We start from the raw sequence: 70662 nt of genomic DNA, 5'->3' as shown, positions 1-70662 counted from the left end.
GGGATGGTCCTCAAGCCGGCAACCTTCTCATGTGTGTACCGCACTCCATCTTCATGAAACTGAGAGAGGTAGTCTATGGAGAGCGGATTGTGAGTGTGCTCCTCATGCAAGTCATCTCTAAAGTCCAAGCGAATATTGAGGAGCCGCCGGAATTGCCTCCTAGAGATAGAACACTGGAGGGTGTCGGACATCCACTTCATCTCACTATAGTCTCCAGCCACCCACACTGTAGCATAAAACTGCCGGATCAAATCTTCATTGTAGTCTTGCTTGAGAGTCACAATCCGGTCAATGCCAACAGTCTTGAAGAGATCCTGCAAGCCCTCAAACTCTGGACATTGATGTCTCTCCAAGAAATCCACTTATGCTCTGCAAAAGCTTTCCCTGCATAAACTTGCTCATACACACTCTTCTGGAAAGCGGTGTGAAAACGGGGATCCGGGGTGTCCCGAGGCCTCAAAAACTGATCATGGTGTCTCAAGATGGTATATTGCGATGGATTCCTCATGTTCACAACAAACTAGATGGAGGGATCAATGTGCATATATCATCACTTCCTTCATCCTCATCCTCTCCACTTCTACTGACATCATCTCCACTTTCCTCCTCACTAGCCCCCTCAACATTGGCCTCAACCTCTTCATCACTTTGAGCGTACTCATCTCCGCTCGATTCCTCAGGCTCACTCACGGGATTCGGAGTGGGTGCACGACGACCATGGCGAGTGCGGGGAGGCATCACTGTCTAAGAGCAAAGGATGATAGATATTAGCAATAATTCTAGAAACAATTTGGAGAGGTGAAAATTTGCCTATATCCTGTGGAGGGGTGGTCAGACCACAGCCAGTAGGGCGATCAGACCGACGGCATCAGGTCGGTCAGACCGCCCATGGTGGCCGGTCAGACCGACGGCATCAGGCCGGTCAGACCGCCTGCCGGTGGCCGGTCAGACCGACGGCTGCCGGCCGGTCAGACCGCGCGCACACGCTGGTCAGACCGGCGGCTGACCCACGGTCAGACCGCCTGTGGCTCCGGGCAGACCTCCTCCCACAAGTTCAAGCATCCAAAAATTTTCACATCTACTCATTTGAGTCTAAAAATTGCTAGAACAATATTGCACAAGAGTGGAACTAGAACATCAAAGGGTTGGACCTATTTCATTAAGATTGGAACAACTATCCATAGCCCTAGGGTGAAATAGATCGATTTGAGAGAATGCACAAGAGGGAGAGTGATTTACCGGTTGGAGGAGTTGAATCACACCAAGAAACTACCCTCTATTGGTGCAAATCGAAGAACACCTCGTGCTTCACCTAGAGTTCCATGCCATGGATCAAAAACTCAACAAAAACACAAACTAATCCATAGAATAGAGAGAGGAAGCGGAGGAGAATCACTTACAGTGTAACCGGAGAGAAATCCGCGGTCAAACCGAATGGATTTGATGGAGGGAGGTGGCTAGGGTTTGGGAGAGGAGAGTGGAGTTTTTTTCGAGTTGGGGAAAAGATGGCTGAATGGGAGGAGATTGGGTCGGGTAGGGGAAGAAGGGAGAAGAAAAAGGACAAAAGTCTTGGGCCCACCTGCCGGCCGGTCAGACCGGCCCTATGTGGCCGGTCAGACCGCTGCACCTGGCCGGTCAGACCGCGCATAGAGCGTCGGTCAGACTGCCAGGCCCCCTGGCGGCTGTGCACAGCCCTTGCACAAGCCGGCAACCCCCACACAATAAAATTCAATAAAAAAATTGATTTTTGGAGCAATTTTTGAAATGTGTGAGTTTAAATATTGCTAACCACCCATAATATTTGAAGATTATGATGATTTGCAATAAAACTCACTTAAGTGCTAGGAGGTGACCTTTTATGGTCTATAGGGGTTTTTGGGCGAATTTGATTTTCAAATAGCTTTTGAATGATTTGGTTTTTGAAATAGGTTTGAATACCAAAAACATTTCAAATCTTCTTCTCTACCAACTTTGTTTTGAAACTTTTCTCAAATTCCTTCTCAATCTCATTTTGGGGATAATTCTCATTTTGGCCAAAACTAAGAATCTAGTTTCTTCAAAAGAGGGCCAAAATGACATTTTCATTCAAAAATCATTTTTCTTGCAATATGAGGCTTAGAAAACATATAGGAAACCTTTTGAAACATTTTCCAAGAGATAGTTTTCAAATTACATTGATTTTGCAAAAGTTTTGACTTATGTTGACTTAGGCATTTTGAAAATACTACTAGCACCACTAGTTGATTTGCTCACATATAAAGGGAAGTAGAGCACATGCAAGAGTGCAAAACTCCCCCTTAATGTGACATGCTCCATTTTCACAATGAAGAACCAAATGGCAACAAATCCAAAGCATAAGAGCAAATGAGAGCAAATATACATAATGCAAAAAGAAGCAACCATGGTGCACCATCTCAAGCCACATTAGAGAAATCTATGACATTTAACTCATTCCTCAACTTGTAAAAGCGGGTTTCATCAAGAGGCTTAGTAAATACGTCGGCTAGTTGATCCTCGGTTCTTATGTGGCTAATGACTATGTCACACTTGGCAACATGGTCTCTTAGGAAGTGATGGCGTATGTCAGTATGCTTGGTTCTAGAATGTTGGACCGGGTTATTGGCTATCTTTATGGCACTATCATTATCACATAGGAGTGGGGTTTTGGTGAAGGATATGCTATAGTCCACAATGTTTGTTTCATCCTAAGCAATTGGGCACAACAACTACCCGCCGAAACATATTCCGCCTCGGCGGTAGAGAGGGCTACGGAGTTTTGTTTCTTGGATGACCATGACACAAGGGATCTACCAAGCATTTGGCAACTACCAGATGTGCTCTTTCTATCCACTTTGCAACCGGCATAATCCGAATCGGAATAGCCAACAAGGTTAAACTTAGCACCTTTTGGGTACCACAAGCCAATAGTAGAGGAATGCTTTAAATATCTTAGAATCCCTTTCATGGCCACTAAGTGACACTCCTTAGGAGCGGCTTGAAACCGTGCACACATGCAAACACTAAACATGATATCCGGCCTAGATGCGGTAAGGTAAAGCAAGCTACCAATCATAGAACGATAAAGCTTTAAATCTACCGGTTTACCTCCCTCATCAAGGTCGAGATGCCCGTTGGTTGCTATAGGTTCTTGATGGGCTTCGCATCCTCCAAGTCAAACCTCTTGAGTAGATCCTTGATGTACTTGGTTTGGCTCACGAACGTCCCATCCTTGAGTTGCTTGATTTGAAGTCCAAGGAAGAAGCTCAACTCTCCAATCATGGACATCTCAAATTCCCTAGACATCATATCACCAAATTCCTTGCAAAATACCTCATTAGTAGAACCGAATATGATGTCATCAACATAAATTTGACACACAAAGAAATCATCACCAATGATTTTTGTGAAAAGGGTGGTGTCAAATTTTCCAATTTTGAAATCCTTTGACAAAAGAAAATCTCTCAATCTTTCATACCAAACCCTAGGAGCTTGTTTTAAACCATAAATAACTTTTGAGAGTTTATAAACATGGTTAGGATTTTTAGGATCTTCAAAACCGGGAGGTTGTTAAACAAAGACAAGTTCGGCAATTTCACCATTTAGAAAAGCACTTTTCACATCCATTTGAAATAGTTTTATATCAAAGCATGATGCAAATGCAAGAAGAATGCGAATAGCCTCAAGTCTTGCCACGGGGGCAAAAGTTTCACCAAAGTCCAAACCTTCAATTGTGTGAAACCTTGTGCCACCAACCTTACCTTGTTTCTCACCACCAACCCGTTCTCATCTTGTTTGTTCCTAAAGACCCACTTTGTCGCTATGACATTGTGGTCTCTAGGTCTATCAACCAAAGTCCACACCTTGTTTCTTGCAAAGTTGTTGAGCTCTTCATGCATAGCATTCATCCAATCCGGATCACAAAGAGCTTCATCTACATGTTTTGGCTCAAGACAAGAAACAAACGAGTAATGTTCAAAAATCGAAGCGACACGAGATCGAGTTTGAACACCTTACTAATGTCACCCAACACTTGGTCAATTGGGTGATCCTTGGAAAGAGCGGTGTGTATCCTTGGTGGCATAGGTGGATCTTGTGCCTTCTCCTCCTCCACTTCAACTTGAGCTTGACTTGGCGTAGCGGAAGTAGATGGCTCATCTTGAGTGGAGGTGGATGGTTTGTCTTCCACTTCAATAGGCTTGACATCTCCAATTGACATGTTCTTCATAGCTCTCATCAAGCCTTCATCACCTACATCATCCAAATTCTCGTGCCCTTCTTAGGAGCCATTAGTCTCATCAAATTGAACATTAGCGGTTTCTTACACAATACCTTTGTTCTTATTGTAGACCCGGTATGCCTTCCTATTTGAGGCATAACCTAGAAGAAACCCTTCATCACACCGACTTTCAAATTTGGTTAGTCAACACCCTTTCGGAAAATATAACACTTGCAACCAAAAACTCGAAAATAGGTAACATTAGACTTCCTCCCAACAATTAGCTCATAGGAAGTCTTTTTCAAGAGACGATGCAAATAAAGCCTATTGGTTGCATGGCAAGCGGTGTTTATGGCTTCCGCCCAAAAGGAATCGGAAACACCATATTCATCAAGCATAGTCCTTGCCATCTCAATCAATGTATGATTTTTCCTCTCCACTACACCATTTTGTTGAGGTGAGTAGGTAGCGGAAAGTTCGTGTTTAATACCAAGATCATCACAATAGTCCTCGATATTGGTATTCTTAAACTCGGAACCATTGTCACTTCTAATTTTCACAAGAGTGCAACTAAATTCTTTTTGGGCCCTTTTTGCAAACTTTTTGAAAAGCTCGGCAACAATAGACTTATCATGCAAAAAGAACTCCCAAGTATAGCGAGAATAATCATCAACAATCACAAGCCAATGACTATTATCACCAATGCTCTTATAGGTTGTTGGGCCAAACAAATCCATATGCAAGAGCTCCAATGGTCTACATGTAGACATGATACTTTTAGTAGGATGAGAACATGCAACTTGCTTGCCGGCTTGACAAGCACTACAAAGCTTATCTTTCTCAAACTTCACATCTTTCAAGCCCACAACTAGATCACGTTTTGAAAGTTTGCTCAATTGATTCATGCCAACATGGGCTAGCCTCCTATGCCAAAGCCAACCCAATGAAGTTTTTGCAACTAAACAAGTTTTCAAATTTGCTTCACTGAATTGACATCAACCAAATAAAGATTTCCATATCTAAAACCTTTGAACACACAAGACTTGTCAAGAAGGCTAGAAACAATAACCTCTTGCGGGAAGAAAGCACATGACAAGCCAAGATCTCAAATTTGAGCAACCGAAAGCAAATTGAAATTTAGAGATTTAACAAGAGAGACATTATCAATTGACAAATCATTGGAGATAGAAATTTTACCTAACCCAATTACCTTTCCTTTGCTATTGTCTCCAAAAGTCACTTTCTCTTGTTCTTTCCCTCCTACTTCAAATGTGGTGAACATAGCCCTATCACCGGTCATGTGTTGAGTGCATCCACTATCAAGCACCCAATGGCTTCCATTGGTGCGGTAGTTCACCTACAAAAGAAGATCAAGCTCTTTTAGGTACCCAAACTTGTTTGGATCCTTGGAGGTTAGAGACCAAAGCTTTGGGCACCCAAATGGCATTCTTTTTACCACCGAGTATAGGAGAACCCACATATCTAGCAACAATGCTACCATCATGAGCCTTCCTAAGCATATAATGAGAATCAAACATGCATGTCTTAGAAGGCTTACCACCGGGGCAACCATTCACCAAATGCCCAACCTCACGGCACTTGGAGCAATACTTACCATTGCTCTTGACAAAACGAGTGGCACAGTGAGAAGGTTTCTTACCCTTCTTTGGAATGAATCCAAGTCCCTCCTTGTTAAGGATGCACCGTTGCTCACTCAAAATCTTGTCAAGAGTGTTCTTACCCTTGAAGCACCTCTCCAAACTCTTGTTGAGCTTGGCCACTTGCTCCTTAAGCTCATTGTTCTCAACAACAAGTGAGGCATCACAAATAGAAATACAAGAGCTAGAGCTAGAGCTAGGCATATCCACAAGATCATCACAAGAGGTAGAAATGCTAGATGATGCAACATAAGCAATATGGCAAGTAGCACTATCATCAAGCAAATCACAAGATATGCCAACATCAATGAGAGCTCCATGTTGAGTAGTGGAAAGGAGGTTGTCATGAGCTTCCTTAAGCTTCTCATGAGAAATGGTGAGTCTCTCATGAGAGGTCTTTAGTTCCTCATACAAGACCTCCAAAGAAGCATGATCCTTCTTTAGGGCTTTGAACTTGACAATCTCCTTTTCACTATAAGCATGGAGCTCCTCAAACATACTCACAAGCTCATCATAGGAAACATCATCACAATCATCATCACTCTCACTATCACTAAGAGATGTTACCTTAAAGGAGCCCTTTGCCATGTGACAAAGTGGAGCGAAGAGTGATGGAGCCTCCTTGATGGCAACAACGGCCATCTTCTTCTTCTTGGAGCTTGCATCATCACCACTTTCTTCCTCGGACCCAGATGAGGTGGAGCTCTCCTCATTTGAGTCCCATTCCCGGATGAATGCCTCAATCTTCTTGCCTTCCTTCTTGAGCTTCTTCATGAGCTTGTAGCCTCCACTCTTCTTCTTGGATGACTTGTCTCCATCATCATCCTTGGAAGGGCACTTGGAAGCAAAGTGTCCCTTCTCACCACACTCAAAGCACCTCAAGTTGGAGAGAGTCTTGTTGGGTCTTCTATTTCTTCTCCTATTTGAGTTGGAGCCCCTTCCTCTCTCCTTTCTCCATCCCAAGAGATCATTGAACCTTCTAGCAAGAAAGGCAATCTCTTCCTCCAAGTCCTCATTGACTTCATTCACCTTGCCCTTGCCCTTATCTTCCACTTCGGCTTGGAGAGCAATGCACTTCTTGGAAGGTGAGGCTTCCTCCATCTCCTTCTTCTTCAACTTGTACATGTCATTGGTGTTGATCTTCTCCAAAAGGCTTGCAGGTGTCATCCTTGACATGTCGGAGTTGATGAGCATGGTGACAAGGGTCTCATACTTCTCCGGTAGAGCCCTAAGCATCTTTTGGGCAACCTCAAGATCGGTGTAGTTTGCCCCAAGCCCCTTGAGATCATTCACAATGACATTGAGTCTCCCATACATGTCATTCACACTCTCATGAGGCAACATGGAGGATGTCTCATATTGGATCTTGAGGAAATGAAGCTTGGCATCCTTGTACTCACTTGTGCTCTCATGGATCTCCGCCAACTTGTTCCAAATCTCATATGCGGTTTCAAGGTTGCTCACTCTATCGAATTCGTCTTGGCTCAAAGAGTTGAACAAAGCATTCATGGCTTGGGCATTGAGTTGGAGGTTGCGGTGATCAATCTCCATCAAGGGCGTGGCGGTGATAGCAAAGCCTACATCCACAATACTCCAAATATGGAAGCTCATAGCTGTGAGGTGAGTAGACATTTTAATTTTCCAAGTGGAGTAGTTTGTGCCATTAAACATAGGAGCCTTCCCTACATGGTTCACCTCGTTCGACATCTTCTCTCTAGGTGGTGAAGCCCAATCAAGAGAGACTAAGCTCTGATACCACTTGTAGGATCGAGATGTCGACTAGAGGGGGGTGAATAGGCGATTTAAAACTAAATGACACCTAATCAAAACTAACCTAAGTTGCTAGGCTTGGTGAAGGTGAACTCTAACTAAGCAACTAAGTTATGTTTTGCAAACCTAGGGTGATAGTGGCTCAATTATATCTCTAGGAAAGTAAATCACACTCCTATGTCAATGTTTAGCAATCCTAGGGTGATATGAACTCAAGTATGTCTCTAGAAATGTAAATTGCACAAATGTAAAGCGACAATCAAATGAAACAAGGAGACAAGAGATATTTCACCGAGGTTCGGAAACTCGCCGGTTTCCTACTCCCCGTTGAGGCGAGCCCAACTCCACCGCTCAACCACGAAGCCACCGCACGCTCCCTTCGTCAAGGGGTGGGCAAGGCGGGAGCCGGCCCACGGAGAGGACTACCCAAGCCTCGATCACTAGGGTAGTTCTTCCTTCACTCCGAAGGTGGTGAACTCCAAACCACTCACAAACTGGCACTGGGCCTCCTCCACAATCTTCTCGGAGAGGTCACCGGGCAACTCCTCCACAAGCCGTCTAGGAGGCGGCAACCTCCAAGAGTAACAAGCAATGACCCGGCGTGGAGATGATCAATCAGTGCCATACTAGCTCTACAAATGGAAGCAATGCACTTGACTCTTGGCTAATTAACCCTCTAACACATTAGATGGATGAACACAAAGCTCAAGTGGGTGTGAGAGAGGTGCAATGGGTGTATGCAATTGAATTGGGTGCCAAGAGAGTCCCCTTGCTGTTGGTGGGGTAGTATTTATACTCCCACCCACCAAAACTAGCCATTGGGGGCGAAATCCCCCAACTTTTTGCTCTGCCGGTCTGACCGGAGGTATGTGGCCGGTCAGACCGTGCAACTCTGCAATGGTGTCACGTCCTGATAAATTCATCCCGAAATAAAAATCATTTTCTAAAAGGAATAATAGAATTAATTAAAATTCGAAAAGAAATTGGCAAACATTAAAATGCGTACAAGAAAAATTCGAATGTGGCCCGAAGAATTTTTGTTAAATTCTCCTTGGTCTAAAAGGATCCCTCAAATTTTACTTGAATTTTCAGAACACCATAAATAAATATTAAGCAATAACAACAATTATCAGAGTTTTAAAAAAAAAGAAAACTAAAAATAATCCTCCTTCCTCCTTTAAGCCGAGTCTAGCCCAAAGTCTTCCTCTCTCTCTCTCCCTCAGCCCGCGGCTGAAGTCACTCTCTCCTTCCTCCTCCTCCCTCCCTCCCCCGGGCCGCCTCTCCCTCCTCTCCTCTTGGGCCAGCTGACCGGCCCAAGCCGCGCCCCCTGCCCGAGGCGCTCCCCTCCTGCGTGCGCACGCGCCTTGCACGCGCGCTGACGGTGCGCCCGCGTGGAGCCCACGCGCCGGTCGTCGTCTCCTTCCTCCAGCCGCTTGGCTCCTCTCTCTCTCCCAAAAAACCCTAGCGCCGTTCCTCCCTGAAATTCGCCCCATTCAAGCTGGATCTTTCCAAATTAACTAGGGGGAATTAATCCCCTTTCCCTCCTCTCTCTTTCCCCCTAATTTCCCCCTTGATTCGTGCCCTCAGTCGCCCGGAACGCCCGCGCCAATCCCGGCCGCTTTCCATGGCCGCCGGCCGACTTTTCCGCCGTCGTTCCCACCTCTCCCGTGCCCGGCTCCCTCCTCCATCCTATAAAATGGAACCCCCTCACTCCGTTCTATCGTTTTAGCCCCTTCCCGAGCTCCCCCGTGGCCGCACCACCTCTCCCCGCCTCTCCCGGCCGTCCACCTCTCCCTCCCGTGCCGCCGGCCACCTCCAGCCGCCTCTGCCGCCTCGCCCGTGTGCCGGCCAGCCGTGCCGTCGCCACCCGCGGCGTCCCAGCCGCCTCCTCTCCCTTGGGCTGTCCTCCGTTTAGCGCGGAGAGCACCAGAGGCGCGTTCCCGCCGGCGTCCAGTGGCGTTGCCGCCACTGCACCATCTCCGGCCGGCTGTTGTTCATTGCCGGTACGCCGATCGACGTCGCTGTCTCCTTCGTCGACGTCGCAGCGTCGCCCTCCGCCCCGGCCTGCCCTAGGATTCGCCGGAACGCCGTCATCCGCGCTGCCCCTCCTTCGGTCACGTCGGCACCCACTCCGGCAGCCCCTTCCGCCGTGCCAGTGCGCCAGCCGACATCGCCGTCTCCTCCTCCAGCATCGCAGCAGCGACGTCGTCCTCGGCATCGTCTCCCCTCCATCCGAACCCCTCCGCTGTCTGTCGTCGTCGTCACTGTTCGTCCTCGTCGTCGACGTCCCGTCGGTCGCCTGGCTCATCGTCTCGCTGCGCCGCCACCATCATCGTCATCGCAGCGGCGTGTTCCACGCCGTCCTCGCATCTGTGCAGCTGCTGCCGGCTGCCCTCGTCGCCTCCTCGCCGGCCCCGGTCGTCGTCGTTCCCAGTCGTCGTGGCGTTCGTCCCTCCGTCAAGCCGTGTTGTTCGTCGCCCGCGTTTCGTCAAGGTTGCTGCAGCCCCGTCGTCGTCTTCGTCCTCGGCTCCACGTCGTCAAGCGTTGCGCCGGCCGTGTCTCGCCTTCGTCCAAGGATCACCGCCGAAGTCATTCCCTCGCCGGTCGCCTCCGTCGTCCCCGAGCCGTCTCCGCCGCGCCCATTCGTCGTTGTCGTTCCCACGCCTCGTTGCGTGGTGGTAAGGATCCGTCCTCTCGCTGCCCCGTCCTCATCCTTTCGGTGTCGCCCCATGCCCGTCGTGCGGTTGTCGACCCCGGTACCCATGTACCGGTGTCGGTAGTCGTTCATGTGTGCGTGTGGTGACCGTGTTAGTGTGCCCGCTCGATAGCCGCGTGGTTTCTACGTGTGCATCCCGCGTGGTGTCTAGTGGAGTCCGTTTGTCGGCCACTCGCCTCGGTTGACACACGGGGTCCGCTTCCATCGACCCGTGGACTGTCTCTGTGTACTCGGTCTACCGTGGTCCCTTAGGTTGACATGTGGGGTCCGCATGTCAACAGCGCAGCCTTCCTGTCTTTTCCAGGCTAGCGCTTGCACATGTTTTATAGTTGCAAAACCTAATCATAATAATCCGTAAATCTTCATATAACAGCATTAAACTTCGGATGATCATATCTTGATCATACGAACCCCGAATCGACCCGTTCAAGTCTCTTAATGTTTGTTATAACCTAAAGAACCGTGTGCTTTCTTTTTATGTATTGTTATTGCTTCTTTTTAGGCTTGTAGCTTTGCTTGTGTGCTTCGCGTAGCTTCTGTCGTTCCGGAGGTTTCCAAAGCGTGCTTCGCGGTCGTCACCAAAGGTTCGGAAGGCCGTTCTCTCTGAGCAAGGCAAGTCGCATCACCCTTGAGCATATTGAATCCCAGTTTATAAAATTATTTTGATTTAAATTATTGCATTACTGCTTTACTTAAATTCCCGCGTTATCACTGTTTTATTTAGCCATGCCTATTTACCTTTGTTATGACCTTATTATTATTGCTATTGTTATTCTTACCTTGTTCACCTTAGGATAAACAAAACCCCAACTAGTGGGTACTCTATTAACGGTTCCACTAGTATGAATTTAGGTAGATGCTTCGCTGATTATTTAGGCAACACTAGGTGGTTTTATAACTTTAGACTTTGGGAGTTCTCATATCATTTGGACACTGTGGAATGGTTGGCTTGTGATGGAATTGAACACACATCTCCCCCTCCCCTCTATTCAAAACTCCCAAAATGGTTTTAGGCTGGGCTCGAGGTGCATGGTTCTGCTAGTAGCACCTCGGCCACTATAAGGACCGGTCTTCGGGCCTCTGTTGCAAAGCACTACCGTACTAACCACATGTCTAATGGGTAAGGCTTAACTCGGTGCTCAGTCTAGTCCTGGCAAGAGTACACGGATGGAGATGGACGAAGTCGGGGCTCGATGGACATCTCTAGGCCAAATGAAGGCTACACGAGCTGCGGCTCGGTAGTCGAGATGTCATGGCACAGGGCCGGTGTCCTGCTGCTAGGGGCTCAATCTTACCTACCTGTCTCGGGATTCCGATTGTAGGCGAGGTTGGGTCGGTGCTTTTGTCACGGCTAGGATGGGTAAAGGGGTTATGTCACATCCTTTACGACGGGTTCCACGGCCGTGGAATGCTGAGTAAAGATGTGTCTTGTGGGTAAAGATGTACACCTCTGATCAGAGTATAATCTATTCGAATAGCCGCGCCCTCGGTTATAGGCAATCCTAGCAATGTACCCAAGTTAGTGGTTTAATTCCTAAAACTTGCTTAACAACTAAAATGTGGAATGGTTGGCCTAGGTTGGCTTGGGACGAGCTGGGACCCAGGTTGGGTTGCCAGTTCGGTCTGAATCATCGTAGGCCTTGGGTTAAGGCAGGTTCGTGCGGGTTCACGGCCTTGATTAATAATACTATATAGCTCTAGGATCGTCTTTATAAAATAGCTTTGGGCAACTAAGTGACTTTTAAATGCTGTTTACTGCAAAACTTAACCCCTATATTATTACCCCTTGTACTCCCTTGCATTAATCATGCATCTCCCGGTGTGACTTGCTGAGTACTGTGGTTGTACTCATTCTTGCTCTATCTTTCCCCCCTTTAAGAGAAGCTTTGGAGGATATGTCTTAGGTGGAGTCCTGGCTTATACCCCAGTTGAGCGCCTGTGAAGATGGAGCCGTAGGCCCGCTAGTCCGCTGCTGTTTATTTTTTATTGTCAGGCCTGAAGTGCCTTTGTAATAAGGTAAATATTATCGATATAATAAAGATGTGTCTTTTATATCATGTTTGTGTGGTGTACCCCGGCTTTTCCTGGGACGGGGATTAATACACTAGCGTTCGGGAAAATGCAAATTTTTTCGGTCGCGACAAACGGCCAGAAAACTAGCCGTTGTAGCGCTGTCAGAGGGCCCCATCGGCCTGGCCGGTCAGACCGGCCTCGGCTCGGTCTGACCGAATACGACTCCGTCGGCTTTGTATCGGCCACCCCGAGCAACACCATCCCGGTCTCCAGGGGGCTAGTTTGACCGCGCATGTGCCGCCGGTCAGACTGGCCTTATGCTCCGGTCAGACCGTCGTTGTGGCGCCGGTCAGACCGGCCAAGGCACGCCGGTCAGACCGCCACAATGTGGCCGGTCTGACCGCCCCTGGTCAGGCCGAGCTCAGTGAAAGGTAAAGTGTTTGTGTGTGTGTGATGAAAATGTGAGCACAAGTGAAAATGCAATGACCTAATGTGGCAATTTAATCATCTCTTTGCTAGGTCATTACCCCCTTGATAGTACGGCGAAACTAACAAATAAACTAGCAAATTTGATCGCCCTTCACCTCGATCAATTTTAAAATTAAAATACTAGTTTTACCGTTTTCTTTTCTTCGCTTCGCACCATCAAATTTTAATCCATCGATAGTCATCCATGCGCACACATAACGTGGACCTAACTTAAAATATATCTCAATAGCAACGGTTAGTCCACAATTAGTGCTTGTCATTAATTACCAAAATTAACAACGGTGGCCTAGATGCTTCACCATGGAGATCATATTGAAACTTGTTCAAAAATATCAATAATGTTTTAGGTGTCCCATTAGAAATGATTATCTAAAAGTGGGCTATAAAACCTCGGTCTCATGCTGGGCCACTATAGATCTCAAATTAATTAATCATGTTAAGTCTTAAGTGTTCATGATAAATTATTCTAGTATTTGATAAAGTTGTTGGACATATTATTTTGTTCACAGCATAGGTGCAGCGCCTTTGTGCATATTGTTGTTTAAATTTCAACTTTCTTTTATGTGCTAATTCTTTTTCACTTCACGGAAATTCACAAAGGGAAAAACTCTCAATATGAATTATTTATTATTATTATTATTATTATTATTATTATTATTATTATTATTATTATTATTATGTCGAATTTACCCAAACTATCACCAAAGTGTGATTTGCCTCGCTAAACTACGAAACCAGATAAAATACATCCCTCAACTATTCAAACCAGACAAAAATATCCACCTCAACGTACCGGCCCAATGTGGCAAATTTTGTTGCAGGACACCGTGACTTCGTGGTTTTAGCTCCCGGACACGGCAAAAGTTGATATTTTGGGAAGACACTCTCAAAATATGTTTAATTGCTGCTGGACACCGCATGTATTAAAATATTAAATTCCGATTGAATAGGAGAGAAAAACAACATGAAAATATAAAAATGTCTGAAAGGGTCAATTAGGCCTAGAGGGGGGGTGAATAGGCTAATTTAAAACTTTATGCGGAAGCTAAAACTAAAATAAGGTCGGAAAGTCTGATCCACAGTCAGACTATCCGAAAATATCAGATAGTCTAATGTTGGATCAGACTGTCTGATCCACCAATGAAGCACAACAAGTAGATCTATCACACAAACAAGAGTAAAGCACAAACAGCGACTAGATCTATAGCGGCACAATTAAGCAAAGCTAAAAGGAGGATGAAGGGAGATCACTAATGATGAAGTTCACGAAGTTGTTCCCGGAGTTCAAATTCTTGAGGGGATTCTATTCAACGTTGAGGCGCTCACTAAGAGCCGGGGCTTTGCTAACCCTTTCCTCAAGAGGTTGCACTAAGCACTCCTCCTTCCACTAAGGGGTATCTCTTTCCTTGCGGAGACGAGATCCGGCCTTCACAAACTTCTCCCGGCCAACCACATGTAGATCGGTGGCTCGGGAGTGACACCTAGCCATCTAGGAGTCCTCAACCTCCAAGAGTAAAAGACACCACACAACTCTTGGTCAAACCCTAGTGCTCAAGATCGAGTGAAACACACACTAGGCCCTCAAACACCAAATCCACAACCACCAAGATCCACCACACAAAGAATGAGGAGGGATTTGAGAGAGGGAGAAAGAGCTCAAAGATCCAAAGTACCTTAGCATCAAGCTCAACCCAAAATGAATGAGAATGAAATGAGTTGGGTAACCCTAGAAAAGGGTTAGGTGGGGGGTATTTATAGATCCCCCAAAAAGTGACCGTTGGAGGGGAATCTTTCAGCCCACGTCGGATAGTCCGATACAAGATTGGATAGTCCGATATTTTAAACCTCCAACGCAACGAGAAACAGAGAACGAAGTTCCATGAAATTTCAGACTTTCCGAGACATCGGACTATCTGATGTTAAATCGGAGTATCTGATATTTTAGAAGCAAAAACTTCGTCCTCAACCAGAGACTCAAGTTCCATGAAATTTCGGAGTCTCTGTATCATCGGACTATCTGATCCAACATCGGATACTCCGACACATAGAAAAACTCACTCGAAAGGATTTTCCAAACAAAGACAGAGAGTGAAGTTCTGTGAAAAATCGGATAGTCTGATTTCAAATCGGATAGTCTGATGTTGCTCAAGTAAAACTGCAATAACTTTTTACTCCGAACTCCGATTTCGAAGATCTTGGACTCTATGGAAAGCTAGTTTCGTGGGCTATCAAACCCAACATAAAACATGGTCCAAAACCTTCAAGAGATGTTGAAAAACTTGCAAAGAAACCCGGTGTAAGTGTTGTGATAAGTGAAACAACTCGGGATTGAAATTTTGGCTTAGGTTTTTCAACTCACACAAAGATGAAGCATTTTGAGCACTAGTGTTCTACCAATTATATGCATGTGGTATCCCTCTTAATAGTACGGCATTTCTACGACACAATGCAAGGTAAAAGATACAATATACTATTTGATCATTGCCGCATTGCATCGTGATGTCGCATTCATGGGGTATGCATCTCATTACAACATGTCGAGGACATAACAACCTTCACATTTGCTTGAATAAAAGTGTTAGTCCTCTCTAATCGCATTGTAATCAATCATCAAAATCATTAGGGGCCTAGATGCACTTTCAATATCCCTAGGCCCACTTGTCATATTCTTTCCTCTTCCTCCTTATTTCCCCTTTCTGCAAACACCCCACTTCAAACGAAGCCTCCCAATGGCCTTGGTGGAGACGAAGGCTCCCGATGGTGCAGACGCTCGAGGGAACAAGTGCTAGGCGTCGGGCGCTCGATGACCTCCATCCTAGAGAAGAAGGTAGAGTGAACAACGGACGGAGCTTGGCAAGATATGGCCGGTCGTCTACATGAAGGAGGTTGACACGGAGTCATTGGGGGTGGACGAGGGGACCCGGTAGCCGGCGGTGAGGTGGACCACCCTTGGGTGGAGCAGAGCAGGGGGCAAAGCTATGGCTCTCCCTCCAAATCCATGGGAGGAACGACAACGACGGTTATGCAAGAAGTGAAGGGCCGCGTGCGACGACAGGAAAATAGCCTATGGAGATGGTTCCCTAGCGGCAACTCGAGATCTACATGGGTGAGGAGGTTTTAGAGGAGTTTGCCGGTGTGGAGCGCCTGGCGCGGGGAGGAAGCTAGTGACATCAACGAGATGGCACACCAGAGGCGGTGCAAGGAGGGGGCTGCCGGTAGAAGGGGAAATAAGGAGGAAGAGAAAGAATATGATAAGTGTGCCCAGGGGGCATTTTTGACCTTTTCACGCTATTTATCTCTCATATTCAACCGGAAATTAATATTTTAATTAATGTGTATGGTGTCCAGCAGCAAAATAACCATATTTTGATATTGTTTTCCCCAAAGATCAACTTTTGCCATGTACCGGAGTTAAAACCACAAAGCCAGTGTCCTACAACAAATTTTGCCCATGGTTTGGTCCCATGTGGCACACACGTGTGACAATGATGTTAGCAAGTTTAATTAAAATTTTTTTTGCTAGACCACATATGTCATTATTGTACCATCCTTCTGAAACAACCCGGAATTTTAAGCTATTTAAAAAAATTAAAAATTATAGTGACATATGTCATTAATTAATCAGTTAACTAGCAAAATTATTGGAAACAAGAATAAGCCACTCAAAATTTATAACAGTCACATCTGTTGAAGTAAAACAAATAAATAATGTCCAATATACCACTACAATATATTAATAATAATAACATGGAAATATTATTAAAAAAACACCACTATAAACAGTCAGCATGTATACATAAACTTACACTAATAATACAATACATCATATATTTGAATATACGGTTGCACAGGACATACATAGCTTGACCCCTTTTATGCACAAAAGGTAATATGTAAATAAATGTTGCCGTCAGACCCATACAAAAAGTGGTGTATATTCAACCGTTCACCGAGATACCTAGATCGGCTAATACCGTCTGGCACCCCTCACTTAAGTCGGGTTCGTCATCCGGCTAATTAACACAAAGAAGCCGCACATCTCAAATAAAGAATTAATCTCACCAAAGGGACCTCAATTCACCAGAAGTATTAATTTTCCACCAATCACATAGCTCCACATAGGAAGCTTCACACAAGACCACAAAGATAGTAGCACAACTTCAGCCACCTTAGTCAAGACTCTATCTCACCTTGGTCAAGCACTCAAAGCATGGCCACAGCAATGGCAGCAGATGCATGCATATGAGCTCCAACCAATTAGTGAGGAGTGAGCAGCTCAGGAGAGGAGGAGGAGAGAAGTAGGGAGTGAGGGAATAGCCAACAAATCAGCGAAATGCAAGATTGTGCCCCATCCATTGCAAGCACCAAATCTCGAATCCCCAATAATCAGTAGCCAAATAGTTCTTGGCCAGATGATCATATCACCACCATGCCGACTAGGAAGAGGAGAGGAGAAATCGGCAAGGAGGGAATGTGATTTACCCAAGGAAGAGGAAAAGCCAATGCATCGGCGAGGATGAACACGGGAACACAGCCATGGACGAACTTGCCACCTAGGTAAAGGTGAATCCCTCAATACTTGGCTTTCTTTTTTTAGCACCTAGCAATCAAGCATCTGTTCCCCCTACACCTGCAAATCATCATTAGAGCCATCACTAAATTGCACCCATCACTGCACAAGTGCTAGAGCCAGAGAGAGAGAGAGAGAGAGAGAGAGAGAGAGAGAGAACCCACAGCCGCAGCCGTAGCTGCAGCAACCACCACCGCCACAGCAGTAGCCGCAGCAGAGCTGATCCACACCTAGCAATGGTAGATCGGTAGCCATGGCTTGGATGATTTAGTTGGGGAAGGGAGAAGTGCCTTAGGAACAGCAGCAAGGAAGAAGAAGAGGAGGAATTACTGCTGCTGCTGCCTTATCTGTTCGAGAGAGAAGGAGAGAATGGAAGGGGATTAAATTGCTGGATGTACACTACTAGACTATACAAGTCATTAAATTGAACCTGCTACCGGAATAGTATTGTGCAGTTCAAGCTTAGAGTTAGATAAATTAGCTATTAAACATAAGAAAGCTGGCACAATAAAATAAACTTTGCAGAGCACATTTTAATTGGAGAGCATTTGTATTTCTTGTGCTGAAATTTTATTGAAGCCTCAGCGTATATAACAAATTTCAGGAAAGAAGCTAGAGTTGGAACCTGTCAATTGGCAGTAGTACATTATTTCAGTTTCGATCACAGAAAACTCAGGCAAGTCTCTCATTTGATCATGTTGATAGAGATAATTCTATTTCAACTTAAAAACCTATTTCATAAAAATATTTCTCCTAGTATTGCATCAATATATATTTTCTAGAATAATGATATGAATGATGATGATATGATTGACAAGCCGATGATGATGGAGATCATCGGGATACTAGTATGGTGGGTAGGGGGAGCTCAGGGATGAGATGATTGATGATGATGGCAGGTCAGGGCTCTCCCTACATACGGTGTATAAATATAAGGACTAATCACCCCATCACTCGTATCAGAGAACCGTATATACCGTGTCAACCATAGATCCGTTTTAAGATGGGCTGGACCTAGTACCTTATCAAGTTTATTATACTCCACATGGGTACGTAGTAGTAGAATGGGAGATGATATAAACCCCACGAATGCCGATGAAGCGCATTCCAGGCGCATATAGTAGCGTGGTGGTGCGGAGAGCTGATAGGCTCAACACAAACGTGGAGTGTAGTAAATTGAAGTAGGGGAAAAGTTATGTACTCTTAGCATGGTGCCGCATCTAGTGAAGTGTGACAATCAAACATGTTAAGAGTAGCTATGGGTACAGTGATACAAGCCTGCGCAGTGCTAAATTAAATCGTGATTCACGCCTGTCTCTTGGATTGGAGTCTACGGGGAGTTGCTACAAACTCTATTCAATGTTACGAGTGTACTCTAGCTTTTATAAATCTCCTTTTGAAAACTCTTTTACAAAATAGAAATATACTTTACTTTTGATGACAATGAAGGTGATGATGTTAGGTAAGGTATAGTATTGTAGTATATAGAGTTATATATTATTATTCATGCATATACATTTTGCTACTAATGACTTGCTGAGTACGAAAGTGCTCACCCTTGCTATATAACCCCCTTTTTACAGGTACAGTTCTTTGAAAGTTAAGATGGAGTAGGGATGGCCTTAATACTCCTAGGGATGAATTAAAGGTAGTTCTAACTATTTCTCTGTTGCGATCTCTGATGGTGGATTATTATTTGGCAAAATAATGGTTGTTAAATAATAATCTATGTTCTGGCACTTTTATCTTTAGTGATAAAAGTGTGGGGCGTCACACCTTCTTCCTCCACTTGCCTCTCTTTGTCCCAATCTGGGTTGTAGAGTGGAGATTGATGACAACGAAGGCCAGAGCCCGATGGAGGAGGCTTAAGGAAAGGTGCTAGCAGTCACGGCTGACAACGGGAGATGAGAGGTGAGGAGGAGTCAGTCAACTGCGTACAGTGACACCACGATAGATTTGGGCCATCAAGGCCCATGGATCATATCGGCACATCGTCACAAGTCACCTCAACCCAAATCATCATCATGCCCTAGTGCTTGTTGACCCGTAGATCGCCAAAGCGGTGGCAAATAGTGGCAAAACTAATGCCCCGCCTACTTTGCTAGCTAATATCTCGCTTGGATCTAAAGCTCCTGCCGTCCAGCCTCCCTTGGAATGTAGTCATGGCAGTGAATAGAGCCCATTGGTGGCTGGAGAAATAAAGATGCAAGGAGGGGCACAGGGAGACGATAGATGCGGCCAAGAGGAAGCAGGCGAGGTCACTTGGCACCATCCTCCATGGAAACCCACTCATCAAAGTTACCATATGGAATTTAAAAAATGGTCCCACATGTTAGCTCTACTCCTTTGTCTTAGCCCATTCTCTCTCTATCTCTACCGCTCTCACTCACTTAGGTCTGCCAGTGTCATCATTTCTTGGATCCAGACAGCGTCGCCATCCACCACTACTCCCATTCTATCTCTAACTCGGATCCGAACGGGTGGCGACGTGCTGCTTGGAGGGTGGGTAGCAACGAAGGATGGCAATGGGAGAGCTCATCTAGGAGAAAGAGGAGCCAATGTTGTCTGGAGGGAGGGAGGGAGTGGTGGGAGGACTATGTAATCAAAATAATTCCATGTGTATGTCACATAGTATCAAAACCACTTCGCTTTCTGCTATGGACTAGTTCATTCCGATTCAATTTTTTAGGGGTGTCAAAATTTCAGTATTGTAGTTAGGAGGCATTAGATCGTATCTTTGTGATAGTTGAGGAGGTTAAATCGGACTTAAAACTTACTATTATTATTTTACACTTTCAAATAATCCAAATTTCAGATTTTAACTTATTTCTAAGCAACATTGATGTAGAAAGCGTGGTATAAATAAACAACACATAACCTTATAATTAAACACACACACTTTTTTTTTGCGAATAGAAAAACACAACTTAATAGATGCATGGTATAAAAGTTCTATGCATACAAGAGCTATCTAAACTACTTTCATATAAGCATCGAAACATATACTACTACATAGAGCAGGTATATTAGATATCTTAAACGTGCTAGATTCGCCGTGAGCTCAGCTGATCCACGCCATCGAATTTTGCAGAAAACCCCTCGCTGTTTCGGTATTTCGGATTAGGTTCAGCTGATCAGAGCCGTTCTTTCTCACGCGTGTACGAAATCTAGCCGTTCATTCCCTATGTACGGCCTTGCCTGGTCGTGGAATCGGTGGGCGGTGCGCTCCCCACGCCGCCTCCTCGATCCCCCCCTCTCTCCCGTCTCCCCCGTCTCCCCGATCCCCTTTCTCTCTCCCTTCTCCGGCGCCGCTTTCCTCACCGCCGTCCCTCCTCCCCTTCGGGTGCGCCGCTCCCCCTCCCCTACATCCCGACCTCCGCCTCCACCGCCCTGCCGTCTCTGTCACCGCCGCCGCCGTGGCGACTCGCTCCCGCCCGCCTAAGCCCGCTGCCGCCGCTCCCGAGAGTGGAGGCGGGCGGATCCTCTCCCGTTCCTGCCAGGCCGCTCCCGAGGACGACGGCCGCTACCGAGGACGGGGGACGACGGATCCGCGTAGGTTCCTTCCTGCCCCGCCTCCTCACGGCGTGGGTCTGTCGGTGGGATGGAGGTTCTTGCGCGGCGGCGCGGGCCGGGGAGCGAAAGGTGAGGACTTTGTGTGTGTTCTCTTGGTGCGTTTCTTGCTGTGATTTCTTGGGGGAGCTGTTCGTGGTTTCTCCACCTGCGGCCGCGGACGAGATTCTCCATCTCTGCTTCGGGGGATTTCTTGTGGGTTTCTTCCCTTCCTCTTCCTCTCTCTCCTGTGGCGAGGTGTGGGAGGACGGCCATGGTCTGGAACTCTGGATCTTCTCTCTTGCTGATTTTCCTCCAGCACAGACGAGCACCACGCGGAACCTGCGGCTCGCCGTCGACGGCACCGGCACCAACAACCAAACTCGAACGTGGAGGAGCTTTTGGAAAGTTAAGAATGGGGACTTTCATTTTTTTTGTTTTTGTTTTGAAGCTTTCGCTAATTTATTGGTGCTGACCATCTAGAGTAAGTTGATGCCTTGCAATTGGCTACTGAGCTCAGCATTTGCTTTACTTGATAGTGGTCAGTTTGGCAATTGGAATATATCCATCACATGATGCAAATAATTCTAGATTAATAGCACTGCTTTGTTCTATTTGATTATTTTTTTACTCATCAGATTATGTTAGTGCATGTCAAAAAGACCAGTCAGATGATGCCAAGTGATCAAAAGATATAAATACTGTCAAATGATACTAAACTTTGTACTCATTTTATTACAACATGAACAAACCCTTCTTTCTTCAACCAAATTCTACCATCAAAGCATGGGATAGCCAGGGCCATCTCAGTGCCGGTGAGCTGGGGACGTGGTAATTTCCCGGAGTTTTCAATTTATTACTATTCAGTTTCTTGATGTATGGGTGCAACAAGTTAGTAAAACAAGCTACAATTTATAATCGGGTAGTCCCGTCCATGTATAACATGGTTATCTTTGTTTATTTCTTATCTTATATGCTAAGATATTTCTTCTCATTTTTGCAGGGTGGAAGATCTTTCGATTTGTGAAGTTACACCAATTTACTAACTTTGTGATATTGCACTAAATTTAGGCTGTATGTATCAGTTATTTCTTCCAGATTGTTTTAATCACAGAATAGATATGTTTTTCATGTTATCAATGCACATCCTTTTAGCTAGAAATATAGCCTTGGTGTTTGCATGTCAACTGGAGAAGCATGTCGACTGAAATTGGTTCTATTTTTTCCAGGACAATCATGTGTTCTTCAGTTCCTGGGTTAGCATTGCTTAACACCAGCATAAGCAAATCTTGGAGCGATGTGGAACTTGTGTGATTCTTGGCAGAGAGGAAAGCAGCAGACTCTTTGCCGGAGAATGTTGTGGTGGGGATGAACTTTTCTCTCATTGATCCATGGAATTCAGGTTAGTGTCCAATCTATACAGAAATTTATTATGACGTATTCCTGGTGGTATAACCAGTCTTGCCTTCTGAATTAATGGTATTCTCCAACAAGACTATGTCATGTAATATATGTGGTCTGCTTTTCATAATTCAGTTGTTATAGACCATGAAGGCTTCTTTTTTTTGTCTTTTTTGAGTTGTTATATATACTTACTTTACTACAGTTTATTATACGATTCGGTAGTATAACAACATTTTAATTCTTAAATGATAACTAAAGAAAGGGAATCCTGCATATAATTGATAACTATTTAGGGTTAAAAGGCATGGACCATTATGCAAAACCAGAAAGAAATATCTTGGGCTCTGATGAAAGTCCAGAGTTAAGTGCACGAACGCATACTTCAGCCCCATTGATTATGGCAAAAATTGCCAACATGAAGTGCTCATAAACTAAAGTGGGATGTTATATGAGAAATACTTCGGCACTTCACATTACCCTGAGCATTTCTTTTTCATTTTTCTTTGTAGCCTGTGCACCAGTTGCTTGCATGTTTTCACTAGAAAATTCTGAATTACGCTATTTGACGATTAAATTATGTTCAATGTGTTGCTCGGCTAGGATCCTTTAGCTCTCACATCCTCACTAGAGTTTGCTATTATGAGAGGTCATTGTTTGCTAGTTAAACTTAAGTTTTGGAGATGTCATAATGCACTATATGCCATTGGTTATTATCAACTTTTGTTTTTAGATACTGTACAAGCAGATCATGTGCTAAGATTTCGGGGCTTCAGTTCACTTTCAGCATTAAAATGTGCACATAAGTGGAGCGGTAGCAGCAGCAGGAGGACAGGAGATGTGATGAGGCAAGAGTGAACTTGTGAGCTTTCCTAAAAACTGTTTATTGCCCAGCAACGGCGATGCGATGTACTGTGTATGATAATGTTGTCATCTGAATGTATGTAATATTCAAGACCTTAATTGCTTTGTTTTGAGCTAATTTTTTCAATCTTTGAAAGAATTAACGTCGCTATAAATAGAATGATTCTGAATTTTACATGGAGAAAATGGTATTCGTACCCATAACTGCTGCAATATAACATTATCTTCTGCTAAAATGAGTTATCGCGTTAATAGTTTTCTTCCATTAGGGCTGCCAATGTTCTGAATTTTTGATTAAATTTGGGTCCTGTTGTTTAAATGATGACAAAAGTAACAGTTGCTCATGAGCTCTCATTCTCTCCTACAAGTGTGTTCTATTCATCTATCTATTTTTACTGTTTTCTAGCATGTCACTACTTTGTCGTCCATAACTCTACAGGTGCAGACTTGCGCCCTTTACAAGAGATTTGTGCTGCTTTTAATGAAATTATTATATAGTCCAACTTACGAAACCATTTGTACCATGCTGCTTGCGTTGTGTTGTGGCTTGAAACAAAATTAATAAGGCATGGATTTGCAACAATGAATCAGTTTTTGTGTGCCCACGGTTCTGTATGTCAAAAAAAAAAAAAACTTAGGGAGTAGTACTGTATAGAAGGAAGCAGTTTTTGTGTGTCCACGGACTCTGTATGTCAAAAAAACAAAAAACTTAGGGCTGTATAGAAGGAAGCTAGCAAGCTGCCTTCTTTGCCCTGCCTTGTTGCTATGAAATATTGTACTGTCATGTAACTAATGAATCGTTGTTTACATACAAAAGAATCGGAATCGCTAGTGCTCTGTTGACAGAAAATAGGGTGCTAAATCTTTCACTTTTTTGACCATTCATCTCTGTTTACAATTCGTGCTGCATTTGGATTGAGCAAAGTCATGCACGGCTGTGGACTTTGAGATGGACCGAGCTTTTGTTTTTGCGTTCTGTGGACTTTGTTGTTGCGTTCTGTGGGTCTCACATATTTACCGTTCAATTTCGAAACACACGCCTGCTTTTTTTCCTTGCATTTGAGCAGTGTTTTCTACTGCTACTTTGCTTATGATCCACGCTTACTAATTACATCGTGCTTACATTATAATTACATATGTAATTTTGTGACTTACATCGTAAATATACTAAAATTACATATGTAATTTTATGACTTACATCATAAATATACTATTACTCCCTAAATTTAAATAGATGAGATTAAATTTATCCTATGGTTTGAAAATTTTGCATGATAGGAGGCTAGAAAATCTATTGCATGATGTATAGGCAGTCCATAAAAGAATTGCTTCTCTAATCTTACATTCTTCTGTTTCCCGTAATTTAGTGGCCGCGCCGCATAGCGCACAAAACCTTTCTAGTAATAGGTAATTTTTGCTAGCTATACTGAGTCCAAACTGAATAAAGTACAGAGTTAGAGAAGAAATGAGTAGAAAGAGAGTGTGAGCAGTCGACTAATTAGTCGCCGGCTCCACACAAGCTCCAATGCAACACTAGCGGCGCATGACTAGTTTCTGTTGAACTCCAATGGTTGCTCACTTCTCGAGAAAAATGAGTGGACGGGAAAGCTTCAAAAGAAGAAAAATTAGAATAAAAAAATTAAGAAGGGACAAACAAATAGCTCTCTTATTATAATATAAATATTTTTAGAGCCATCAGTCGGCTATATTATTAGTTTTGCTCTTAGCAGCATCATTTTCTTCAGGAAAAAGTACACTGAAGGTCCCTCAACTTGTCATCAAGTTACAAAATCATCCCCAAACCGTCCGGCGTCCCTCAACTTATAATACCAGTGTAAACTAGGTCTCTCAGCGGTTTCGACTCCGGTTTTATCTGATGTGGCAGCTGACTCAGTGTGGGACCCACGTGGGCCCCACACGTCAGGGTGACCACGTCATCATCTCTTCCTCTTTTCTCTCCCTTCCTCTCTCTCTTTCTCAGTTTTCTCATGCGGGCCGGCCGGTGCGGTGGCGGAAGAGCGGCGCGGGCGGGGGAGCAGCTGGGTGGCCGGCGACGGGCGGCGGGGTGGCGTGGTGACGCAGCGGCCGTGGGTTGGGCGCAGGCCGGCGCTACGGCGATGGGCGCAGAGGTGGAAGCGCCCCGTGGCAGCCGTCGGCGAGCTTCTTAGCTGCGACGGATTAGCCGGAAACGCAGCCGAGGCCACGCCATCTCTCGCAGTGGCGGCAGCATCATCGACGCCATGGCGCCGGCCAAGCCGCTGCTCTTGGATTTTGTCTCTGCCGTGCTCTCCAGAATCAAGACCAAGAGCAGGAGCAAGGCCAAGCCTGAGACAAGCAGCAGCAATCCCGGCACAAACTCATGTTTCCTATTGTTATTGCCCCGTTGCTGCCAACAATCAGAAGCTGTTGTTGGTGTTGCAGGCGTCGCTGCTGAGGCCTTAGCTGTACTTGTAGTTTGATGAAATTGTGAGGAGATTGGAAGGAAGCAGCCGTCAAGACAGAACTCATCATCATCGTGTTGTTTGTTTGTCTGTCTGTTTGATGACGGGAAGGAATTGACATAGGCCCCTGTTAAAGACTAATCTTCAGTAAACATAGGCCCGCTTGGTTTGGTTTTTAAGGAGAGGAACCAGGAATGGATTGTAATTTGCTTGCTTGCCTACCAAACAAAACAGTGGAAGAGGATGCCAATCTGCGCATGGATTTTGTCTCTGCCGTGCTCTCCAAAACCAAAACCAAGAGCAGGAGCAATGCCAAGCCTGAGACAAGCAGCAGCAATCCCGGCGCGGCGATGGAGATCGAGAAGCCTGAAGAGGCGGCGCGGCCCGTCACCATGGAGGTGGACGGGAAGCCCGAGAAGAATGAGGTCTCGAAGAAGGCCAGATGGCGGGGAAGCTCGCCGTGCAGTCCCTGGAGAAGTACTACGGCGACCGCGCCTACCAATTCCTGTTCGACTCTGAGCCAACCGCCGCAGCGCATGCGTCCACCCCGCGGCCCGTCGCCGGCCTCCAAGCTGCTCCCCCGCCGCTCCTCCTCCGTCGCTCGCCGCCCGCGCGCAGCTCTTCCCCCGCCGCATCAGCCAGCCCGCATGAGAAAATTGGGAGAGAGAGAGGAAGGGAAAGAAGAGGGGAAAGAGATGATGACGTGGTCACCCTGATGTATGGGGCTCACGTGGGTCCCACGCTGAGTCAGCTGCCGTCTCGGATAAAACCAGAGTCAAAACTACTAAGGCACCTAGTTTGCACTGGTTTTATAAGTTGGAGTATGCGTTGTATCCGGTTTTGTGGTTAAGGACGATTTTGTTACTTGATGGCAAGTTGAGGGACCTTCGATGTACTTTTTCCATTTCTTCATTGCTGGTTTTTTCTCCCTCCAACCTCAAATGGGGCGGTGTGGCCCGATTCCAGATGCCTTCTCGTACACCGATTCCAGATGAAACGAATCAATGGGCCGGCCGGCGGGCCCGCTATAGCTACACCACCCCCCAGTCCACCACACGACGCGCGCTACATTCTCCACCTCTCCACCATTCCAAACTGCCAAGTGGCAACAAACCTACTACTAAACCCTAAAAATCCCAATTCCCACCCGACCCGACACACTCCTCTCCTCCGCCGCCGCCGCCGCCGCCTCCTCCCAAACCCTCCCCTCCCCCATGGCCGAAGACGCCGCGGCGGCCGCCATGGCCGCGGCCTCCCTCTCCGACGACCTGGAGCCCGCCACCGACCGCACCCGCATCCGATCCATCCTGGCCGACGGCGCCGCGCGCGCCGGCGAGCGCGTCGTCGTGGGCGGGTGGGTCAAGACCGGGCGGGAGCAGGGGAAGGGCACCTTCGCCTTCCTCGAGCTCAACGATGGCTCCTGCGCCTCCAACCTGCAGGTCCTCGTCGACGCCGCCGTCCACCCGCTCGCGCCGCTCACGGCCACGGGCACGTCCGTGCTCGTCGAGGGCGAGCTCAAGAAGCCGCCGGAGGGCGCCAAGCAGCGCGTCGAGCTCCGCGTCGACCGCGTCATCGAGGTCGGCGAGGTCGACCCCGCCGCCTACCCGCTGCCCAAGACCAAGCTCACGCTCGAGAATCTCAGGGACGTCGTCCATCTCCGCTCCCGCACCAACACGGTCCGTCTGTTTCGCCTCACACCACGAAAACTGAAGCCCTTTCTGAAGTAGACTACAGAAATTTCTAGATTTTGCAACTTCCGCACTAGTTTTGATAAATCCTGCCGTGATGATTTAGGATGTCTAGTTCCTGGTGTGAAAATTTTGGTTTTCTAGTCTATTTCCTGGTGTGAAAATTTAGGTTGTCTAGTGGATTGGTTAACAATCCCACACAATTTTATCTACTTTTATTGCGATTTTACCTATTGCATTAGATCAAATTGATGTGGATACATTTTGAAGGATGGGTTTATTTTGAAGTGGATTATGAGTTGTGTGGACTGCGAATTTTACACAAATCAAACACTTGGTTAATTTAAAGTTTTATGGATCTGGCAGTTTCCGGTGTTTAGTGCCTAGTCCCCTCTTCTGCTAACTTTGCTATTCTTGAAAGTACACATGCTGAGAGGGTCATGTAAGGCTATGGATGATTAACTCCCAATTGAGTTCAGGCATCCACAATTAGAATATGGCATGTTAAGTCTAAACCTTTATATGTGCTATTTGATTCCCATAATATTTTATCTTAAGCTGAGCTTGATTACAATGCAATCATTTCTGATTTGTTTTTTTTTAAATTTTGATTTCCTTAAAAGGTTTGGTTGATGAATTTGGTATCTTTGCCATTTGGATTGCCGCAACTCTGTATTGAACTGCAATTCTAGGTTTTGCAATATATAGAAATTAATGGAATATGTGCTTTGTTTCAGTTTTTTCTCTGTTCATAACTCATGAGATGGAATATTTTACATAACAAACTCTGCAATCCCTTATTTTATTTTGCAGATTGGTGCTGTTGCGCGTATTAGACACCAGCTAGCCTGTGCAACACACAGGTTTTTTGATGAGAATGGTTTTCTTTATGTGCACACACCAATAATAACTACAAGTGATTGTGAGGGTGCTGGTGAGATGTTTCAAGTGACGACTTTGTTCAGCCATGCTGAAAAGGTGGAGAAGGAATTGAAAGAGAACCCTGCACCATCAGAGTCTGATATTGAGGCAGCTAGAGTTGTTGTCAAGGAAAAAGGTGATGCGGTTGCACAGCTTAAAGCTGCAAAAGCTAGCAAACAAGAAATCACAGCTGCTGTTGCTGAGCTTAACAAGGCAAAAGAAAATGTCTCAAGGCTGGAGGAAAGATCTAAGTTGAAGCCCGGAATTCCGTACAGAGATGATGGGACAGTAGCTTATGAGAATGACTTCTTCAAACGCCAGGCTTTTCTGACTGTGTCTGGACAGCTTCAAGTTGAGACCTATGCATGTGCTCTTAGCAGTGTTTATACCTTTGGACCAACATTCCGTGCAGAAAACTCCCATACATCACGACATTTGGCAGAGTTTTGGATGGTTGAACCAGAAATCGCATTTGCTAACTTGCAGGTAAATAATCCAGATCATATTTTCCTTTGCAGCATTTGAAATATTTCATCTTAGCTTATTAATCTATCTACTATTGGTTATAAGATTCTGTATGAATTGTTATTTCATGATATTTTGGCGAACTGTGTTCCAGGATGATATGAACTGTGCAGAAAGATATGTACAGTACCTTTGCAAGTGGCTTCTTGAGCATTGCCGGGAAGACATGGAATTCATGGTGAAAAATTACGATAAGACTGCAATTGAGCGTCTGGAGCTTGTTTCCTCGACACCTTTTCAGCGCATTTCATATACAAAAGCTGTTGAGCTATTGAAAAATGTCACTGATAAGAAATTCGAAAACAAGGTTGAATGGGGAATTGATTTAGCTTCAGAGCATGAAAGGTATCTATATTGGAATTTAATATTTTATCTTCCGATGACTTACTGCGCTTTGTTTACATTTTTATCTCTCTTCTTACATTGTTTAAGGTATTTAACCGAGGTGATATTTAAGAAGCCGGTGATTGTTTATAACTATCCCAAAGAAATAAAGGCATTTTATATGAGACTCAATGATGATAAGAAGACTGTAGCTGCTATGGATGTTCTTGTGCCCAAGGTAAATATAAATATTTCAGACTTCTAGTTAGTTCCAATATAGGTTAGGTGTAAGCATGTAAATGTGTTGAATGAACATAAATTTTGAGGTTAGGTGTAATCATGTAAATGTGTTGCATGAACAGAAAATTTGAGGTTAGATGTAACCGTGTAAGCATGTAAATATGTTGCATGAACATAAATTTTGAGTTAGGTGTAAGCATGTGAATGTGTTACATGAACAGAAATTTTGTCATTATCGACCTGTCATAGTATGATCCCTAACTTATTTGCTGGAATATCTTCCAAAGGTTGGTGAGTTGGTTGGTGGAAGCCAAAGGGAGGAACGTCTGGACCTTCTCAAAACAAGGTATGCGATGCTCAACTTCAAGCAGAAGATATTTTGGAATCTTTAGTACGATAGCTATTGTTCCATGCTTTTGGTATTCTCTCTGCTTAATCAAATAGTAAAATGGGTAGATATTGCGCATGGTAACAGTCTTAACCATTATTACATATGTATCATCCCATCATTATTCCCTATTATATCATCCTTCCTGGCTTGTTGCTGATGTACCTAGTCAAGGCTGATGTTGAGCATGCAAAAAATCTTGCACTGATTGTTCCTCATATATTCTATTCAATATGTCATCATTTCTTTGGAAGCTATGCATCCAGTGGATGATGCTGAACATGCTAAAAATCTAAAAATCTTACAATATTACGTGTTTATGTTCCTCCCCTGATTCTGTTAAACTTATCAGTCATGTTTTCCGTAAAATGTATATACTCAGTCAATGACATGGCAATTTTGCTTCACAGGATACAAGACGCCGGGTTGCCTTTGGAGCCATATGAATGGTACTTGGACCTCCGCCGCTTTGGATCTGTCAAGCACAGTGGTTTTGGTTTGGGTTTTGAAAGAATGATTCTTTTTGCCACTGGTTTGGAGAACATCAGAGATGTCATCCCCTTCCCTAGATACCCAGGGAGGGCTGATCTCTAAAATAACCAGAGAAAGCTGGATTCTAAAGTTCTTCTCGCTGTCCTGTTAGCTCCTCAATTTCAGGTCTACAAATGTGCACTGATATATTTCGTGTCAGCTTGGTTGTAATAGATGCTCACCATGTATTTAGTTATTTGCCACTACAGCATATGAACGACCAATTTACTCATTTTTGCGATAGTTGAACATTTTAGAAGTTTTGTTCAAAGCAGGATCTATTTGTACTCGTTAATTGTTACAAAACGTGGTTTTGCAGGTTTGAAGTCATAACCGCTACATTTTCTACGAATGTGCAAGCTACTTGATAGATACTCCCTCCTAAATATAGCTACTTTAAGTGTTAATTATGTTTCAAAATATTGCTACTACTATAATAGTATAAGGGTTGTTTAGCCAATCTAGTCTTTCGTACTTTTTCCCTTGAACTCTACAAGAGAAACTCCAGATTGGGACAATTAACGGCCGACGATTTAAAGCAAGTTATTTGCTCCGGGATCGATTGGCCGAGCCGACTTTAATACTGGTATGGATTCTAGCATGTCAATTCAGAAAAAGATCGGCCGGTGGTAATTCAGTTTTGACAAAATCAATCAAACGCTGTCGGAGCATAGTGTACGAACAGCGGCTTGCTGGCTCGCTGCAAAATCAGCATGGCAGCTTTCGGCTTTGATCTGCTTCTTTGAATCTTGGACAAACAATTACAGTCTCCGTCCAAAATTAGATGTCATTTTGACTTTTTTTTTTACATTTGACCATTTATCTTATTTAAAAAAAAGTATGAATTACCTCCCCGAACTATCGCGGTCGACCAAATTGCCCCCTGAACCACAAAATCGGACATTCTTCACCTCCAACTATACAAATCGGACAACTAACTCCCCGACTCAAAATCAGACAACTAACTCCCTGACTCAATCCATGGTGGTTTAGTTCCACATGGCAGTGCACTCAACAATTCTTTTAATAAAAAATTGGTGGGACCCACCTGTCAGTTCCCCACCCCTCTCTATCTCTCTCTATTCCCCATCTCTCTCTCTTCTCCCTCCCCTCACCAGCACGGTGGCACTGAGGATGGCCACGGACGGCGTCGATGGAGGTTGCTCGGGCGGCCGGCGGCAGAGGTGGAGGTCGCTGGTTGTTGACGGTCGTTATAGACCAATTTCGACCGTCAATATAACTAAAATAAAGGAGAACTAGCTATGCTTGCAATGCATATTTATTTTAGAATAATCTATTTCCACTTGTACTTGGATTTTATTTGATTGCAGCGATTGAGCAAATAAAATGGAGAAGAAATGAAGAAAACTCACCCTTAAGCAAGCTTAAGGATAAGATGGGCTCACATGTCAGGTGTAACCGTCCCGGAAACCGTCATAACTGTCGCAACCGTCATAGGGACCCACCTGTCAGTGACCTAGGAAGTGTGGAGGCCTACTGAGCCTACCTAGGTGCCGAACCCTAGCAGCGCCGGAACAGCCTGGGCCTCCATGTGTACGCTTGTGATGACTTCTCAATGGTGGTTGCGGGGCAAATCTGACAATTCCAACCGTTTTAACCGTCATTCCAAGGCTATATAAAGGGGTCACTTCATTCGTTCTTCCACACACTCGAGCAAGCTCAAGATATCTCTTCTACACTTTAGTTTAGTATTCTAGTACTAAGTGGAGTATAATAGAATAGCTCTCGGAGTCCTCGGACTCTTCGGAGGAATTTCGGTATGGCTTTAGTAGTTTTCCTTCTTTCTTTTGTAAGACTTTTGGAATTAATGAAATATTATTCTTTATATACTTTCGATATTTTAATACACCCAAGTGTTGTCTTTACTTTATATCTGTATCGGTACAGTCGTATAATTAGCCTACCAGAGAGGTGTAGTGGTGTGTGTTTAATGCCCGTTTACTCGGTTACTCTATGTCATCTCGGGGGATGTAGAGTAGTATTTAATAATGTAGACGTGGTGTCTAGATTATGAAGTATCATAATCTGGGCACATATGATACAGGTCAGTTGAGGTGGGTCGCTGGTGGTGACAGCTCAGTACAGGTATTCCTCCACGATAGTATATATTCCTAAGAAACTTTCCTGGGAGGGTACTCCTTCGTATTTAGCCCCAATTGGACGGCCATGACAGGTTATCGTAAGAAACTCGGCAACCCGGAGTGGTCTCTTGAAGCACTAGGAGGGCACTGTTAGAGGGTACTGGCTATATGGTTGTATACTAGCAGGTGTAAACTAAAGTTGAGTGTATATTAGAATTATAGGAATTGATCGTTCTTCTATTTCTTCTTCCACTTAGTTTAGGAATGATTAAATGAGATATATGAGTGCTTTGCTTCGTGTCACTCTACCCGTTTGCCATATCTTAACCCCTGCCTAGACTTTGATTATACAAGTGGCATGTATACATTATTAGCATAGTTCTCTATTACAATCTTCCCTTAGGATTAAATAAATTAATACGATACCTTGGAATACTTCGGGTGAAATGCTACAATGGTATATCCATGCGTTTGTGGATTCTTTCTTTAAACCAGGATCATTTCTAGCGTCATTGCTGGGAATTTATATTTCTAGTAATGTCGTTAAGTAATACCAACACTGGTGGGGCTGGCAACGAAGGCGAAGGCGGGCAGCGTTGCACGGGGGCGGGCTGGCGGTCGGCGCATACGGCCTGTGAGGAGGAACGCGGCCGCGATGGTGAGCAGTGCGAGGACCACGGCGGCGGCGGCGGCGGAGGTGACCATGATGACGGCCTTGGGCGTGTCACCGCCTCCCCTACGCGCCTACGGGTCTGGCTTGCTAGGTGACGACAACACGTTGGCGGCGGCGGCGCGGGGAGCAGCCGAGCTGCTGTTGTCCACGTGGGTGGGAGGGGAGGGAGATCGAAAGGGAAGACGAGGTGGCCGCTGCCTGCCTCTCTGCCAAAGTCCCACCTCGCCACTGCCTCCAGCCACTGTCCGCGTCTCCGCCACACGCCGCCTCGCCCACCACGGCCACCGCCGTGTGCGCCAACCACCCCTTCCACCTCCATCTCCTCCCATTTCCCATCCACCTCCACTCCCCCTCCTTCTCCCGTCCACCTTCCCCATCCCATGCGTGACCGCCCGCCCCCGCCACTATCCGTCCCTATGCCGCCGCATACCTCCTTGCCCCTGCACACTGCCCCATGAGAGAGAGAAGAGAGAGGAGAGAGAGGAAGAGGGGTATGACAGGTGGGTCCTACATTTTTTAATAAATAAAATGCTGACTGGATTGCCACGCGTACGTCACGTAGGACAAAACCACTCTGGATTGGGTAAAGGGGGTTAATTCGTCCGGTATTGAAAGTTCAGGGTAAGCAATGTCTGGTTTTTGGGTTTAGGAGGGTAATTCGGTCGATGGCGATAGTTCAAGGGGGTAATTCGTACTTTTTCCTTTAAAAAGTTAGTGCAAATATAAAAAAAGATAAGTCATACTTAAAGTACTTTTGATAATAAAGCAAGTCACAAACAAAACAAATAATAATTCCACAATGTTTTGAATAAGACCAATGGTCAAACGTTACGAACAAAAAGTCAAAACAACAAGTATTTTGAGATGGAGGGAGTAATATAAGTAAAGTTTAACTACCTTAATGCCCGTAATTTGCTATGTTATATAAATATATATTATTTGAAATGTGTTTTATTATGACCTTCATTTGATTTTATATATGGCTATCCATTGAGATTTTATTGATTTTAATACTAAGTTCAAGGGAAATTTTTAAAATTACAATGAAAATAGGTATGGCAACAGATTCGCTGTTACCATCACTATATTTTAAAGTAGTATGGACAGAAATGAGCTTCTCGTCTATGGATTTACTCATGTTATGAACAACACAATGACATCTGGCCACACGACGCCATATGCTGATCGATATGGAGAAGAGAGAGGGTGGGGTCGGGTGGGCACATGAGGTCATTTGTGCCTTGTGCATGGCACGATGAGCTCGGCTTGCCCTAGCCAGGGAACCATGAAGGCATGCTTGGAGCCTTGTGTTAGCGAAGTCATATCTTTGCGATAGGTTCCCATCTATCTCGCCCTTCCCCTTATTCGTCACTAGGAGTTTCTCATTCAATCCGCTGTCCTTGTAACCGGATTTGCACATGCCACCCAGGCCCGGCCCGCCACTGGATCTGCACTCATTGCTTCGGCCCCTTTACCAAAGCCGTCTCGATTTGTTTGCGCCAGCCCACGCCACCTTGGCCAGAACCACTACGGAGCACGGTGACGGCCGACAAATGAGAAGAGGGCAAGGGGGGAGGGTGGCGGTGTCCTCAAACGAGCTATTGCCATTGCTTGACCAATTTGCAAGGGAAACAAGTAGATCTAAGGCGTGGGGGTGACTGAGCTGAAGCTGAAATGGCCTCTGCAATCACTATTGGATCAGAAGCGAGGACTCAACCACTACTAAGGTCTCAACCACAAGCATGGCCTTCTTGACCTGTCTATGGTGTCCTTGGCACTATAAAGAGATAGTGAGTGAGAAATAAAAGGCAGCGATATCTACCAAAGTGGACAAGCGGTAGTAGCAAATTCAATAACAGCGGGGAGCTCATGGTCACCGTCAAGTGGAAATGGAGGTGGAGGGGAGACAACGGCAAGTTTGTGATCACCATGAAGAGGATGCATTTGTTGCTGTCGAGTGAGCTCAGTGGTGAGAGGAGAGGGGAACAGTCGCGTGGATAGTGGGGAGAGGAGAGAAAAAGAGATTTTATATTAGTTTGTATATTTTTAGCATGTTTCTACCCTATAAGTTCAATAAATGTTTTTACTCATTTATCATGTGACACATCCAACGATCGAGAATGATATGATGATTTACATCCGACGGCATCCGCCAATGCCGCCCGCACCCCGCCACCCCGGCGTCCACGCCCTGACGTCGCGCTCCCTGCCCTAATCCTCATCGCCGCCACCTTCCGCGTCCGTATGACTGCCTCGCCAATCTCCTCCGCGGCAGCCAACAAATATCCCTAGCTGTTCTGATCTACATCAGGTAGTACTCTGGAATGGTTGAGTGCTCAATTATTTGTTTCAGTATAGGACTGCTGTCAAGGGGGAACCTCGCCGTCATCACAGACTACGGTGCCGCCACCGATTATCTGGTCCCACATCACCGTGAACAGCTGCTTCGCACCCACACAACCTCCTTCCCTAAATTGAAGGTACACCCATTACGCTCTTTATCATGGTCAATTATGATAGGGGGCTTTGATCAGTCAGTAACCAGATTCATGGTCTATATTTCATTGCCACATCAAATTGCACAGGAATTAATCTGTTTTTTTTCTTTGCTATTTTACTGTCGTGACGACTTATAAGGAGAACAGCCCTATATTGCTATCAACGATGGCAATGCAGCTTAATGTAGAGTCTTTTTTTATGCATATGTGCATGTGGATTTACTATTCTGAAAGCTAATTGTGATTCTCACTTCTATATATGTATGATATCTCCTCGCTCGTTAGCTGTCTCTCATATAGAAGGGATAAGGAGATCGGCGAGCTGAAGCTGTATCACCTTCTCTCCAGTTGCATCGGCAGATAAAATAATAAGATCGATCGCCTGAAACTGTTGCGGACCACCTCCACACAGGTGGAAGCGTCGAGACCTCCACAGCCTCACTCCAAGCCCACCGTGTCCATTCTGTTGACGAAGCCAGTTATGCCTTCCGCCTAAACATGGCAAACATCAGATCTTTGCGTGAACAGGTAATCTGTTGTGATGTTTCTTTTTCTCTCAATTTGCATTGTGATGAGATGAATCCTTCTGTGCAGGCCAAATCTTGAACCTCTGGTTTCGTGGAATTCACAGCTCGACCACTCCATTCTCCCAACTCTGTTACTGAAGAACAACTGCAAACTGAGAGAGAAAAACACGTCGCCAACCCAGGAATCTGGGGACCATCACCTACGCCCCCCTCCAGTTCCAAGTCCACTATGGGACAACACAACCACCCACTTCCAGCACGCCCTGGTATGCAGGTACCCTCTCCGGCATCCTGCTTGATGAAATGCCAATCAGGAGGACCCCACACACATAGTGAGATCAATTTGCATAGATTTAATTATAGCCATTTGCTGTGTAGCATGAATTGGTATGTACTTATGCATTAATTCTGAAGTTCACTTGCAAGTTTTGGCAAAAGTGCTTTTAGTAACATGTATGTACAAGACTGAAAGATGAAATATAAATGTGGCTTGATTCAGAAGTTGCTTGAATTTCAGTTTGCTTCACCCAGAGAGACCACTTAACTTTTTTTGCGAAATTTGAGTGACTTGATTTAGGGTAATCTATTTATCACAAATATTATGCCACATGGATTCCACGTGCATACTTACTAGCTGTGCCTGGCAACCTTTATTGAAACGCTTAGCCTGCACGTATTTATACAACAATATCTATTTAGCTTACCAATTTCGTGAAAACATATTGTTCTTTAGCAGTAAATTGCCATAGTTCATTCGTGGTCCATGTGCATGCAGTCATGGTGTTGCCTTGGTTCTAAGTTTCTAACAGAGGGCCATGGAATGATCATGACCTTTTGAAGGTACGATTAAATTTGTAAGTGTACCCTTACTTTTATGCAATAGCCCCAACACTTCAAAAAATGCTCTATGGAGGTTTACTTGTGACAGTTCTAGAGATGAATGTTCTTTGGATGCTATTACGAAGGATTCTTTTGTAGCTCACACTCTGTTTAATTTATTTTTATAGCATCCACCTTTTGTGATGGTAGCAGGATGAAGAGCGGATTAGTGCAGGTGAGAGATGAGGATGACACAGTGGTGTTGGACAAGTCTATATCTCCGGATCTTGCTTGCGGTGGTCGATTGCATCAAGGGGAAACTTCATTGGAGGGTGTCAGCTGTCATGGATGCAAACGTGGTGACCCTTCTAATCCAACGGTTTGAGTGGCCACAATACTGGTTAATATTGATTTTGGTTCCTAACCATCTGACGGCTGACGAGCCGGCAAGTACGAGCAATGTTTTTAGGTGTCCATCTTTGTTACATGTTGCTATAATATTTCTGTGTGTTTAAGCACCATTGATCAGCGGCAAGAAGGTGTGTATCTCGTTGCTCCTTGTCTAGATGTGCATATCTAATCTCTGGTAGTTTCAACAGTCTGTGTTTTGAGCAATGGGGAGTCCATCCTTTTTTGGGAGGACAACTGGTTGGAGGGTTCCTCCATTCGCTGCATATCTCCGGCGGTTTGGGCGTCTGTCCCGACACGGCTTCGCCGTCACAGAACGGTCGCCAAGGCCCTTCAAGACTAGAGATGGATTAGAGACTGCACCGGGGCGCTGGGTTTGCAAGCTATTCTTCAATATCTTCAACTCTGGAGTCTCCTGAGGTCGTCGGTGCGGCTCTCTGACCACCCCGACTCTTTCATTTGGAAGTGGGAAGCATCGGGAGTCTACTCTTAACGTTCGGCATACCCGTGCACTCTTTCTAGGTAGGGTTCCTTTCCACTCCGAACCCATCTAGAAGACTCCCCTCCCCCTCGAGATGCCGGTTCTTTGCCTGGCTGGTCGCAATGAGGCGCTGTTGGACGGCGGACCGCTTGTGTTCTAGGGGTTTGCCTCACCCGGATGGATGTGTGCTCTGCGACCAACATGAAGAGACTATTGATCACATCTTGGTTGCCTGTCCGGAGTCTCATCAGCTTTGGTGGGTCTTCCTTTCTAGCATTGGTTTGCCATAGTTTCTCCCCTTGAATGAAGATTCCTTTTATCTCTGGGTCTGCAATTCCCGCCTTAAAGTGGGGAGGGCTAGCAGGCAGGGATTTGACAGAATAGCAACCCTTACTGCGTGGACAATCTGGAAGGAGAGGAACAATAGGGTGCTCAACTCTCAGCAAAGGCCCTGGTCAGAGATAGCCCGAGCTATGGTGGCAGAAGCGACTCTCTGGCTATTGGCACACGAGGTGCTACCGGTGCTAACCATTTAGGTCTTGTTCTAGGTCATTTCCTTTTGATGTCGCGAGAATAGGCTTAAGCTTTTTATTGTTCTCCTGTTTTCGCATCCCCCTCCTAATTTTCTTGTTTGGCTTTGCTTGTACATACTCTTTATTTCTCTTAATACAAATATGCGTGCCTTGTGTATTCCCAAACAAAAAAAAACTCTGGTAGTAATATATTTTTTGTCATATCCCTTGTACATTCTATAAGTTTGTTGAATTGTATTTTAGGATGGCAATCTGTGGATGATAAATCAAACCCGTGATATGAAGCTTTTAGTTTTTCCAGACTTTTTAGTACTACTATTTGCTAGATGATTCTGAGTATATACAATTGCTGATGGTTTTGATTAATTTTTAGACAATATGATAGTTTTGTACTTTTTCTTAAATATATTTCATATATGACATGGATCAAATGGACTGAATTTAGGAAATTTAATTTGATTAACATGAATTTAATAATTTATTAACACAAATTTTATAGTGCCGTAGCGTTAGCACGAGCAGATTACTAGTAGTGTAAAATTTTAAATCTTCTTGTAAAATTTAGAAGCACGAGGATTAAAATGAGAAGTGCCCAAAAGGGTAGGTTTTTTTAGAGGTGTTGCCTCAGCGCCTACCTGTTATTTGAGGCCATTGGATAGGAGTGGGCCTATATTGTTCATGCCCTCGTGCGCGTACACAATCATAGTTTCACATAGTAGAAATGGTGCTTAAGACTTTTAAACTTTCGTTCTTCACTGTCCAAATATATGCTAATTAAGGTTGGAAACTAGAAAACAATAGAAAAAATTCAACTACAAAATAAGTTCTACAATTTAAATTTCTAACTTGTAAAAGTCAAATTCTTGTTATGCCTTATATAGGCTAACGAGCATGCAATGAGTTTATACATACGGATCGTCATCTGAATTAAGAAACAACAGGGGCATTATTGACAGGGACCAATCAACCAATGTTACGAACGCGCACGTGATTGATGGATGGAGCTAACCGCGCGTGCCCGACACCGCTGGTTGTTGTTAGCTACAAACGTAACACATGCATGCACCGATCCATGGATGGAGCAAAGCGGCGGCAGCGCCGGAGTATAAATCTACCCGCGCTCTGCCTGCCTCGCCATCACCGGCCGCCGATCGAGTACGTGCGCACGCAGCTCATCTACTAGCCTACTTCGGGAGGGCGACATGACGGATGTGGAGCTGAGAGTGGAGGCCCTCAGCCTCAGCGGCGTCTCCGCCATCCCGCCGGAGTACGTCCGCCCGGAGGAGGAGCGCGCCGACCTCGGCGACGCCCTGGAGCTCGCCCGGGCCGCGTCCGACGACGACGCCACCGCCCGCATCCCCGTCGTCGACATCTCCGCGTTCGACAACGACGGCGACGGCAGGCACGCGTGCGTGGAGGCGGTGCGCGCGGCGGCCGAGGAGTGGGGCGTCATGCACATCGCCGGCCACGGCCTCCCGGGCGACGTCCTCGGCCGCCTGCGCGCCGCGGGCGAGGCGTTCTTCGCGCTGCCCATCGCGGAGAAGGAGGCGTACGCCAACGACCCGGCGGCGGGGCGGCTGCAGGGGTACGGCAGCAAGCTCGCCGCCAACGCCAGCGGGAAGAGGGAGTGGGAGGACTACCTGTTCCACCTCGTCCACCCGGACCACCTCGCCGACCACTCGCTCTGGCCGGCGAACCCGCCGGAGTACGTCCCCGTGTCGCGCGACTTCGGCGGCCGCGTCCGGACCCTCGCGTCCAAGCTGCTCGCCATCCTCTCCCTCGGCCTCGGCCTGCCGGAAGAGACGCTGGAACGCCGCCTGAGAGGACATGAGCTGGCCGGCGTCGACGACGACCTGCTCCTCCAGCTCAAGATCAACTACTACCCGAGGTGCCCGCGGCCTGACCTCGCCGTCGGCGTCGAGGCACACACCGACGTCAGCGCGCTCTCCTTCATCCTCCACAACGGCGTGCCGGGGCTGCAGGTGCACCACGCCGGGAGCTGGGTCACCGCGCGCCCCGAGCCGGGCACCATCGTCGTCCACGTCGGCGACGCCCTGGAGATCCTCACCAACGGCCGGTACACCAGCGTGCTCCACCGCGGCCTCGTCAGCCGCGACGCCGTGCGCCTCTCCTGGGTCGTCTTCTGCGAGCCGCCGCCTGAGTCCGTGCTGCTGCAGCCGGTGCCGGAGCTGCTCGCCGACGGCGCCGACAAGCCGCTCTTCGCGCCGCGCACATTCAAGCAGCACGTGCAACGCAAGCTGTTCAAGAAGCTCAAGGATCAGCAAGACAACAATGCCGCAGCTGCATCGAACGGAATGATAACTAAATAATTGCAATTAGTCGATCTATCGGCGAGACAACCCAATATTTTGAAAAATTGATGGACACACAAAAAAAAACTTTTTTATATAAGAATATGCATTTGGTTGATTCAACATGAAAAATATTTTCAAACCATTATATTTTTAATTGGTTATGAATAAACTATAAAAATAATTGCATTCGTCTGAATTTCAGATAAAGGAGAACAAATAATGTTCAACGGAAGCGAAAGCCGGGGAAATGTACGGATGTTATATCGAGAGCTTAACTTATGAGATGTCTTATATTTTGTTGTCTATGTATTGCAGTCGACTTGTACACCGAGTCTTTCCATCCCTATCAAGAGCTGGAGCTCAATATTATGATGGGATTTGCTATAAATGTGTCACCATATTTTTCATAAAAAATAATCACCATATATATTTATATTGTAAGTGTCTAAATTATATATATAATTTTAGTGTATTTACAATGCAAGTTCTTAAATTATGTAAAATTATATATATAATTTAGACACTTACAATATAAATATATATGTAAGCCCTTAAATTTAATATGTAATTACACTAGATTTAAACTATAATTATATTTGTTATATTTTACCTAAAAATCTGTCGCCATATTTTGAGATAGATCCTTGTTTTTCGTATTGTATATGTGTCTCGGCTAAATTTGCACGGACATACCTCTAATTTCACAGAGGCTAGCATGCACCTATGATTATAAGCGAGATACAATATCATCAGCTCATCACTTCTAAAATGTTAATAACCCACTCGAACTCTCGAAGTCAGCTAACATAATGAGCATATGTAGAAGGGCAAAACAAAAATTTGACATGAAACTTAGTCACACGAAAAGAATTAAGTGAAAACTCAAGGATATGGAAAACATATCCAGTATCGCAAAGGTATACACACTGTCTTAATCACAAGGACATAATTCATGTATACATAGTAATAAGCACCATCTCCATCCCAAAATATAATAACTTTTGATTGCATGAGATATATCTTAGCTAGCCCCTGTCCAGATTCACAGTATTAATTAGAATATATCTCATCCATCTAAAAATTGCTATATTTTAAAAAATGAAGAGAGTAGTCATTATGACAAACAATAGACAATACTGTACCAAGCATCCTGTGCAGAGGCCAATATAAACGCTCTCCATTACTCCCTCTATTTTAAAATATAAGACACCCACGCATTTCAAGATTTCACTTTCAAACATTTTGACCAACATTTAGTATAATATGAATTTAATTTTACTTGCTAAAAAATTTATCATTGAATTGACATTTGAATTTTCTTTCATATGGTTATATTTTGTTACTACAAACCTTATAATATATGAGAAATTATAGGATAATGATTAGTTTTGAAGACCGTATCAATTAGTATGGGAATGAGGGAGTATGATTCTCTTTTTTTAAGAAAAAGAAAACAGTAGCAAGCATCAGCACACGTATCAACCCTCGCCGCCGCTCATCATGGCGGCCACCTTCCTGACCGACGGCCTCGTCAGCAGGCGCTCCCACCACGCCGTCACGCGAGGGTACGCGCCGAACACCGGCACCGCGTACGGCATCTCCATGAAGTAGCGCGTGTACGGGAAGTGGCTCAGGTCGGCGAGGCTCACCTCGCCGCCGGCGAGGTACCCGCGCGTGGCCTCCAGCCGTGCCTCGTACACGGCGAGCGTCTCCCTCAGCCGCGCGATGCTCTCGGCGATGACCCGCTCGTCGGGCTTCCCGCCCAGCGCCGGGACGACGCGCCGCTGGACGAACACGGCGTGCACCGAGGGCTCGTACCGGAGCGCCTCCACGTCCAGCCACGCGTCCACCACCGCCGACTCGGAGGGGTCGCCTTCCCGCAGCAGGTTGGCCTCGTCCGTCGCCCTGTGCTTCCGCAGTATGTACCGGCAAATCGCACGGGACTCTTTGAACACAAAGATTGAATAATTTTATTTTGAGGCGAATTCGTGAGAAACTGAGAATGCTTTTTGCTCGATAGTTCAAATGTGTATATTACTCACCGAAGAGCATCAGGTCTCCATCCTGGAACGCCGGAACTTGCCCAAACGGCTGATGAAACACCAGCGACAAAATCAAGTTGCAACTCGGCAATAATTTGTCTCTTTTAATGAATTAGTCGAAAGCAAGAAAGAAATGAATCCTTGTCTCTGCGCACACATACGTTTCTGGCTAGGTGGTCGGGGCCCTTGTGCTCCCTGTCACCGAAGTCGACGTCGACGATCTCGTAGTCGGCGCCGACCTCCTCCAGGCAGAGCAGCACCCGCGCCACGTTCGTGAACGGCGCCGAGCCGAACACCTTCACCGGCGACATGTGCTTCGCTACTCTGCTTTCTGTGGAAAGCCTGGTCGGAAACGGGGAAAGGATAATAGTAGGATTCTTACATATGTGTGCACAGTGCAGAGTTAATTTGTTGATGGTGGCAGATTAAAGAGAGCGAGGGAAGCCTGGAGAAGAACGAGTCCAACACGTACATAGACTAGTACACGGTCTTCGGGTGGTAGACTTTACAGTCAAGTAAGACGTGTCGTGGCGAATAAGGACTGGAGAGGGAGGAGCTGTTAATCATACTGGTTTCATTGCTGTTGAGTACGGTAAATGCACAATGCTAGTTCTAAATTCGAAGTTCTGAATTTGAAGTTGTGAATCACAGGTTCGAAATTTTGTTTCGAAATCATTGAAATCAGAAGCTAAGCTCTGATTCAGTACATAATCTAGTTAATGAACAACTCCTCAATTTAAGCTAAACCTACTGAAATTTAAGTGCCTGAATTTAAGTTGTCATGTTTTAAATTTTGCTCTATTACTGAAACTGCAGCGACTGAAGTTGTAGTGACTGTAGGAGTATTCTAGTTAAAGATTTGGGATTGAGATCCCCTGACATAACTTCCTACTGATTTGGTGGTTGACATGTGGGCCCGAGAGTGGTGGAGCTCACATGTCAATCACAGTGAACAGTAACATCAGAGGATCCTCTTCCCAAGATCTGATGTTGCTGTCCATCTCAATTCTAGCAATGTCCTGAAATCCTAAATACCTTCTAAAAACTGAAGTTCTGAATTTATTTTTGAAATTCAAGTGCAAATGATTTCTGAAATTCAAGTACTGAAACTGAGTTGTGATTTAAGTTCTGAAATCAGTCCTAGTATATTAACAAAACCAATTTTCGAGCGTTAGTTCTGAAACATGAAAATGAACTGAAGAGATCAAATCTGAATTTGTACTAGTGCTTGTTCTGAAATCTGAAAATATATTTGTTCTTGTTCTGAAATCTAAAATCTTAAGTTGTACTTGTATTTGTCCTGAATTTTAACTTCAGTTCTGAAATCTGAAAATGCAGTAGTTCTTGTTCAGAATTATTAAATCAGAAGTTGTACTTGTTTGTTCTGAAAATGTTTCCCCCAAAATAACTGGATATTTTTACAAGTACATGAATGAATTAACTTTCTTTTTGTTATATAGAAGCGTCAGATCAGGATGGGGCTGGAGCTATGGTACATAGAGGTGGGATTGATACCGGTGGTAAGCCCTCTATTTGTCTGATTGCTACAGTTCATAGAGCAAAACTAAAACTCTAGTTCATGAGTAGTAGTAATTTTCAGGAATACTCAAGTTCAAGTTGTCAAGTTATGAATTTTTTTTTCTGATTTAATTAGTTTTGAGACATGGAATTTAAGTCCAATTCAGTACCTGGACCTAAAATCCTGTTTTTGCTCAAGTTTTGATTTTACTCTAGTACTGACTTTATAGTGAATATGTACTGAACTTTGCATGTAAAATTTATGATTTGTCTAATTCAGGTTCAAACGGGAGAAAGTAACCAGATGACTTAAATATCACAATTAATTTAGAGTTGTTGGCGAAGACCAATCCACCGGTGTTGCATAGTAGTCTAGGAAAGTTGCAGATAAATTTGATGTGCCTCTCAAAGTTGTGGAGACAGTGGCGCAATGTTCAGGAATAATTATGTGATGATATATGATGAAGCACAAACATGTGGCCTTTTTAGGGCTACTAGTGAGCGTGCACATGCAAGCACGTCGATATATATACTAAGCGAAGTATATTGGAGAACAACACATCCATTGTTGATGCACAGCTATATATATTAATACATTGTAGCTCACATGCACCGATAAAAATAAAAGTATTGTAAGCGTTGCTTTGATAATTCATCAAATAAACGTAAATTGGTATTTTATTACATTATAACGAAATGCAAAATGTGTTTTTCTAAATTGGAAATTCTACAAAATTTGTTGCCTAAAATCCAAAACTTTCTGAACCTAGACATCCATGATCCCCAAATTTATGAATCTGAACCATGGTGTCCATGTTGTTGATAGCTATAGGTTGGCGCCTCCTTTCGATTTGACATTCAATATTCCGATGAACACAACCATGCCAACTGCAATACAGAACTGGGACTTTACAGAAAATGCTAAAAAGGAAAGTATATATATACAGTAAAATAAGTTTGCAGTTTTGGGATTGTTCTACCTACTTGGCTACTTCTCTCTTGGAACTGGTCAGATGAGAAGCACTTATGCTTGTTTCCATAGAGTTGCTAAACTCATCAGAAACAATCCGTAAGCTTGCTTAAGAAATTTTTGTAGCTCGAACTTTTCCATGAAACATTAGAAGTAACTATCTGTATCACCAGTGGAAAAGAACAATCCATGAATGGATTATGCTGCTCATTTGATACAAAGGACAACTGAGACATGTTAAGAGAACAATTCGTCAAGCTATTTATTCAGCTCAATTTGGGAAGCACAGTGGAATATCCAAGTATTAAATCCAATAAAGCAAACATCTGTTTGGTGCCATCTTATTTTTTAATGCTTCAAGCTGCTACACCTAGCGTTCAGGTTTATTGTGTAAACAAAGCAACGGAGTTGTATATCTCGATAAAAATTTGCCAAAACCAGATTACAGCACTTGTGCACGACTCACCTTTTTTTTCCTAAAAGCGAGATTTTTATTTACTATTCACCGTGTTTCAGTTGCAGCCTTGCTTCCTTTTGCTCAAGACACATTGCGGCTGTCAGGATTAAGCTGGAAATTTCATCCCAATCTTTGATATAAAAGGAATGCATGCAATAATTCTCTATTTGCACTTTTGAAATTTAATGGATGCAAGGTTAGGCACACATAACAAGAGGAAAATGCACCCAGCAGCTGCTAGGAAACTCAGCAAATTTCTTTGTTCAGAGATCATAGTACTACTATGCAGTTTCAGTTATTAATTTCCTTTTTTCCCTTTTTAGATAAAAATCCATTAAACTTCTATAAGTGGTGTTTAGCTGTGATCAATGGTATTAGCTGTGAAAGTAATCAAATCATCAATCTGAGGAACTTACATCTGACAGCAATTCAAAAATTTCCAAGACCCTAGTCAATAAATACTCTATATACAGAATTAGGTGCATATGATATACTCCCTCGATAATGGCAAGATGGAATTAAGGTGCTCGCCATAAATTAAATGGTGAGGCTGCATTAGACAAAGCAAGCAATCCAATTAATCCTTACTTATATGAATGCTGCATATATAAGCATGAACATATGCATAGCCTGCCAAGACATTATGCTGAATAGCATGACAAGATAGGTACTCAAATTGGCATTGCAGTGCATAGAAACAAAGAAGAATAAATTGGAATAACTGATTAAATTAATTTGTGTTCCCCATATGTAAATTGGCCAGACTTACCCATCAAGCCTAGGTGCATGTGCCTGAGTGTCGATTCCTAAGTGGCATACCTTTTAAATTGCATCTATAAATACCCACAATTCTACATCATAGTGGATACATAGTTGCACTCAAATTATAACTATATGAACCACCATTAGCTGATTGGTTCACCTTGACAATGGAACATTAACCTATCAATCTACAGTAAAAGTGTAAGTGAGTGCAGCCTGGAGGAATGTATGCCATGTCAAGGGCATAAAACTGATATTGCATATTAGCTGACAAGGCCGGGCAGGGCATATCGCTGAAGGATATCCAATAAAAAAATAGAATTAAACATCTTTGCCATCTGTAATAATATGCAATTACGAAATATCTCAAGATATACACAGGTGACCTAAATATATATAAATCTGAAGACATACACAGTAACATAAACATAGATAATTCCGAAGACATACACAGGTGACATGAATCTATATAATCCGAAGATGTAAACAGTTGATCAGAAGATTGACACAATATCACTTAAATTGAAGATGACGGCATATATGTTATTTAACTTACATAATCTTAGTTTTTAGCCCAATGCTTGAAGTCAACTTGATCATTTAATAAGAGTTGTGACTGCATAAAACTATTTGACAACAGCAGACCATGCAAACAGCTTTAACATGATCTATTATTCATGAATGTCATTATTAGCCAACAGCAGGTTGTATAAGGTCCAAAACAAAAGGGAAAGAGATCCAGAGAAATTGTTTCAGTACAGAGAGCCAGGAGGATTAACCTGTAGCATTATCACAGCAACATGGCACGGACCACTCCAAGCTGATCAGAAACTATTGACTGAACAAAAAAAAATGTAAACGATCATGTCATCAATCAGTTGGGCAGATATCAATGTACAAGTCGGTGGAGGAGTCACACGATAGGCACAAGCATCAGAAAATGAAAAAAACACTATTTTGTGAACAAAGTTCACTGGAGCAATCGGAATAAAAGCTGGTGATCAATCAGCTAATGTCGTGATAAAGAGGGAGGGAGAGGGAGGGAGGAGAGGATCAGTACCTGCATCACTGGAAGTTGGTTGACTTATCGCCGGTAAGCAAAAGGGGGTTGATTATAGAGCTTGCCTGTAGGGCTTAGGTCCTCCCGACCGTAGCTGCCGCCAGGGCTCCCTTGAGCTGGGATCCCATCCCATCTCTCCTGTATTGGATTGTTGCCTCCCTGTGCCTGGCAAGACAATGAGGACATGGAGTTGACATCCAGTTCAATCATCAATGGATTGAACAATACAGGATAGTATTGTTGGCAGGTCATCTATGCACACAACTTTAATTAAGAATATATATTGCACTTAACAATTAACATTCCATTGGAGAAAAAAAATCTGGTAATGTTTTCACTCAAAATCTTTAATGTATAACTTTCATCATTTTCACTTTAATCTGGAATTATAATCTAACCTAAAACTGCTAAAATCCAAACCTGATAATTTATGAGACTAATGGTTCTTGTCTTCAAGAGATGCTAACGACATTTGAGTTTGTGAGATTGCAAACATCACTAAACAATTCAATTATGAACCCTATCCCCTTAGAATGCAATTGAAGGACCTCTGCACTCTTTGATCCAGAGAATAGAGGGATACATATGTAATATGCGTCTCCCTGCACCGCAGAAAGGGGAAAACACACTAATAATTGTGCCATACTTGACAGTTAATGGGCAAGACACAAAATGTGCCATTTTCAAGGTGACTTCCAGCTGATGTTAGCTCCATCACATCAACTCCAATAAGTAAAAAAGTGCAAAATATCTTCAAGCCTATCATTGGAATTAAATCTAAAAATATGTTCCATAAAAGAACTTAATACTTACGAGGTAACGAAATAGTGTAGTAAGATTTGCCAACCTAGATCAATGGGGATCCACTTGAATATGGGAAGGGCGAGTGCTTTGGTTAACGACATTGTGGAACCTATAGGCTATGTATAATTTTAGTGTGGGACCCCCGGACCAAATCACATTGGACCCCTGATCCAACCCAATCAAATAGGCAAAGCAAGCAACCAGAATGCAAGACGCCTGATGGCCGAATGCTAATTAATGCCAGATGCCTGACGGCCAAACACTAATTGCAATCTGCATCCCACAACTTAATTTATTAAACTGATGAATTGCTTTCAGATTAATTAGGGGCATTGGGCATTTTGTTTATTCAATTATGTGCACTGCCACAACTGATGCTTATCGTTTACACTATAATCGGTAATCGGCAGTCAGCCAAGTCCTTAGGTAATTAACTGATAATTGCTTTGTAGAATAAATTTGTGTGATCGGCAGTCCACCATGTTTTTAGACATTTCCTGAGGAAGCATGACTGATATGATACTTGTGAGATGCTTAGCAAGCAGAATTCATAGCAAGTAAAATTATCTCCTAAACAAGAGCAAATAACATAGCGAGACGAGAGAACCAATTGACTAAACATTTGGGGCCCCGTATCATAAGCAACCCTGCCCAAACCCTAGGTAAACAATTTTATGACCCCAAAATAATAAAAGCACAAAATCTTTATTGTTTGAGGATTTAGGAAGAGAGGACATCACCTTAACCTGGAGTCTGTACTGCGTAGTGCCGTAACCCACCACAGCTCCCCGGCGGGCGCACGCGAGGAGGAGCCGGCCGACGGCGAGCCCAGAACTCCAGAGGCCACGCGCGAGGAGGCGGCGGCGGTGGTGGAGAAGGCGCCAGCCGACGGCGAACCTGCTCACTGGCGGCCGCGAGGAGGCGGCAACGGCGGGGTAGGGCGAGCGTCGGGCACGCGCGAGGAGGTGGCGGGGCAGGGGGCGCGGCTGCGGCGGGTGCGCGCTCGGAGTTGGCGGCGGCGCCTGGCGGTCCGGCGGGCGCGTGCGAGGAGGCGGCGAGCGGCTCCGGGAGGCGGCGACGGGCTAGCGCACGGGAGAGAAGTTTTTTTTTTTTTTCTTTTCCGCTTCTTTCTCGTGATCGATCGCTGTATCGCTATAACCGCTGCTAATCGAACGTGGGGATGGCTAATTGCAGAGGTTGATCCAACTTTTGATATAAGCCGTTGGATGAATAGATCTAAAGGTCAGGAAAGATAGGTGTGTGATAAACTTTGCTTTTTATATTAGTATAGATAACTATTATATATAACCATGAACAGAGTCTGAAATAGAGCATTGGAGTAGCCTAAACCCCCATCTAGACCGAGCATTTGGTTGAGATGCATTACAGAACAATGTCAATAATAAAATTCCTCGCAAAAAAATATCAATAATAAAATAACAAATACTGGAAAATGAAGCAACATTTTTGTAAACCAGAATCTAGAACCTAATTTTATGAGATGTAACCTTCATTTAGAGTTTTAGACTAATCTGATCCACGTACTGACGTACATCCAATGAACCAAACCGACCATAAAAAGTGGATGGTATCCTCAATTCCCCATCCTCCTGCTTGATTATCCGACCTGACGGGCTATAGCGTGGATTGTATCACCATCCTCCAGCTTGAGATCATCCGGAGTTTGCGAGTCCTGAACACGACGGCCCTCGTAAATTAAAACACACCCATGCCTGTACATACTTGCAGGCTCCCTGCTTAAGCACAGGTCCATCAAACCCTGCAGCTTGTCAGTCCTTCGCAGGGTGTATGTGCGCTTGGCCTTCACCATGGTTAACAAATCGATGGTCACGAACCTGCTCGGTTTGCTCGCCGGAACGAGGCGGAGCTGATCGCCGTCCTCCATCTCGTAATCCGCGGGCGTCTCCTCGCCGCCGACCTGCCTGCCACCGTACGTGACCGCCCACTCGCCGTTCTGATCATCAGTTGGCACCATGGCGAAGTAGTAATCGATCAGGCGCTGCAACTCGTCGGTCCTGCGCATGGGGCGGGTGACGACGACGCCGCTGCGGCCGCCATCGTCGGTGCTGCCCTTGATCGTGAGGGTGACGAAGGTGCTCGGCTTGCTGAACGGATGGAAGGTGATCTCATCGCCGTCGTTCATGTCGCATTTCTCCGGCGTCTGATAGAAACTGATCTCCCTGCCGTTGTACATGAAAACACCTTCCCTGGGCGCTGTCGACGGCAACATGTCAAAGTAGAGACGGAACAGGGTGCAGATGACGTCCAACCTACGCATGGTGTGTGTGACCCGGCGGCCTTTGTTGTCCTTCACGGTGAGGGTGACGGGCATGGTCCTAGTTCCGTCGGGGAAGAAGCTGACCTCGTCGCCGTCCTCCATGTCGTAGTCCGCCGGCGTCTGGTTGCCGGTCACACAACGGCCGTAGTGCATGAAGACGCCACCACCGGCGGCGGCGGCGACGGCGGCGCCCTTGCCCTTGTCGGTCGGCGTCACCATGTCGAGGTAGAAACCGATGAGGACGCGCAGCTTGTCCGTCCTGCGCATCGTGCAGGTGATCCTGACACCTTCGTTGTCCTTGACCCTTAGGGTGATGAGCGTGCTTGCCTCGACCTCTGCCGGCGGCGTGCTGCCCACCTCCTCTCCGGCCGAAGACATGGCTGATCGAGATCTCTTCGACATGGCTGATCTAGAACACAGAAGCCGATCGAGATGGAGTATTTGCCTGGATTGGTTGAGTTTTGAGAAAACTTTGAGGATTATGTAGAATCACCATCCGGTACGGTATAATTTGTTTCTATAGATTTGTGCGCGCGTGCATGGCGGAACGTGCACGCATATGCGGGCTACCGCCAAGCGCGCGTGGAGCAGTTTGCTGCATGCGCTGCTCTATCTTCTCCTATATTTTCTCCAGTGACGACGCCAGGGTACGAACGTGCACACCAGTGAAATTGGAGTTGTGCGTTCTGAATTCGTGTTTTTGAATTTGAGAATACGAAGTTAGTTCGAGATATGGTTGGACTAGAGCGAACTACTGGCAAAATGACATGTCAGAACTATCATCTCCGATGAGCAACCTGACTGTATAGTATAGGGAGAGGAGAAGATACTACAAATATTGGACACGCTATATTAAGTCTTAGGAGCCGGTATATATAAGAGTACACGGGAAGGATATAAGGAAGGATTACAGATAAGAAAAAGAATCCATAAAAATCAATCATTCCTAATACATCTTTAACTACCATATACTTTTATCACTAACATGTACTTGCTACTATGACATGCACCTTTCGGTTGCCGCATGATAAGCATGCATGGCAATTGATCAATCATGCTTAAATTAATGAGGTCCCCCCTTCACAAACAAAAGCAAATAAATACTTGCGTTTTCACTGGGCTGGGTTGTCCAGCATGCCAAGAATTATACCGTCCAGTATTTATTGTGACCTTCATATGGTTTCGGGTGAGTGCAATCCATACACGCATAATAGCCACTTAAGTCTCAATGCGCCCCATGATCATAATCAAACACCGTTCAATATAATTTACATTGTATCGAATATTAAGCACAAAGGATATTGCTGGGACTCACGCGTGCCAATCAACTTCTGCATGGCATGTGCCCTTCAAATCACTCAAAGGTGGCAACCAGATGTATTATACATTCAGTAAACTTGACTCAAAAGGCATGAGCTCTACAACACCTCAATTCAATACCATACTCATGTCTAGCAAGTTCTATAGTCATAGTGTTGATGTAAAAACACGAGGCCTGGGAGATCTGCTTAACTCCAGTGCAGGTCCAAAACTTGCCTTTGGCTGTATGAGCGTGCCAGTTGATTTGATCCTGCAATCAACAAGAAACGAAGACAAAGAAACCGTGGTTAAATCCATAAACGATAGCCGATCAGCTAGGTGCCGATGACATATCATTTATCTTTGAGCCGATGTCATATTTGCATCGATCGGCAGTTATTAACAAGTAAGAAAGAACTAAATCTACTCGATCGGCTGTAGATATTAACAATATATAATCCTTACGTTGATATATACTTAAATCAAGTGATTGGGATAGATCGGTCGTCATGCCGAGACAGTATAAATCACTTAGATCGAAATAAATATTAACATTGAGAGTATATATGTTCATAGCATAGCCGATCAGATAGATCTAGCTTGTATCGGCTAATACTCCGATACCACTCTATATTAAGATGTTAAAGCAAATAGAATATACCAAATAGAAGCCTAATCTACTTAAATGCAACAAGATCTAAATATAAAGAGCAGATTTAACATGTCAACTAAGCACATAAGACAAATATAGTCAAATTAGGTAAGATCGGCTGAAACCCCGATGCTACCCTAATCGGCAACCAAAGGCAGGCTAGAGATTGAGATTCTAATCACGACTCATAAGATCAAACTCAACTGATACAGCTATAAGTATGAAAAGAAGAACAATATCTAGACAATCAAGCCGTTGGATGTGTCATAGAGTGGTGGATATCCTATATAATCTAAGTCAACATCGGTATTTAACCTAATCGGCTGCCTTCTACTGACAGATGTTAGCTGATTATAGGTTAGATAGCGATATTGCCAGAGATTATGTAAGATATATGATAACTCGACGAATTACATAAACAAGATTAGAGTGTCATGAAGATGGAAGCACTAATCCCGAGAATGCAAACCGCCATAACAAGTTTTACCTCTTGTCGAAGATCGAAACCATGCAGCTCAACCTGAAAGCAAGAACTCGTCGAAACAAAACGAAAGTAAAAAGGGTGGCGATGCGCCGAGATTGTATTGAACGTGTGTTAGTTTGATTACATGGGGCTCGAGGCCTATTTATACCCGAGAATTACAAAATATGTGTAACGTACCCAAAATTCTAGACCTTAAAAGTTTCCTGTCAAAATAGTAGGAAGCTAACTTTTCTATTTTGAGAGCCAAAAATTTCCATTTTAAACCTAGGTGAAGTTGATCTAACTCTTGCATGAATAAAATTTGAGAACAAAACCTTTTCATTTATAACCTAGGACAAAATGTAAACTTCTGTGTAAGCATGCATACTCTCATAGACATGTTTGACTTGAGTCCTTCATATGCATTTGGATTTTCGATTTGCATTTCATAATAGGTCTCATGAATATTAACGATAAACAACTAAACCATTAGGGCTTAGTGCTAGCTAGAGGAAGTTAAAATAGGAACCGTACACCTTAAAATATATCAACATGGTTAATGTCAAGCCTCACAAAACTAATTTGGTCATCCATCTGAAGACATGTCATGAACATGAAAGTGAACAAATAAATTAACTCATATAGGGTATATTCTATCTTAATCATCTCTATAAGCATCCTCTTAATTTAATATTAAAGTAAACTTATGCATAAATAGGTAAGGAGCTTACGACCTATGTAAGGTAAACTGTAATTCTAACATATCAACATCACCTCAGGTTAAGAAGAGTCCAAATAAAACTTTTATAAGCATTTACATGCATTTAGGAAAAGGGAAACACATATAAGAGATAAGCCTCGCTAATTATCTAAAATAATTCGTGCAAGATAAAATCATGGGAAAATTTATGTAAGCTCTACTTAATATATACAACTCACTGTAATTTTGGTACAATTTAATAACTAAATTTGGTACCTTAAATAAACAAGTCAAACTTGTCAAATAATAGACTAAATATAATTCTTAATCAGCTAAAACCATACATAACTAAAATGTGCATTTAACTGCATGGAAGTGTATAGGGGAAAATCATGAATAAATATAATTTTTCCAGAATTTATCCTCTCAGTTTAGGTCTTCTAAATTCAAACAATGTTCTATCGAGCCCATCTTCCCCTATTTTCTGTGAGCAATCTATTTATAATTTTTAAGTGCAACCAAAGAAAATAGAAACTAGCTACATTCATCTACCTTCAGAAAAACCCGCACTAATTTGTATGCTTCACACGTTAAAATATTGAGATGTAAAGTTGGAGGGAGAGAATTAATCTGAAAATCGTCCAAAAATCAATCAACACCCTGTTTCTTACCCATCCCTCGGACTCCCACCTAGCTTACATCGACCTGGGCCCACATGGCAGCCTCTTTGGCTTGAACCACACCCTGTGCATCTCCTCCATCCAACACAGTGACAGCCGAGAGAGAGAGAGACCGAGGGCGCCGACCGGCACTGGACGGCGTCGACGCGTGGCCTCGACGTGGCAGCGCCGAACCGAGGCTTCACCTCCACCCAGCTGCATTGCCTCCTCCCCATTACCACTCCTGAGCCGAGCAAACCGAGGAGGAGAGCTCCAGCTTTTCTTTTCCATCTCGACCTTGCCGCCGGCCGTGAAGACGACGGCCGTCGCCATCGCCATTGTGCCGCGGTCGTTTCCTCTTCTCTTGCGTTCCATTATCGCCTCTCTACGCCGATTCCATCCCTCTAAGTTTCATCCCATTTCATGCAGTGGTTTGGTGGGAACGCAAACCTCGCCGACGATGCTCTGGAGCGCGCACTGGGCGCCGCCATCGGGACATCGTCTTCGTTGCCGTCGAACCGGAGCAAGCCGAGCCGAGCCACCGCACCATCAACATCTCCTCGGTGTCCTCTCTTAAATCCCTCATGAACCCCTGCCAGTGGTGCAGCGAGCTTGGAGATCGGCATCGTCTTCCCCAATTCTGGCCGTCAAGCTCCACCTTCGATTTCTCCCTCTCCGGTGAGTCACAGTTCAATTCCTCGGGCATAAAGCTTTCCTGAGACCTATTCAACACCCGTGTGTATGCATGCATGGTTGATCATCAGCCATATCAAGCCGGCGTCGTCATCGAGCGAGGCTCCCTACCGTCGCCGAGTCGTTCTGCTCGTGGTTATCGCTATCTGGACCTCGCCAAGTTTCATTGGACGCTCGGTAAGCATCCTAGGATCCCATAGAGGCACATGCATCAATGCTCTAGCTCCACATGCACCGTCACCCGAGAACCACCGCCGCTTGCGCCGCCGTCGCCATTAATTCCGATGACCAATGCTTGCAAAAATACCACCTATAGCCTCGCCTTGAACCCCTTTACATTTTATCCTTATGTTGCACACCAAGATCTGCCGCCGTTTGCCACCGGCGAGCTCGAGAACGAGCTCGGCCATGGCTAGCTCTGTGTGTCTGCTCAAACCAAGGACCTCTGCTGAGAAGAATCAAAACTCTAGGTACTAGTTTGTAAAACCTACCTCACACACAGAACAGTCACAGGACTGCGGGTTGATTTCCTGAAACCATAGGGGCCTTACTAGTTTGTAAAACCTACCTCACACACAGAACAGTCACAGGACTGCGGGTTGATTTCCTGAAACCATAGGGGCCTTTTAGCATATTGGTCTGAGACTGACCTGTGGATCCAATCTATTTAAATTCTGGAAAAATTTAAATGAAATGCCTAAAGCTTTATATTTTCAACAGAAAAACATGTAAACTTGTAAAATCTATAACAAATTGAAAACAACTCATTTAGAGCAAACTTAGTTTCTACAGATCCACCAACATGTTCTCTAAAAACAAAGTAAAATAAAACATATACACACTTTACATCAAATGCGTCTAAAACTATTATCTTTAAAATAACTAGTTTTACATAAGCTGAACTTTAGAAGTTTATATAAAATTCATCTTAGATCCTTTTTGAGTATACCCAAGTTCTGTAGAATCACCAAAACATATACTTCCAAGTTATAAAATAAAAATATATGCTTATTGTACAACAAAAGCCTCTAAATATTTATGTAATTAATAACCAACATAGAGTAGCTTTTAATTTGTAAAATTTGTAGAAAATTCATCTTTAGTCCAAATGGAGTGAACCAAGTTTTTATAGAACCAGCAAATGGTGAGCTTCAACATAGTAAAATAAAATATGGCACCTTCTGTATAGGTTATTGCTCTAAACTTTAAATCTATAGGATAGGTGCTAATCACATAGTAAGGATTAAGCAATACGTATATATAAATGTATATAGGAATACACTAACTATAATGAAACCCAACTAAAACTTGTTGAACCAGTGAAGGCATAAGATCCATCCCCTTCCTCCAAAACTTAGTACCCTTTACTCATATAATAATCTCTAGATTGATATATTAAGCTTCTAGCATAGAACATCCCCTAGCTTATAAAATGTGAAGTAAAGTAATTTGAACTCTAAAATTTATAAACTAAGATTACATTAGTTAAATAAAATACTTATTTTATACATCACTAGCTAGATGAGGCAAGTTCTGGACCTAAACCTCTGAAGCCATGAACCTATAGAACACTATACACCTATAACACGTTATAACTTGTAAAATACATAAAGAATTCATATTAACTCTAAAAATTATGAAACCAAATGTGTTAGTCTTAGAAAACACATATCTTCACCTCAGCAAACATAAACTTAATAAGAATCATCTTACAACAGCATTTCACAAGCATTTCACAAAAGTACCTAAGTAAATCCTACACTATACTGACGAAACTTCTAAAATTCATAACTCTCAAATGAAATGAGATAAATTAGAAATTCTTTCACCTAAATTCATTTTAGACCAGCACTTATCCACCGTGCACAAATCATGCATTTTAGAGCATTTTGGATTTTTCGCATATTTCGATGTTTAATTGCATAACGTGTACTTTGTATAGATGATTGCTTAAACGGTGAAGAAGTGATTTAGGTGCTGACATTTTCCTGATTCAAGGCAAGTTCCACCTCCCTCTCTTTGATCACTTTGAACCTATGTTTTGGAGGTTATTGAAAACGTTTCCAAATCTTGCATGTCGATTGTACACTAACAAATTAAAATTGTGTTAAAATTGTTAGACAAACTCCTATTATTTACATTATCACCTTAACCCCACATATATCCATATCCATCATTCCTAACCTTAGGAACAATATGACTATACCACTTTATATATGAATTTTGGAGTCACTATGTTACTATAATGCTTAGCCATGCTTAGAATGGTCTTCCTTGTCATTATGGGCTCATTACAAATATGAAAATTGATTTTGAAATAATCTGGACAGAACTTTAATACTTGTGTTTTTGATAAATAAAATGGTGGAAAACATGGATTTTAGGTTTGGGCCTCAAGTGGTGCACATATGGTGATTAGTTGTGTACCGATAGGGGGAGAGTGTGCCCAAACCGACCTAAGGACTTCACTCAATGTCAGTTCATTTCGTATACAGTACAACCACATGTGCTAGTATGGGATAGCCCAAGCTTAGGAAATTATTTATGGTTCAGCCTTACATTCTGGTAGGCCGGTGTGTATGAGTTCGGATAACTCAGAGGAACTTCCTATTTACCTCGACGTGGTAGTTTAGGTGACTAAGTCTGTCCAATACAATAGTATTGTGCCACGTGGGTGGGGTCCCGTTGTGTCCGCCACCACGGCGTTAAGTTTAAGGCGTGGGCCCGCCACTTAACGGTTCTAGGTCATATAATGTGTATGGCTTAGGATGGAGTAACACGTATCGTGCTGGTGTAAGGCTAAATCATGAATTTTGGAAAAGCTTTGTTGCGGGTAATAAATTGGGTACTTATGTATCGCGTGCCATGCTCTTGCATGATTATTATTTCGCATCATGAGGGTAAAGTGTACAAACTCTGCAGAGTAAAAACTAATCGATTAGCCGTGCTCACGGTCATAAGCGGCGTGTGGATATGTATTGAGTATAGACTTGTGTTTATTCTTCTAAATGCTAAAATTTACCTTCAAATTGTGATGAGATTTGAGAATGATCTCCTTGCTGCCATGGAAGGCAATGAGGTGCATATTTATACATGATTAATGCCTACTTTGATGCCCATATGCTAAGTACTTAAGTACTAGCTTGCTGAAATTTATTTGAAAGCAAATCTGATTTGGAAATGTTTTATGCAAATAAAACTTGCTTTATGCTAACAAGAACCATACTATGCCTTCCTTGATTATATGTCTTGCAAGTAGGGTGTTAGGCTTGTCTTGTTACTTGCCAGTACATTATTTTTAATAATGTACTGACTCTTGCTGTTGAATTAACTTTTGCTTGCAGGTTTTAGATTTAGTCTTTGAGTGATGCAGGTGATTGACTGCTTCTTCTAGGACTTGAACTTAATGGGGTAAACCCCTAGTTGGTGTGCTTGAGGATTGGGTAGTCAAGCTTCCGCTATTCTTTATATTTATTTGGCCGGTTGGCCTATGTAACTATGAAGTAGTTGTGATTTAGATTATTTTCGTCTTAAGTGTATTTTGCTATGTATTTCCATGCTTAAGATGAAAGTGTGAATCTAGTGCACATCTTGGGAACTAGATTTACATGAGTATGAGTTAAGAATATTTGAGATGTTGTAGATCTTTAGCCATTTTTGTCAAGTCTGCTGAATATGTAACACATCTGGTCGCCGCCTTCGAGTGGTTTAATGGGCACATCTCAGACTGAAATTGATTGGCAGGCTAAAGGCCCAGCAATGTCTCCAATATTCTTCTCTCGAGGCGTCGGATGTTTCATTATGTTTGTTTGATGACTTGAATTATTCACTGCATCTCTCAAATATAATGGGAGGTCCGGAGAGCCTACGATAATATGTCCATATCGGACATGATTCTTATCTCTAACAAACTTTAAGATACCATAAGTCTTTGCAGCAGACTTTTGCCTAAACATATCTTTAAGGAAATTACATAAAATATCCTAATTAATAGATACAATTACCTTCTCAGGACTCTATCCATGCGTGGCAATCATCATGAAGTACATCAACCTAACCCGACAACGTATGCCATGTCATATTGTTAGATTCGGCTCAATCGGCTAACCCTGTCCAACTCGGACTCTGCCGACCCTGATCACAGCCGATTCCTGCTCTGTCTCCGAAACAATCTTGGATTTAGATTCCACTTCGATCTTAACTCTATCTTTGATACTCAGATTACCAAATTTGGTCGTTAACACATAGAACTTGCCAAGACACTTTCATCTAGCAATTGATATCCATAAAAGGGAGTTCTAACACATATATAATATAAAGTTCAGATCTATTATACATATGTCCGACCGGCCAAATAGTTAGTGGTTTAGCGGAAGCATTATTCTACCCAAAATATCTTTTATGCAACCGACTAGAGTAGACCCTAGTTAGAACCATCCTGAAACTTGAAGTTATCCTCAACAAAGCAATCCTCATCGACGAAGACCTCGCCTGCATCCGAGTCTAGAATAACAAGACAAAAATACAACAACAATAGCAAGGGTCAAAATGAGATTCAAAACATATGTACATGCATGGCTAAAACAATGGAAGGTCAAAAGTAGTTCAATTTCAGCATTAAGCAAGTTTTGTTTTTCACAAATATTTTTAAAATCATGTTTTAGAAAAAAAAAGAAAATTTCAGCAAGCATACATATATCATTATGGCATCTTATACATAGTAAAAATCATACATGTATATAAACAACTTGGTGCTCTCCAAAGCAACAAGTATAATGAACCATTTCGAATCTCATTTCATCATCAATTCACAAAAGGTTTAGTTCATAATTAAAGAGAGAACAAGAGGATTTAAAACATTATTCTATACTCAATACATATCCTTATGCCGCTCATAACCATGAGGACGACTAAATGATTAGTTTTTACTCTGCGGAGTTCGTACACTATACCCACATGATGCGCTATAGTAATCATGTAAAAACATGCTACACCGTACTGAAATACCCGATTTACTACTCACAACATAGCCGTTACATTACTCATGATTTAGCCTTACACCAGCATGATAAGTATGATTCCACCCTAGGCATATGACCTAGAGTCATTAGGTGGAGTGCCCACGCCTTAAACTAACACCGTGGCAACAAACACAAGAGTTTTCCCCACGAGGCACTATATCGTTGTATTGGATAGACTTAGATGCCTAAATTACCATATATGTAAATAGGTAGTTCATATGAACTACCACTAAAACTAATTCATACTACTGCGGCCTACCAGAATGCAAGGCTAAATAATGAGAAATTAACTTAGTGAGCTCTAGCTACCCCATAATAGCACATGTGGTCGTACTGTAATCACAAGTGACTAACATTGAGTTAAGTCCTTAGAGTGTGTCGGGCAAACACTCCCCCTATCGGTACACAACTAAACATCACATGTATACCACTTGCTGCCCAAGACTAAAATCATTGATTGATTCATTTTGGTTCACAAATAATCACATATTAATTTTCTGTCCAGAAGTATTTAGAAATCAAACTTTCAAAATTAAAGAGTGCCTATAATGATAACTACATTAGTCTAGGCATGGCTAAGCATAGTATGACAATTGAACAGGATCTTAATAACTTTTTAGCAAAAGGACAGTACACTGTCATGTCAAAAAGGTGACAATCAGTAGGTTAATCAAGTTTCAAGAGGGGAATGCAAGAATTTGGTTTTAGCTATCACATATTAAATTTTCAACCATTTATGTTTGAAACTAAGTATGCAATTTTTCAATCAAAACATTTAACCTCCAGAACATGGGAGCAATATGATCAACGAGGGAGGGGAGGTGGCTTGCCTTGCTCTGGTTCTACCACCTGTTCAGTCTCGTGGATTTCTTCAACTATCGCCTGATTGTCGTCTAAACATACAGGTGAAAACCAAATTACAAATATACACAAAGATTCAGCATGGTCTACAATGACTGCTGTTTTTATGGTTAATAAGTACTGTGATGACTTGATTTTTAGTGAAGGAGTTTTTATTTTATCATATCCCATCTGCAAGATATAAATATTCAAAGTTGCAAACTACTAAATTATGGCCTATATGCATTTCGAGTTGTTAAGACATAAAACTTCAAAGTTCTGTCAAGCTGAACATTTTTAGATTACAGATTATAAAAATATGAACCTAACAAAATTTAGTTTGAAATTTTTAGAACTATAATGAATTTCCAAAGTTATGTCAATTTTCAGCTCAACAGAGAGTGTTTAATTAATTTTTCCTCTAATTTTTCAAAGCCTAAATATCCTCGTGTTTTAGTTTATTTACAAATAGGTACTAACCCCACATGTGAGTGACAGATTAAACTGATAAAACACCCCTGGATGTTTTAAAAGTTTGCAAATCCACGCCCTTGCGCTAACAGAACAGGGTAGCAGTGAGATATGCGGCGTCGCCTCCGGCGAAAGATGAGGTTTCAGATTGTGCAACCAAAATGTAGAGTGAGAAGGGGTTCTAGGCGAAGCTATCGACAGCTTTCTTGCAAGCTACGGTGGTCTACATGGATGGCGTTGGCATTGGAAGCGGCTTGGCTCAGCATGCATGTGTGCATATTGAGTTAGAGGCTTGATCTATGCGGTACCAGGCTCGTATATGGAACTTGGGGCACCTAGGAAGCTAACCCGAAGGCCAGCAAAGTCCGGCGAAGTCTCAATGAAAAAGAACCGAGCTCGTCGGCGGCGGGGCTCCACGGTCGTTGTCGATGATGCGTTTCTAGTCTTGATATGGCCAAGGGTAGTGCACGCATTGGTTAAAGGTGGCATGGCATGTTTCTAAGCAAAAGGAATCGTGCCGAAGCTCACCAGAGAGCGAGAGGGAGATAGATGGCGTTGGCAGTCAGAGATGAGGAAGAAGAAAGGAATCTTCCAACCTAGACCACTTTGTTCCGATTCCGTGTGGGTTCTTGGTCACCGTGGGGTAGTGAAGACAATGGCGAGACGGTTTGGCCGGATTCAGACTGTGGTGACCGGGCGACGTCTGCAACTCCATGGTAGCACTCGGAGTTCACCGTTGGACCGAGTTGACATGGCGCGCTTTCCTGAGGATTGGCTGCACTGGGTTAGAGACAGCATGGAGAGGAGATTGCGGAACACGGCTTAAGCAAGAACAGAATTCTCACCTGATGACTATGAGCGGCGGACTCAACCTTGCTGGTGCCAGAGAAGATGGTTTCGTGCACGACGAACCCTAGATGATCTTCCCTAGTTTCTTCACGAAATGAGCAGAGGGTGAGAAGAGGAGAGTGGATGTTGGCCAGCTAAATACAGCGGCTGCGATGGTTTGGTGGACCCAGCTGATAGGTTGAACCAAATCGACTGCGGCTTTGGAATGAATAAATAGAACGAAACCCCAAATATGCCGTATCGGCTGTAATACTGTCTCTTTTGTTTTTATCAATCACTTTAAGACAGTATTGTAGAAATAGCTGATAGACCAATATTTAGAGCAAAGATAGATAATGTATTAGCTGTTACTCCAATACAAATTTATATAAACAAGTCAATCTATATAAATATATCAAATAACAATCGATCACAAAATATGAGGTTTAATCGAGACCAATCTAACTTGATGTATTTATATAGAGTAATATATATGTATATAAGTGGCAAATATACATAAAACATATCACGAAACATGCACTATCATGTATATTAGATAAGATCGGCTGAAACTCCGATACTATCCTTAGTTATGATTAATTCCAGGTTAGTTTTTAAGGTTCTAGACAAGACTAGGGTTGATGCAACTTAAAGTATGATAAAAATCAATCAAGGAATTATCCACTTTTCGGGATGGTAGATATCTTAGCTAATCTAATCTAGTAAGATAATTTAGCCGATAGCAGCATAAACCCTAAAGCGAGAATCAGCCGATACGACTAAATCGAGATACTAAACTAGATTAACTAAGATATATGATAGCGACGATCACAATAAAATACTAATACATCTAAAGCGACGTAAGAGCTCCGATAGTGCAAGCCATCGAGACAAGTTGCCTCTTGTCGAGAGATCGCAGCTGATGCTCCGACTTGAAGCAAGAACTCATCGAAAGTAAAAAGAGAAAAGGTGGCAACGCACTGAAAGTTGTATTCATTGGATTGTCATCCCTTATTACAATGATCTAGGGTTTATACTTATACCCCGAAAACAAAACGTACCTATTATGGACACGACTCAAACTTTCCTAAAGATAAAACAACAAACAAGTCCACATGGCAGACTCTTACTATATCTCTAATTCAAATTGACATTAATATCTTAATTAATAGATATAATTGTCTTAAACGAGCTCTATCTCTATATGGAAAAATCAGTTATCTCAATCGAGGCCCAAACCGAGCCCAAGTTGAGTCGTATCGGCTGCTTGCCATATCCGCTCAATCCAACTTGTCTCTGTTTCCAGCCGATACACTGTCCAGCCGATGCGCAGTCTGTTTTGGCAAGATTCAATCTCCTTCAAACCCAATTCGATATCCAACTCCAAATCCGAGACTATCTTGCCAATTTTTGCTGTTAACAAATGCTAAAGCAGCAACATAACCTTCATCTACAATCTCCAAATTGAGTTTCTAAAAATCAGAGAGTAACTTCGGTTGATCAACTTGGACAGAGGTGGTAATGTGATGTAGCTTTCAGCTGAGAGCATCTGCTACCACATTAGCTTTTTCGGGATGGTAATGAATGCCAAGATTGTAATCCTTGATGAGTTCTAACTATCTTCTTTGCCCCAGATTCAGATCTAATTGGGTGAAGAAATATTTCAAGCTCTTATGATCGATGAAGATTTCGCATCAGTTGCCTATTAGATAATGATGCCAAATCTTTAGAGCATGAACTACGGCCGCTAATTCCAAATCATGGGTTGGATAATTGACGTGAAGCATAAGCCACCACTTTGCCCTCTTGCATTAATATAAAATCAAGTCCGTGTCGAGATGCATCACAGTAAATATGAAAGCTTTCATGAATATCTGGCATCACTAGCACTAGGGCTGCTTTGAGCCTTTTTCTCAATTCATGAAGGCTTAATTCGCATATCTCAGACCACTCAAATTTGTGTTCTATTTTAAAGAGTTGAGTCAAGGGCCTTGCGATTTTAGAGAAGTTTTTGATGAATCGATGATAATAATTAGCTAGGCCGAGAAAACTTGTGACTTCGGGAACGTTCTAGTGTTGTTTCCAATTAAGCACATTTTGCACATGTTGGCGGTATGTCATGAGACCCTTCGACCGGTCCTGCTGAAACCATGCAACCAATGGAGGGTTGAAGCTCAAGACGTCGAGTCTGTCGGGGCGAAGCCCCCATGGCAAAGACTATGAAGCAAAGATGGCGAAGGGCGAAGAATCACGCTGGTATCCCACAAGGTGGAAGGCATTTTGGGCGAAGACTATATGGCGAAGAAGGTATGGCGAAGGCGGATGACTTCGCCATAGCAAGCCGAACTTCAAGGATGCCCAAGAGGCCTTCTCAGCCGATCAAGCCCGGGGGCCACTGGGCCAGCGTTCGCCAGTCGGCCCATTAGAGGCCCATGTACCTCAATTACACTATATACCCATGTAAATGTCCCTTTCAAATGGGCAACCATGTAAATTCCCCTGTTAAACCTAAACCCTAATAGGGGAACCTGTAATAGGGCTATAAATAGACCCCTAGGGCCATGTAAAAGGGGGATCCCAAGAAAAATTCTCAATTTAATACACTTTACTGCTTTCCAACCACTGTTGAGTACTTTCGACGTATACGGTTGTCGTTTCGACAACAGCTGGCGCCGACCGTGGGGACCTCCGAGCGAAACCACTGAGAGCGAATGCCACCGAAGAGGGTCGTGAAGGAGAAGGTCGCAAAGCGAAAGGAGACCGAAGCAGGAGAGGAGATGGCCGCTGAAGAAGGAGCAGAGCCTCCGGCGTCCATCGGCGAAGGTAGGGGAGCACCATCAGCTTCGGCACCCGTGCCGCAACTGCCACCTTCGGCTCCTGCCGCTTCGTCCGGGCAGGGGCCGAACACGGTCGACACGGCGAAGGCAGCCGCGGCGGCAAGGGCGCTCCAGACCAGGGCGGAGATCCTTTCGATAAGCCAGCTGGTGGTGCCCCAAGCCGCTTCATCACAGCCGGCAACGGCTTCGACCGCGCTCGCCGCTACACAAGTCAACCCCAACCTCGAAGCACAAGGCGAAGCCAACATGGAGGCCATGCGACAAAACATGACGCAACTCCAAGACATGCTTCGACAAATGCAAGAACAGCAGCAGGCGTACGAGGCAGCGCGACAAGCCAAGGTCGCTTCGGCCCCAATCCTCCAGTATTCGGCGGGCTACATTCCACCCCAAGTCCACCCACAAGCATCAATCCAGCCCCTTCCGCCACAAGCCATGCAAGCGCCAGTGTACTTCGCCGGGCAGCCTTCGGCCGCAACAATACACTCGGCCCCTCATGTGCAGCCGCAGGCTCAGCCGGTCGCTGTCCAAGTACACCCGCCACCACCTGGCCGGCCAAAGTGCACCCAGTTGGTTGCCATCGAGCCAGCCTGGTTCGAGGGCTTCGCTTTGGAGTCAAGGACCGCAGTTCGACTTCATCAACACTGCTCAAGCACCAACCATTCGACCACAGGAACCGACATCAGGCTTCGGAGCAAACCAAGCGCCAAACCAGGTCGCCAAGGCATGGACCCAGCCGTCGTTCGACCCATCCATGGCAGCGCACCAAGCGTCACCGTTCGGAGACGGGCCGCCGAACACTGTGGCCCAACCTCACGCGCAAGCCATGACTTCGCCCTTCGCCACGCCATATCCGCAGCAAGGTGCCGCGAACAAGGCGGGGGGGGGGGGGGGTGAAAAGGGGCTACCATTGAGCGGGGGAATCAAGATCTGTCCAATCCCACCCCAATTCAAGTTCTCACCCGTCCCACGCTATTCGGACGAAATAGACCCAAAAGAGTTCCTGTCCATATACGAGTCCACGATTGAAGCCACTCATGGTGATGAAAATACCAAGGCGAAGGTAATACATCTCGCTCTAGATGGCATCACCCGTTCTTGGTACTTCAATTTACCAGCTAACAGCATTTACTCATGGGAGCAATTGCGCGATATCTTCGTCCTTAACTTTCGAGGCACCTACAAGGAGCCGAAGACGTAACAACATCTACTCGGCATTCACTAGAGGCCAGGGGAGTCGATAAGGGAGTACATGCGTCGCTTCTTGCAAGCCCGATGTCAAGTTCAGGATATAACTAAGGCGTCCGTCATCAACGCCGCTTCGGCCGGGCTGCTCGAGGGCGAACTCACAAGAAAAATCGCCAACAAGGAGCCGCAGACGCTTGAGCACCTACTTCGCATCATTAATGGGTACTCAAGGGGCGAAGACGATTCCAAGTGACGGCAAGCAATCCAGGCCGAGTATGATAAAGCCTCTGTCGCCGCTGCTCAAGCCCAAGTACAAGCACATGTCGCCGAACCGGCTCCTTTTGTCATTCGCCAGTCTCAGTCGGCGACCCAAGGACAACCGCCAAGGCCAAGTCAAGCTCCCATGACTTGGAGGAAATTCAGAACCGACCGGGCAGGCAAGGCCGTGATGGCTGTTGAACAAGTTCAAGACCTTCGCAAGGAGTTCGACGCCCAACAAGCAAGCAGCCATCAACAGCCCGTTCGCAAGAAGGTCAGAAAAGATCTTTACCGCGCCTTCCATGGACACTCTGCGCACACCACCGAGCAATGCCGAAACATTCGGCATCGTGGCAACGCGCAAGATCCAAGGCCGCAGCATGGAGCAGCTGTCGAAGCATCTCGCGAAGCTATTCAAGAACAAGCACCCCCGGCCGAACAGCACCAAGATGTGCAGCGCAGAGTAATCCAAGTGATTACAAGGACCGACTCGCCGAATCAACTGTCAAAAGGGCAAAAGAAGATGCAGCTGCCAATGGTGCACAACATCACTTCGGCAAGCGAAGGGGCCCCGCGATATTTGAACCAGCAGATCTCTTTCGGGCCAGAAGATGCCGAAGGAGTGTTGTTCCCACATCAAGACCCCCTGGTGATCTCGGCCGAGGTAGCTGGCTTCGAAGTTTGGCGAATCATAGTCGACGGAGAAAATTCGGCCGACGTCATCTTTGCCAAAGCATATGCCAAGATGGGGTTGCCTACCCTAGCCCTCACCCAAGCACCAGCCTCGCTTCGTGGTTTTGGCGGAGAGGCAGTTCAAGTCCTAGGCCAAGCACAATTGGTGGTAGCCTTCGGCACAGGTGAAAACAGGCGCAAAGAGCAAATACTGTTCGACGTCGTCGACATCCCATACAACTATAATGCCATCTAAGGCCGTGCAACCTTGAACAGGTTCGAAGCCATCTCCCACCATAATTACCTCAAGCTCAAGATGCCTGGCCCTGCAGGAGTGATCATGGCAACCTTCACCTACATCAAAGGGCGATTTGGCCATAATCAACAGAGCAGTGCACAATGTTGAGGCCGAACCGCTTGACCCCCTCATGGCAGGGTGATCAAGGTGCAGGTCGACGATGCCGATCCCACAAGACTTATATCGCTAGGGGGCGACATAGGCGAAAGAGAAGTTGAGAACATCCTGGAGGTGCTCAAGAAAAACATTGATATCTTCGCCTAGGGCCCCGACGAGGTGGGAGGTGTTTCGACAGACCTCATCATGCATCATCTGGCGGTCAAGCCGGATGCCAAGCCAAGGAAACAGAAGCTGTGCAAGATGTCCGCTGATCGCCAAGAAGCAGCGAAAGCCGAAGTGCAAAAGCTGCTCAAGGCTGGGGTGATCCAGGAGATCGACCACCCCGAGTGGCTGGCGAATTCGGTACTGGTGCGGAAATCGAACGGCAAATGGCGCATGTGTGTCGACTTCACAGACCTCAACAAGGCGTGCCCGAAAGACGATTTCCCCTTGCCGCGGATCGACTAGCTCGTAGATTCGACAGCTGGCTGCGAACTCATGAGTTTTTTGGATGCGTACTAAGGCTACCACCAGATCCACATGAATCCGGCCGACATCCCCAAGACAGCATTCGTCACACCATTCGGCAGGGGCAACCTTCACCAGGCTAGTGTACAAGGTCCTTTACATGCAGCTGGGGTGAAATGTGGAGGCTTATGTCGATGATATCGTCATAAAAAGCCGCAAGGCTTTCGACCATGTGTCTGACCTGCAGCAGAGCTTCGACAACTTACGCGCGGCGGGTATGAAATTATATCGTGAGAAGTGTGTTTTTGGTGTTCGCGCGGGCCAATTATTGGGTTTTCTTGTTTCTGAATAGGGTATCGAGGCGAACCCCGAGAAAATCGACGCCATTCAGCAAATGAAGCCCCCGTCGAGCGTACGCGAAGTACAAAAGCTCGCAGGCCGAATGCGGCACTCAGTCGATTCCTCTCAAAAGCAGACGAAAGAGGCTTGCCCTTCTTCAAGACCCTCCGGGGCGGGGGAAAGTTTACCTGGACACCCGAATGCCAAGCAGCGTTCGACGAGCTAAAGCAATATCTACAGAGCCCACCCACTTTGGTCAGCCCAGCACTAGGAAGCGAACTGCTACTCTACCTAGCGGCTTTGCCGGTGGCGGTCAGTGCAGCCCTCGTCCAAGAAACAGAGTCAGGCCAGAAACCAGTGTATTTCGTCTCCGAAGCTTTGCATGGGGTGAAGATACGATACATTGAAATGGAAAAGCTTGCTTACGCCCTAGTGATGGCTTCGTGCAAGCTTAAACACTACTTTCAGGCCCACAAAGTCACGGTGCCGTCGCAGTATCCTTTGGGCGAAGTGCTCCGAGGCCAGAAAATTACTGGCCGGCTCAACAAGTGGGCGGCGGAGTTATCTTCCTTCGACCTGCATTTCGTCGCTTGCACTGCCATCAAGTCTCAAGTCCTAGCTAACTTCGTGGCCGAATGGACACCGGCATTCGCCCTTGAACCCGAGCCTGTTGAACAACCTTGGGTGATGTACTCCGACAGCTCGTGGTCGCACAAAGGGACGGGTGCTGCGGCAGTGCTCACTTCGCCAGGAGGCGTGCCGATCCGGTATGCTGCAAGGTTGCAATTCGACACAACCAACAACGCGGCAGAATACGAAGCTATACTGTTGGGCCTAAAAAAGGCGAAAGCTTTGGGGGTTCGGCGCTTGCTCATCCGAACTGACTCCAAATTGGTGGCAAGTCATGTTGACAAATCCTTTGAGGCAAAAGAAGAAGGGATGAAGAGGTATCTGGAGGCTGTTCGATCTATGGAAAAGTGTTTCGCCGGCATAACGGTCGAACACTTACCTAGAGGCCAGAACGAGGAAGCAGATGCCCTAGTGAAATCTGCTGCTTGTGGAGGCCCGTATTCGCCAGGCATCTTTTTTGAGGTCCTGTACGCACCAAGTGTGCCCATAGAGAGCCTGGACATCATGGCAATCGACCAGGCAGAGCTGGGTGAAGACCCAGAAGACTGGCGAACCTCGTTCGTAAAGTACCTCAGGAACGGCTGGCTCCCGGAGGATGAAGCAGAAGCGAAGCGCCTACAGCTCAGAGCCGCAAAATACAAGCTGGTCTCAGGCCAGCTATATCGCTCCAGGGTGCTCCAACCCTTGCTTCGCTGCATCTCCTTTGCCGAAGGTGAAGAAATGGCGAAGAAAATACACCAGGGGCTCTGCGGCGCACACCAGGCCGCAAGGACAGTTGCCTCCAAAGTGTTTCGACAGGGTGTATATTGGCCCATCGTGCTGAAAGTTTGTGTCGAGCAAGCTAAGAAGTGCAAAAGCTGTCAGCGGCATAGCCGAAGCCAAACTGCACCCCAATATGAGCTGCAGCCTATCGCACCAATTTGGCCTTTCGCCAGATGGGGGCTAGACATCATTGGCCCTTTCCCTGTGGCGCGAAACGGGTACAAGTTCGCGATTGTAGCCATCGAATACTTCTCCCGATGGATCGAGGCCGAACCACTCAGCGCGATCACTTCGGCAGCAGTACAAAAGTTCGTATGGAAAAACATTATTTGCCGTTTCGGAGTGCCAAAGGAGTTCATCACTAACAACGGCAAGCAATTCGATTCTGACAAGTTCAGAGAGATGTGCGAGGGGCTAAACCTGGAAATCAGGTTCGCTTCGGTCGCGCACCCACAGTCAAATGGGGCGGCCGAACGCACAAATGGTAAAATCCTTGAGGCACTTAAGAAAAGGCTTGAGGGGGCAGCGAAGGGTAAGTGGCCGAACGAAATGCTATCTGTTCTATGAGCCCTTCGGACGACCCCCACAAGGCCAACCAAGTTCAGCCCATTCATGCTTCTCTATGGCTACCAAGCAATGACCCCAACAGAGCTAGGGGCTAATTCACCAAGGGTGATGTTCTCTGGAGGCGAAGAGGGGCGCGAGGTGTCGCTCGAACTCCTAGAGGGGGTGAGAGTCGAAGCACTAGAACACATGCGCAAATACGCCACAAACACTTCGGCAAATTACGACAAAAAAGTTCGACTGACAGAGCTATTGCCTGGCCATCTCGTCCTAAGGAAGGAGAACCCGGTGGTCGGGAAGCTTGAATCGAAGCGGGAAGGGCCGTACCTCATCAAGCAAGGTCCAGGAC

At 44.7% G+C, this 70662-nt stretch overlaps 4 protein-coding genes, 3 long non-coding RNA genes and 2 pseudogenes across 14 annotated transcripts; 5 read left to right on the top strand and 4 right to left on the bottom strand.

Annotated features, from left to right (window-relative positions):
• Positions 1–19086: 19086 nt before the first annotated feature.
• On the top strand, positions 19087–23364 carry LOC127775188 (uncharacterized). Of its 2 annotated transcripts, XR_008017897.1 has the most exons (3): positions 20022–22055; positions 22211–22383; positions 23159–23364. It is a non-coding gene; the product is annotated as an uncharacterized LOC127775188 (long non-coding RNA). The 2 variants fall into 2 exon arrangements; XR_008017896.1 differs by having other exon boundaries at positions 19087–22383.
• A 1490-nt stretch (positions 23365–24854) lies between these two features.
• LOC127783039 (uncharacterized) lies at positions 24855–26336 on the bottom strand (annotated as a pseudogene).
• A 450-nt stretch (positions 26337–26786) lies between these two features.
• Positions 26787–30652, top strand: LOC127783033 (asparagine--tRNA ligase, cytoplasmic 3-like). The gene is made up of 6 exons (XM_052310323.1): positions 26787–27363; positions 28189–28782; positions 28916–29166; positions 29254–29383; positions 29673–29731; positions 30184–30652. The coding sequence occupies exons 1-6, from the start codon at positions 26902–26904 to the stop codon at positions 30365–30367; spliced, it is 1680 nt and encodes a 559-aa protein (XP_052166283.1). The 5' UTR covers positions 26787–26901; the 3' UTR covers positions 30368–30652.
• Positions 30653–35883: 5231 nt separating this feature from the next.
• Positions 35884–37451, top strand: LOC127760731 (uncharacterized). The gene is made up of 3 exons (XR_008015128.1): positions 35884–36105; positions 36172–36378; positions 37137–37451. It is a non-coding gene; the product is annotated as an uncharacterized LOC127760731 (long non-coding RNA).
• A 2045-nt stretch (positions 37452–39496) lies between these two features.
• LOC127771278 (leucoanthocyanidin dioxygenase 1) lies at positions 39497–41077 on the top strand. Its single transcript, XM_052297156.1, has one exon. It carries the CDS (start codon positions 39548–39550, stop codon positions 40673–40675), a length of 1128 nt encoding a protein of 375 aa, XP_052153116.1. The 5' UTR covers positions 39497–39547; the 3' UTR covers positions 40676–41077.
• A 465-nt stretch (positions 41078–41542) lies between these two features.
• LOC127759938 (probable glutathione S-transferase GSTF1) lies at positions 41543–43076 on the bottom strand. Its single transcript, XM_052284151.1, has 3 exons — positions 42864–43076; positions 42703–42751; positions 41543–42605 (listed from the first exon to the last, which is right to left on the bottom strand). The coding sequence occupies exons 1-3, from the start codon at positions 43011–43013 to the stop codon at positions 42139–42141; spliced, it is 666 nt and encodes a 221-aa protein (XP_052140111.1). The 5' UTR covers positions 43014–43076; the 3' UTR covers positions 41543–42138.
• A 1766-nt stretch (positions 43077–44842) lies between these two features.
• On the bottom strand, positions 44843–49420 carry LOC127760790 (uncharacterized). Of its 6 annotated transcripts, none has more exons than XR_008015141.1 (4): positions 49014–49420; positions 47470–47634; positions 45201–47247; positions 44843–45108 (listed from the first exon to the last, which is right to left on the bottom strand). It is a non-coding gene; the product is annotated as an uncharacterized LOC127760790 (long non-coding RNA). The 6 variants fall into 6 exon arrangements; XR_008015140.1 differs by having other exon boundaries at positions 44843–45127; positions 45205–47247; XR_008015142.1 differs by having other exon boundaries at positions 44843–45121; positions 45205–47247.
• A 181-nt stretch (positions 49421–49601) lies between these two features.
• LOC127760156 (uncharacterized) lies at positions 49602–51035 on the bottom strand. 2 transcript variants are annotated; one of them, XM_052284373.1, is made up of 2 exons: positions 50130–51035; positions 49602–50027 (listed from the first exon to the last, which is right to left on the bottom strand). In XM_052284373.1, the coding sequence occupies exons 1-2, from the start codon at positions 50972–50974 to the stop codon at positions 49892–49894; spliced, it is 981 nt and encodes a 326-aa protein (XP_052140333.1). In that variant the 5' UTR covers positions 50975–51035; the 3' UTR covers positions 49602–49891. The 2 variants fall into 2 exon arrangements, with proteins under 2 accessions (XP_052140333.1, XP_052140334.1); XM_052284374.1 differs by having other exon boundaries at positions 49602–49966.
• A 3733-nt stretch (positions 51036–54768) lies between these two features.
• LOC127771502 (uncharacterized) lies at positions 54769–57012 on the top strand (annotated as a pseudogene).
• The last annotated feature ends 13650 nt before the right edge of the window (positions 57013–70662 follow it).

This window comes from Oryza glaberrima, chromosome 1, assembly GCF_000147395.1.
Source record: "Oryza glaberrima chromosome 1, OglaRS2, whole genome shotgun sequence".
Classification (NCBI taxonomy): domain Eukaryota; kingdom Viridiplantae; phylum Streptophyta; class Magnoliopsida; order Poales; family Poaceae; genus Oryza; species Oryza glaberrima.
This window is presented reverse-complemented; position numbering and strand designations above follow the sequence as displayed.

Excerpts from the sequence above, each read along its gene's own strand:
- LOC127783033 (XM_052310323.1), top strand. The coding sequence starts at position 26,902 with ATGGCCGAAGACGCCGCGGCGGCCGCCATGGCCGCGGCCTCCCTCTCC. Across the intron at positions 29,384-29,672 it reads TGGATGTTCTTGTGCCCAAG|GTTGGTGAGTTGGTTGGTGG; the intron begins GTAAATATAAAT and ends TATCTTCCAAAG. Across the intron at positions 29,732-30,183 it reads CTGGACCTTCTCAAAACAAG|GATACAAGACGCCGGGTTGC; the intron begins GTATGCGATGCT and ends TTTGCTTCACAG.
- LOC127771278 (XM_052297156.1), top strand. The coding sequence starts at position 39,548 with ATGACGGATGTGGAGCTGAGAGTGGAGGCCCTCAGCCTCAGCGGCGTC.
- LOC127759938 (XM_052284151.1), bottom strand. The coding sequence starts at position 43,013 with ATGTCGCCGGTGAAGGTGTTCGGCTCGGCGCCGTTCACGAACGTGGCG. Across the intron at positions 42,752-42,863 it reads CCGACCACCTAGCCAGAAAC|CCGTTTGGGCAAGTTCCGGC; the intron begins GTATGTGTGCGC and ends GTGTTTCATCAG. Across the intron at positions 42,606-42,702 it reads TGGAGACCTGATGCTCTTCG|AGTCCCGTGCGATTTGCCGG; the intron begins GTGAGTAATATA and ends TTGTGTTCAAAG.
- LOC127760156 (XM_052284373.1), bottom strand. The coding sequence starts at position 50,974 with ATGTCGAAGAGATCTCGATCAGCCATGTCTTCGGCCGGAGAGGAGGTG. Across the intron at positions 50,028-50,129 it reads CCGGCGAGCAAACCGAGCAG|GGAGCCTGCAAGTATGTACA; the intron begins GTTCGTGACCAT and ends GTGCTTAAGCAG.